The sequence below is a fragment of the Taudactylus pleione genome, unplaced genomic scaffold, assembly GCF_031769625.1.
Source record: "Taudactylus pleione unplaced genomic scaffold, aTauple2 ptg000815l, whole genome shotgun sequence".
Classification (NCBI taxonomy): Eukaryota; Metazoa; Chordata; class Amphibia; order Anura; family Myobatrachidae; genus Taudactylus; species Taudactylus pleione.
The window spans coordinates 414,812-486,900 of record NW_028285217.1 but is presented as its reverse complement, the minus strand read 5'-3'; the positions used below and the strand labels follow the sequence as shown (position 1 = coordinate 486,900).

Below are 72,089 nucleotides of genomic sequence, written 5' to 3'. Positions count from 1 at the left end.
TGCCGTGATCCCGTAATGCTGAAACCCGGCATCACAGGATCGCAGAAATCCAACATGTTGGATTTTCCCGATATAACGATTGCGATCAAGAAATGATCTTAGGAATGCAGGTGAGGGACAGTGTTTGCCAACCTTATTTATCAGTTGTTTAAATTTGCACTTATTTTGTTTTTTAAATTATCTTTATTATTTAGATGAGCTCATGTACATAAAAGAGTTTGAACCCCACATACTGATGTTGGGTTTATTTGAATAAAAAAATGTGCTTACTGTATAAGAGAATAGCTTTATTTATCTGGGTGAAAATGAGGCACTACTGACAGAACAAGTTCATAAACAATATTCTAAAAATAGTTTAAAAACATACTGTGATATTTAGTTAAGAGAACAATGATGTTTCAAAGTTTGGATAAGCTGAAACTGTAGGCAAACAGACCAAACATATAGGGGTTGATGCCAAGTGAGTACTACATTGGCTGGCTGGCTATATCATTGTGATTACATGCAGATCAGGACACCTGAGAATGCTGTATTATTTGCAGTTGGTTGAGGCAGAGGCAAATACTGTAGCAAGTACTGTGGGTGATGATGACAGTCACAGCACTAGAGATCTCCTTGTGATTGGCTGTTTGTGATGCTCATGGTTTTTCCTTATGTTTAATTGACATATAATAATGAATGCATTTGTTAAACATAAGTCAAAATGGTTTAAAACAAAAGCAGGGCTCCCCACCCTCTTGGTTATGTTATCAACCTGCACTATCCTTGTATCCAGTGCACTCCCACTCAGTCAGCGATTCTGATCCTTTTAATTGATTAAAAATGTATCTAAATTGATGTTGTGTCTCAGGGACAAAATCACACATGTTCTAACACTTAAAATCAATAAATCATCTGTTAGTAAATGTGTAAATGAGTAAATCGTTGTTGATGGATTTATATCGATTTTTAATCAAATAAAGTAGATCTTTATATTTACCCCCAAGTCACTTCTCTGTAGTCGTCTTTTTTGAAATCTCTGCAACCTTTGACACAGTTGACCATCCACTTTTCAACTCTCTTCACTCACTCGGTCTTAGTGACACATCTTCTCTCATGGCCCCTACACACTACACAATATTTTTAACGCTATGGCCATTCCGACACATCGGAACGACAAATCGTTAAAAATGTGTAGCGTGCATGTACTACATTATGTAGTGCGCGCTCCTGTGGGGTCGTCAGCCTCATCGCCTGATCTTATGAGCAGCATGTAAGATTAGGCCATGCGGCTGATGATCCCATGTAGCGCCATGCGGGGAAGGGGGGTGGCATATCGGGTGGTTGGGCACCAGATTGGCCAGTGTGTTTGGACCACCCGATATGTCGGCCAGTCGCCGCTGGGATCGTCGGCAACATCGCTGGGTACACACATTGTTTAGTGAGTACTCAGTTTAAGTTTTCCTCCCTATCCAGAGTACGGAAGCTACTTTAAATCTTTTTTCTGAGTACAGACACCTTTTTGTACATTGATTTATAAGTACAAAGACCCCCAGGCAATCATCATACTCAGTGTAAAAGTGCTGCAGCTTTTATTATTTGCTAACAATTATGAAAATTTTACTGCATTAACATTTAACATTGTAATAGGATACACACGTTATGACCAAACGTTCAGAAAAATATACAGGTAACATCACTTGCTTATTGTATAGAGTAGTGAATTTACTGATATGCTACAATGCAGTGAAGAAACGGAATCACATCTCAGCAGCGTTATCTAAGGTAACTCCAGTAATCTGACTATAAAATACAAATTTGGATCAATTCAGTTTTTTCAGGTCATATTTGTCCTTGACATAAGAGTTGAGATTTGAATGTCAACATTTTTAACAAGATCTTCTGTGCTCCAGGATTGCATTAAAGAGAGCCGTAAAATAGCTGCAAACAGTGAGTTTTTGGGCTTGGAATTACTGCTTTATAGAGTTTACTTGGTTTCTTGATTCTGTCTGTGCTTTATCAACATGCTCAGAACAAAGAAGAGAAAAGCTGCATACACACGTAAAGATTTTCTGTCCAACCATCCAACTAGTTGATTGGTTGGAATGAAAATCTGGTAATGTATGGGAGTAAATGATTATCAGCAATTTGCTCCTAAATGCCAGAAAACAGATGAAAATGGCCGTCAGAGAGTTTGTTAAATGTTTGATCTAAACAATTTGTTCAAACAACAGTTTTTGTCCATTTTCCGGCATTTGGGAGCAAATTGCTGATTGTCATTTTCTTTCATGCCTTATCAGATTTTCATTCCAACCAATCAACTAGTTGGATGGTTGGACAGAAAATCTTTACGTGTGTACCCAGCTTAAGAAACCCAATAACTTTAGTTTAAACTCTCATTCATTTCTGTATTTCCCACATAATGAAGACTGATCATTTCTATGTGTGCAATCTATAGACTCTTTTTTAAGCAGTTATCTTTATTTTCAGTTTTTTTTTTCACGTTAAACACTCATTGAAAATGGAGTATTACTTTAGCAGTTATAGATCCTACATGTAGCTACATAGTATTCCAACTTAGCCACATAATATTCCATCTCGGCCACATATTATTCCATTGTCACATACTACTCCATCTTGCCCACATATTCCATCTAGGTGGCATCCCCAAAAGGTACTCTCCTATTTACTTTTATATACACATACCGGTCACTGTGCAGAAAGGGTGTTTATACACCATTGATTCGCGTCTCAAAAGCAGACTGACCTCTACACACCGTTGTACTATTGATTATTACAGTACTGGCCGAATAGCTATTTTTTCTATATCATGATATAAAACACACGTTGCTAATCAGGACCTATTGAATGAACTCATATATGAAGTGTCTCCAGTTCCCTTTACCATGATAAAATCAGACATCTGAATGTCAGCACAGCACTTTTTTTATTTTTACATTTATAATTTCATTTTTGTTTTTAAGCATATGTATTCTGACATGTTTTATTCTATCTTATGTACACTGTGTGTTATGAATACTAGCCATTAAAGGCTTTTTTCAGCTTGAATACTTGAGACAATTTTTATTGGTCAACACATGCATACTATTCCATCTCATTCGCATACTATTCCAACTTGGCAATATACTATTCCATTTCAGCCACATACTATTCCTTTTCAGGCAAATGCTAATCCATCTCAGCCACATGCTATTCCATCTAAGCCACATACTATTCCATCTTAGCCACATACTATTCCATTTTAGCCACATACTATTCCATTTTAGCCACATACTATTCCATCTTAGCCACATACTATTCCATCTCAGCCACATGCTATTCAATCTTAGCCACATACTATTCCATCTCAGCCACATACTATACCATCTTACATATATACTATTCTATCTTGCCCACATACTATTTCATCTGAGCCACATACTATTCCATCTGAGCCACATACTATTACATCTCAGTCACATATTTTCAAACTTGGCCATTTACTATTTCATCTTGGCCACATACGATTATGTCTCAGCCACATACTATTCCATCTTGACCACATACTATCCCATCTTGGCCACATACTATTTCAACTTGTCACATACTATCCCATCTTGTCACATACTATTTCATCTTGGCCACATACTATTCCATTTCAGCCACATGCTTTTCATCTCAGCCGCATACTATTCCATCTCAGCCACATACTATTCCATCTCAGTCACATATTATTCCATCTTAAACACATACTATTCCATCTTGGCCACATACTATTCCATCTCAGTCACATATTTTCAAACTCGGCCAATTACTATTTCATCTTGGCCACATAAGATTATGTCTCAGCCACATAGTATCCCATCTTGGCCACATACTATCCCATCTTGGCCACATACTATTTCATCTTGCCTACATACTATTTCATCTTGCCCACATACTATTCCATCTTGCCCATATACTATTTCATCTCAGCCACAAGCTAATTCATCTCAACCACATACTAATCCATCTCAGCCACATACTAATCCATCTCAGCCACATACTATTCCATCTCAGTCATATATTATTCCATTTTATGCACATACTATTCCATCTCAGTCATATATTAGTCAATCTTACACACATACTATTTCATCTCAGCCACATACTATTTCATCTTGTCACATACTATTCCGTCTTGGCCAAATACTCTTCCATCTCAGCCACATACTATTCCATCTTGTCACATACTATCCCATCTTAGCCACATGCTAATTAATCTCAGACACATACTTATCCATCTCCGCCACACACTTTCAGCGACATACTATCCCATCTTGGCCACATACTAATCCATGTCAGCCACATACTTATCCATCTTGGCCACATACTATTCCATCTTGTCACATGCTATCCCATCTTGGCCACATACTATTCCATCATGGCCACATATTATTCCATCTCGGCCACATATTATTCCATCTCAGCCCCCTACTATTCCATCTCAGCCACATATTATTCCATCTCGGCCACATATTATTCCATCTCAGCCCCCTACTATTCCATCTCAGCCACATACTATTCCATCTTGGTGACATACTATTCAATCTCTGCCACATACTATTCCATCTTGGTGACATACTATTCCCTCTCAGCCACATACTATTCCATCTTGGCCACATGCTATTCCATCTCAGCCATATTATTCCATCATAGTTCATATATGCTGTACTCATATTGTTAACACTATCATTTATTATTCGAGATTTGTTTTCTCACCTACTTTAACCAAACAGATTGTTACTTTTTTTACCTGTTTTGCTCTGACACGTCCTTTTGCACACCTTATATTTGATTTTCTTTTGTTTTGTAGATTTCTTGCAAAGTGAAATGTTACCTACTGTAATTTGATCATTTGATCAATGAGAAAAGCACAAATATTTGTTCCATATTTTGTTAAACTTCTACAACTGTGAAAGTTTATTTAATAACATTTGGGGTGTGTTAAGCTGCTTACACACTAGGACGACGGATCAGCCACCTGGCCGATCCGCCATCCTATCTGACGATTGTTAAGTGCATACACACACCAATCATCGTCCCGATGTGTCGTGAATGATGTCACAACTGGGCGGGCATTTACATGTGCCTGCCCAATTGAGCTGTCAGTCAGCAGTGGCCTCTGCAGAAAGTGTATGGGCAGCCGGCTGACCGCCCGTACACACAGCACAATGTGCCGCTATATCTGCAGATATAGTGGCCATCGGATGTGCTGCACAGCTGACATGATATATGTCTGTGAACGATGTAGTTCACAGACATATCGTCTGTACACACTGGTCGATGCACATGATATATCAGTTGTTCAATTGAACGCCCAATATAACAGCCAATGTGTATGTACCCAGCATTAGTGTGGCTGGACATCACAAAAGGGGACAATAGATTTCATGTCCTGACTGAATTCAGAAATATAAATGGTTCTACATCTCATTTTCTTGCTGGTTGCTACTGACTCCAGTACAGTTGTAATAAAGTAATTGAATCAGGAAACCAAATAAGCCTATTGATGCATGAAATTACATATTTGATATGACGGGTGCAACCAACCTATGCTTCCTTAATCTAAAAAATATTTTGAGTGATTTATATATTTCTCTGTACCGAAGTCCATACAAACAAGGAGATGCAGCCTTTGGGATCACGATTAACACATTGCAAATTGTCAGCGTAACGCATAATCCTGTTCTTAATCCATTCACTTTTCCCATATACAGCAAGGACTCTGTCAGCAAGAGTAGAAGAGGACTCAAATAAAAGAATAATATAATGTGATGCATTAGAAAGGTTATATTGGCTCGCGAAGATACTCTCTTCCAGATTCCAGTTTCTCTTGTTTTATAGCACAAAACTATATAACAGCAGAAAATTAGGGAGAAGCACAACAGAAAAATAATAACAAAAAGGATATAACACAATTTAAGGGCATCGTCTCCGTGCAAAGCCATGAGCAAGATCATAGGTAAGGAACAAAGTTCTAGAGGACATGGCCCTGGCTTCTGAGTAAAATACAAGGCCAAAAAGACGAGTGCTGGGAAAAAGAAGGAGGAAAACCAAAGCAATATTAACAATTTTTTAGTTCTCCGTGCAGGGAGCAATGACATATAGTGAAGGGGCCACAAGACTGCCAAGTAAGTGTCCACCACCACTGAGGCTGTGGTGAGGACTCCTCCCCAGTACATAACAGCCAACAGGAATAGAAACAGAACACAAATATGTTTGGGGATCTTCAGGTTCATCACGTTGCATATGGCAGTCACAGCGTAGAACATAAGGTACACCAAGTCACACAGCACTGTATTTCCCAGGAGTAAGAACCTCATTTCCTGGCGCATGCTGATGTTGGAGTAAATTGCAAATAATATCAATGGAGTAAAAAAAAGTGCTGTCACACAGCAGAAGATGGTAGGTATAAGAAACATGTGCATTTCTGTGTAAGAGGTATAAATAATCCACTCCCGTATCATGTAGTGTGACGGCTGGTTGATTTCCTGAGAGACATTGGAGTCCACTTTTATCTGCAACATGAGTGAAACGTTGACTATGGTTGCCAGACTGCATTCTGAAGAGTTCATGTTTTATTATCCTCGAGCTCCGAAGACCCGTCCTGTTCCAGGCTAAACTCTGCACGGAAAAATGATCCCAGAGTTTCTGTAGTCTTCCATCAGAAGCTGCTGGATTTGAACCTTATATTACAAAGCACTTTCATGATCTGATTGAAGAATCTAGTTTTCATATAACAGACATCCCAATAGAACACTGTGCCTTCCACCATCAAAACAGTTCTGATGATTGTATCACATGTGAATTGCTTGGTTGCCTATGATCATAAAGTTAAGTCTCTACCCTCTCCATTACCATAAACAAAGAAACAGATGGAATGACTGCCTGATTACTCAGATATGCCAGATAAAGCAGGACATTCCATGCTTGTTAAGCCACTGTATCCAGAATATCACACCTCTTAATGGTGACTGAGAGCAAGGTATATTGATTTTATTCAATATGATCAATATCCCATTTAGTTTCCTTGTTAGACAGAACAGAGCTAAAGACTGTATAATAGATTTTCACAAGCAGTACAAGGAACATAATATTTGTCCTTAAGCCTGATATCATGGCGCCTCTGAAAGGACACTCAATTGTTTTATGGATACTCCTGAACAAAGTAATAGTAAAAGAGCATACACTATTTGATTGAAATAAACATGTAGTACAGCAGAAATGTTACTAAATCTACAATATTTACAGAACCGTGACCAGGATAGCCGTGAACAGCTGCCTGGAGAGAGAAATAAATCTAAATGCATTATCTATCAATGACAAACAATAATAATTGGCAATTCGGTAACGTGATATATTCCCATAGTAACATTTAAAAAAAAAATTAATTTCTCCATATTTGTTGTATAGTATACAACAACATTTATATGTACTTAGGGCCTGATTCTCAGTCATACATAATGCCAACGCAACTCTGGATGCCCGCTTAAAATGATATGCACAGGCATGTTCTAAAGCATACGTGCTGATCCACTCTTCCGTATGTAACAGCAATCGTCATCATTATCATCGGCTCTAACGCACACGGCTCAGGATAGTCGGTAACTCTGGCTACATGCCCACAACCAGTGCCGGATTACCAAATAGGATGAGTAGGAACCGGCCTATGGATCCCGCACCTTTTAGGGGTCCCGCGTGTTAGGAATCAGAGGTTTAGCAGGAAGGTGTTATGCTCTGTGGTATTATAAAGTCCCACTACAGCCTTGTGGGCTGGAATACTTGGCTAGCTGCGGCCGTGGAGCATGATGGACAGGAGGTAGGAGGAGTTAGCAAACGCAGACGTAGTGCGGCGGCTTGTGACAAGGCGACAACAAATCAAAATAAAATTGAGTTGATCTTGAAAGAAAATTACACTCCAGCTTTCTTAAACTGTTTCCAAAAGGTAGAAAAAATTAAACGAAACTCAAGAAACTAAAACTATACTGTATTAATGTAAAGTACCCATTAACAACTTAAAGTACATAAACCATAGACATTAGATTCACATTACAGTTTATCTCCTAAAAGCTCATCTGTTGTCAGCTGTCCGTTTGTAAAAACTTTTGGTGCAACCTACGTACGTGTAATGTACAGTAGTGATGTTACCTCCATCTAGTGGCCGACGTGCACACTACTTAGTTCAATGTTATCCCACTAGAGCACACGCACGAGAAACCTGGAGAAACAAAGCTTTAATAAATAATAATTGTCAATGTTTTTTTTCTGTAATAAAATTGGTTTATTAAAGTTGTTGGTTGGTAAAATTAAAAACGTATTAGGAGATAATTTGCGTGGAAGGGGCCCGAGATTTCGGCTGCCTAGGGGTCTCCACAAGGTTTATTCCGGCACTGCCCACAACACTCTTGCATGGGTCTGCATGGTTGCCACCTAGAAATGCCCATTTAGTGACCACAAAGTAATGGTTGGATACATATGACTCTGAAATTTAAAGGTAGAACCATTGTTTGTGAACAGTTTTAAGGGGCGCCTAGGTGTAAATAAATAATTATTTAAAATTCTGTAACAAATCTAATTGTAATGTATTGTGTATGAATACAATGTGCAGCTGTAGCCCACTAATCCTTCCTGGGCTTCCTTCTGTCACCAATAGGATGTCCCCTGTTGCCAAACTATAAAGAAATCCTATGTCCATTAACAGTAAACTGTGACTGCAGCCTTTGCCCACAGTAACGACATCGCTCTCCCACCATTCAAGTGTCCTATAAACACAGCAAATAAAAATAATGTAGAGTCAGTTAGAAAACAAGTTTGACATTTTTAAAAGACATTATACAAAATACAGTGACGTAAGTTCATCCCAGACGCCCAGAGGCAAGTTATAATTTGGTGCCCCCCGTCACAGCCGCTGACACTGTAATGTAGCATTTCACAAGCAGATACACCCGCAGTTGCACACAGAATATAGGCATGCCAGGGAGGAGTGAGACAGAGAGTTGTGGGTGAGGGGGGCACTGGACGTGTCACACTGGCATAAGAAGCTGCTGAGGAGCAGCGACACCAATGAGTAGGGACAGGCTATAGATAGACGGAGGTGGCAGCTGATGGTCTGACACAGAGCTCTCCACTAGTGTATGGTGGCTTCTCAGGTGCCAGGAAGAGGTGCCATGTATTGGGTGGCCGTAACGGTACACATCGGGTATATAGTTACAGCCCTAAGTGGGGTGAATATATTGTGGGCAATGGAGGAGGTGCCCCTTCAGTGCTGGAGCCCGGCGGCAGGCGCCTCCATTGTCTCCCACAGTTCTGCCCCTGACAAAATAACAGAAATATGTCATATTCTGTACTAGTAATATTGACCTGTTTTTTTAATTATTAACAGTTTCTTATATAGCGCAGCATATTCCGTTGCGCTTTACAATTGGAAACATTGATAGAACAAAACAGGGTAATAACAGACAGACATAGAGGTAAGAGGGCCCTGCTTGCAAGCTTACAATCTATAGGGAAATAGGCATTGATACACAAGGATAGGTGCTATATATTGCAATTTGGTCCGGCCAGAATGCAGAGTTTCTTGGTGGGCTGCATGATCCAGTCACACAGGAATGTTGGCAAAATGTCAGGAGTATGTGAAAGAAAGACAATATGTGAGGTTATGTGTGGACTGTGAGAGGGGATGTGATAAGACATGGAAGCTATGAAGGTTATGTGGTCGGTTCTGGAATCTGATAAGCTTGTCTGAAGAGGTGAGTTTTCAGGGAACGCTTGAAGGATTGAAGAGTAGAGGTAAGTCTTATTGTGTGTGGTAAGGCATTCCATAGAGTGGGTGCAGCCCGAAGAAAGTCCTGTAACCGTAAATGGGAGCAAGTAATGCGCGGGGATGAGAGACGCAGATCTTGTGCTGAGCGGAGAGGTCGGGTTGGGAGATATTTTGAGATGAGTGAAGAGATGTATGTTGGTGTAAATGGTGAAATGTACTGTAAGTAGAACTGATTGCACTCATTTGCGGAAACCTCATGGCAGTCCCAGTCAATGTAGTCTCATGATACTCGGCTACTATAATAGATTTTCCCAAGCAGTACAAGGAACATAATATTTGTTCTTAAGCCTGATATCATGGTGCCTCTGAGAGAACACTCAATCGTTTTATGTATGCTCAGATGAACAAAGTAATAATAAAAGAACAGACATCATTTCATTGAAATAAACATGTAGTGCAGCTGAAATGTTTCTAAATCAGCACTATGTACAGAACAGTACCCAGGATAGCTGTGAACAGCTGACAAAAAAAAACAAATCAAAACTATGACGCAACACTTCAGGCAGCACAATGACCAAAATAGAGTCCCCAACCAGAGGCGGATTAAGACCCCATGGGGCCCTAGGTAAGATTCTAATATGGGGCCCCTCTTCTCTTATCGCTCCATACATATTTACTTACCCACGGACTGAAATTGCACACCTGATACACACAGATCACTATACACAGGTCACACTGATATCACACACCTTATACACACTGGGAAGATAGGCAGAGGCACACATGAGGTGGGTGGACAATGGCACAGGTGGGAAGAGGTGGATAGAGTGAGAGGTAAATATACAAACCTGTAGCCAGAGACAAATAGTAATCTACTAAATCTATTTATTTCACTGCATCTTATTGAATTAAACCAATAACAAGAGAGTCAAATGATCATATGCAAAACTCTGATACCCTGCCAGCTAGAAAAAAAATATGAATATAATTAGTCATCTAGGGATTTCAGGGAACATTCTAGTTAGAAAAAAATTAAAAAATCCAAAACACAAATGTGTAAAAGGTGAAAGTAACATTATTCTTCATACCTTGCTGTAATGCATTTTTTAACATAAATCTTATTTCCAGCAGCACCATTTCCAGAGAGCTTTTAACTTTTAGACCATGAGGGTTATTCATGAAAGCTTGGAGAATGTTAAAATTGTGAGAAATAAAGTACCAACCAATCTGCTGCTAACTGTAACTTTACAGGCTGTTTGAGAAGTCCCGCGGGTAATTGAATATGCCCCTTAGTGTAGCTCTTTGAAGCTGAGATGAATGGTAGTAGGGATTTCCTTCCCAAAGCATCATAAAACTTGGTCAACTGTTAAAATCTGTGGTTGTGGGTATTGAACACAACGTACATGGTCTGTTCATAGCCCTAGGGGACCAGGATTTGCTAACACCAGACATAAAAAAGCCCTGTGTCCTGTTTAGGAACAGTGGGCCTGATTCAGAGCCGGACGCTCTGAACGAGCGCCCGCTCTCAATCAGGGCGTTTTTTTTGGTTTTTGTGAGTCCTCCTGGACGCTCGCATAGCTGTGGGTTACCACCCACAGCTTATGCGAGTGTCAATGATGATGGTCGCGATGGTCAAGACCATCGCGACCATCGGGCTTGCGACGAGACCCTTGCGGTAGGGTCTCGTTGCTGCAAGCCCTGGAGTGATTTTGGCTCTATCAGAGCCAAAATCACTCCCACTGACATCACTAGTGATGTCAGTGGGGCCGGACCCAGACAGTAGGCGTTCCCATGGGAACGCCTCCATCTGGGCAGCCACGCCCCCAGCACGCCCACCAAAGGGGGCGTGCTGTCACTCACCATCGACAACACGCCCCCTTTAGTGCGAGACCTGGAGCAACGGCTTCCCCCTCACTCGCCGGGTCTCGCGCATGCGCACGACGGAGCTCCCTCCATCATGCGCACTTGGGCACCATCGACCCGCTTGCGAGCATACAGCGCTCACGAGCGGGTCTGAATGAGACCCAGAGATCAAACTAGGATTGCTTATACCAGAGACACACTATTGTCTAAGGGTGTATATTTCATCACCTAAGCCCAGGGGTATGTTTATTGACATAAGCCTTGGAGCTAAACTTCAGAAAGGGCTGAAAGGTAATTAAAATAACTCCTGTCCAAATGAGAGAGAGACCCCAAAGATCCAACCAGCTGGACAACCCTCTCTGAGTTGACAAGGGTTTAAATCACCTCAGGGAGGGGGGTCGGGGGGGTCTGGAGCAACAGGCATAAAACTGTAGCTGACTTCTGGGTCAGTATTAATTTCTGAGGGGCTATCGTCAAAGGTACAGATTGAATCGGAGTTCGCCCTGTCCCCAAAATCATATAAGACAACGGTGGTTTATTTTTTCCCTTTATTTTATTTCTGAAATTGTAAGTAACTTGTGTGCAACCTTTCATTTAATATTATTATAATCTTGTAACTTTTTGTAACTAAGCTTTGAAGGTATTCTTGAATTAAAACATTAATTCTAGTTTTGGAACTGTGTTTTTATGACCCAAATGCCTCATGTTTGGCATGTTACCTATGTTTAAATATTGATAAGTTGTGTGTACAGTTCAGAGTAGAAGCTTGCCTTACGCTTTAGCGTTAAATTGGTCTTCTGCTGGTGGCAGATACCGGAGTTAATAACCACAAGCGCTGAGGTACCGGTGAAGGTCACGGCGGCGACTCTCAGATTGTCGTATCTGGAAAGAGTCACCACGGTCAGTCCGTGACACCCCCCATGTGCAATAAGCATCTGTTATAAGTGTCAGTTTCCAGAGGAGGGGAGAGGTGAGATGAGAGGGTTAACTGGAGGGGAGGGGTGAAGGAGGGGAGAAGAGGGAGAGAGGGTAGACGACAGGGGGGAGAGAGGAAGGGGGCAGAATAGAGGTGAGGGAGAAGGGGGTTTGTAGACAGATGTACTATACTCACATTGTTGTTTTTCTCTCTTTGGGGTCTATTTACTAAGCAGCATTAGGAGACAGAGCGAATGGTGATAAGGTGCCAGCCAATCCGTTCCCAACTGTCATTTTTCAAACACAGCCTGTGACATGGCAGTTAGGAGCTGATTGGCTGGCACCTTATCACTTTTCACTCCTAACACAGCTTTGTAAATAGACCCCTTGAACTGCGTGGTAACAGTAGCAGGTCCTGCCAGTGAGGAGAGATGATAAGTTGCGGGTACCTACATAGTTTGACTCTACGCTGCCTCTCCAAGGCAAAGGCATCGCGACCACAATGACCAGTCCTAGGGGGGAGGCCTGGGGCACTGCTCCTTGTAACTTCAATTAATGTATTCCTACAGATCAGGCCTGGCACACAGTTCATTAATGGGATGTTCGACTGGCGCTGAGTTTCATATAAGATAAGATCCAATCAGATATGCAGCCATGAACAGCAGGGGCTTTCCAACAGAGCTCCTCAGATTAACGATAGACAAAGAATAAGTTGGTTCCGGCGCTTTCTAGCAAATCAAAGATAATAATCATACTCACCTTATTCAAGTGAGTTTATCGCGTTGGACCTAATAGTTACCGTGGTCCTACATTGGTTGCCAATTGCAACGATGGTATCACAGATGGTTTATCTTGATATCTTCAAATGGTCAAATGAAGAAAGACATAGAATACACTTCCATAGTGCAGATCAATGCGTTCCAAAAAGTCAAGTTATAACCAGTACAATTTTGTACTCACCTATTATAGTGTTTCATATGAGCTTTGGACATTAATTTGTATAGACCCCGATGTCCATTGGTTTCCCCCCAATCAGGGTAACAAAAAAGCTCACAATAATGTTCGAAGAATATATAATGCATATAAAATATATATTTTTATTTCTTCAAACACAGATATTCTTTTCTTTTTTTTTAAAAGTTGGATAATTAAGATGTGTACATATAGTAAAAAATGGTACTTTGGATTTACCAGCCTGAGGAAGCAGACAGAAGTTCTGTAAAACGCGTTGCTTGATATTATGTCCCGTACTCTCCACTTCTTAATATAATTCTATTTTTATTTCAAATTTTTAAGATTTTTATTTCATAAGTCTATATATTTTTAATATATTTGATGTGTTTTTATGGTCACTTATTACTTGCAAAGTTCCAATTAGAGGGACTGGGAGCACTCTCTTGTTTACAGCCCTGCTGTCAGGAATGTGTGGGTAGTGTAGCCCTCATTGCAGCAAAGATTTACCAGCCCAGGGGGCAGGGTGCCCAACCCACCCCTGCTGCCTTCCCACACAGAACACAGCTGCCTGCACAGTGCCATATGTGAAGGTCAAAGTGCTCCACAGTGAAAAGTTTGGGGGTAGTGCGTCCCCCAGCCTCGGTCACTGTATGCAGCCACGCAGCCTTATCCCTACCTCCATGTCTCATTCACAAAATACTGAAGAGACACAACAGGCGAGCACTGGAGCCGGCACCCGGTAGCTTTCTAATCACTGACAGCCTGTCGGGAGTATTCAGCCAACCCAGCGCTTGGGTATTTTCGGTGGAGCTCACGGTCCACCATTATTCAGCAATGTTAGGTGGTCCCCCAGGGTCCCGTCAGGCCCTAAGTGTCCGCTTTGGTTGCCTAGCGGTAAATATGCTACTGTCCCCAACTTACAAATGCAAATGCATGTTCGAGAAAGATTGGTCACACATGCACAAAGAATTGTCCCAACATGTGATATGTCACAACATATAGATGCAATTTTCCAAATCCAAATGGGTCTCTTTCAATGATACAGCAGATGAATTGTCCTCCAATAATAGAATCCAATGTCACATAAAATACGTTAGAAATATAAACAATGGCGTAATACTAGAATTGTCTAAAATGACCCTAACTCTCCCCCCACCCCAGGAGTAGGGGAGTGTGTCTGCTGTTGGGGTGTGGATAGGGGAGGTGTACATGCATGGCCATGACTGTATTCAGCATCGTAAGCTTTAGCCTTCTTGTGTTATGATTATATAATGTTTTAAATAAATACCAAACATGTCCTAATAAAATATCAGAAGTTCAAACAGGAGAATAAAGTGATAAACAATAGTTCCCTTTCTGTATAATTGGGTAAGGAAGACTTTTCATTATTAGGCTTCACTTCACAAAAACCGAACAATGCCCTTTGTTACACTGGACCTCAGGGCCTGATTCAGATTTAGGAGCATATTGGAAATGTAGCAATTTGCTTTTTGACTTGCACTGCAGGTGGGGCAGATTTATAATGTGCATAGAGGTTTATGGTAAATTTACTAAACGTTGATCTTGCATTTTTGCGCGATTTAACATCTAGTGGGAGATGCACTAAGCCTTGGAGAGTGATTAGGTGGAGAGTGATAAAGTATCACCCAATCAGCTCCTAACTGTCATGTTACAGGCTGTGTTTGAAAATGACAGTTAGGAGCCAATTGGTTGGTACTTTATCACTCTCCATTTGAAACACTCTCTTAGTGCATCTCCCCACTAGTTTGAAATCAGAGAACATTGGACCAACTATCAATACTTTTACTTAGATGACAATAGAAATGGAGATTTACCAATAGTCGGTTTTGAAATCGACCAGACAATAGAACTGCCTGAGGCAGGCAAGTTTGGGAGGAGCACTGCAAAGATCACTTTGATCTGTGTCGGCTTCTTAATTTTAAAGGCAATTTATTAATAGTTAAAATTAAAAAAAAAACTGCGTGGGGTCCCACCCAAAATCCATAACCTGCCCTGGATCTTTTATCTTGGACTGGCACAGGTAAGTTAGGGGAAAACCGGCATGGGGTTCCCCCTATTATCCTATAACCAGCACTAAGCTGAACCAGCCTGAGGGCTTACACTATAGGAGGGAGACAGTGTGGGGTCCCCCTGCCATAATGTAAATCCAGCCCCAAACTGGTTAGACCAGGACTGGCAATTCTCAGAAAGTGGGGACCCTAAAAATAAAATAGGGCCCCTCTCCTGAAAGTCCAGGGCTACTCCATGCACACCTGATCATAGTGGTCTGTGCAGTGCTTCTTTTTTGGAGTGGTTTGCCGTCATGTTTACACTTCCAATTGTTAATGATTTTGAACTAGAAGTGCATTTAAAAGTGCAAAGTCCGACATCGACATATGGTTTCAATTGATGTAGAAACCCGACAGATGATAAATATGTGTATTTTGCAACACAAAATACTGTCGATGTCAGTCCGTTTTAAAATCAGTTTAAAATTTACCCCTAATGGCCCTCATACCCGGTACGATATGCACCTAGCGACGCGATGGCCGATCTGATGGCCGACATACAGGGCGGTCCCCCACACACGGAGTGATCCGCTGCCCGACCACCCGATATGCCAGCACCCTCCTCCCCCACCCGTATAGCGCTGCATGGGATCGTACATCACATCCCCAGTTCAAGTGAACATGCAGTAAGATCTGGAGGTTCAACGTATTTCCCCATGGAAGCGCGCACTGGCCGATATCATGCCCACACATGGTACGATATAGATCCCCCTCCCCAGTAGTGCCCCTTATACAGTGCCGCATAAACAGTGCCCCCCTATATAGTGACACCAGTAGTGGTCCCCCTATGCAGTGCCCCCAGTAGTGCCCCTTATACAGTGCCCACAGTAGTGGTCTCCCCTATGCAGTACCCCCAGTAGTGGTCCCCCCTATGCAGTGCCCTTTATACAGTGCCCCCAGTAGTAGTCCCCCCTATACAGTGCTCCCAATAGTGGTCCCCCCGCTGCAGTGGCCCCTGTAGTGCCCCTTATACAGTGCCTCCAGTAGTGGCCCTCCCTATGCAGTACCCCCAGTAATGCCCCTTATATTGTGCCCCCAGTAGTAGCCCCCCCTATGCAGTGCCTGCACCACTATGCAGTGCCTCTTACATATACAGGACAAAGACACACAAAAGAAACACTTGCCTGAATCCCCACGCCTGCCACTGTCCCCTCCTCTATCCTCCCAGCCCGTTATAAACTATGGGAGAGACGTCATCGTCTCTCCCATCACCCACTGCAGGAGCCAGAAGGTGGAACTCATGAATGAGCTCCAGCCCAGCTCCGGCAGTGGGCACAGCAGCCAATTAGAGATTCTCATTGACTGTTAAAACAAACACACCGCCGCCAGGTAGTATGAGTGTACTACCCAGCGCCGGCAGCGGTGTGCTTGTTACTGTGTAGTGCGTACCGCACTCATTGTGGTCTGCACTACACTTACTGATCGGCTGGCAGGGGGGGTTGCTGAGTACTCAGAAATCCCCCCTTGTGCGCATATGCGCAGAATAAAACAATTGCAAGTCTCAAATGACAAAGAAAACATGTTTGCAATATAAATATTGATAAAAGGTTATGCATTTTAGATTCAGCTTTTGAGCAAAGCATTCTAATAAATTCAAGATAAATACAATCTATATTTAGTGCAGAGGTTGGAGATGTAGACATTTGGCAAACAAAAAGAGTACTGAGCTTTCATTCTCATCACACTGTACAAATATGACATGTAAAGTGGTATTAAATCATTCTTGGGGCCACATTTATCATTGTACGCCTAACACATTTACTATTAGCACACCTGGAAACCTAAATATACAATACAATGGAATCAGTATGTAATGCGGGCAGATCAAATACCGGCAGTGGAAGACTGACGGATCAAAATCCCGACTGGGGCTGGTAAGCATCCTAATCCTCCCCTCTCCTAATGCCTAACCCTAACCTCTCCCTAGTGGTGAATAACCCTAACCCCCCCTTTCCCTAGCCCGACCCTAAACCTCCCGTGTGCCTAATCCTAAGGCCCCCGTGGGTTCCTAAACCCCCCCCCCTCTGCTTCAACCTAAGACACCCATCTTACCTTTGTTCGGTGTGCCGGGCGTTGGGATTTCGTCGTAGGGCTAATGATAGGCGTCGGGATTTCGACGCCTTTCTTTAGTCCCATTTCGGGCTTTCAGTGTCAGGATTTTGGCGGCAATACAATAAATTGCAGAACAGTATACTATAAAACTAATAGGGGTTGATTCTGAGTTGGACGTAGTTGCAGTTGTGTCTTTTGCAGCAGTTGTGTCTGTGTATTTCTGCAAATGCCTCTACAAAGCCCTTCCCTGGCGGCATGCCCGCGACTCGCCTGTGACACTCCCATAAATTGCAGTACCTCTGTGTAAATTTGTAACCACTCCCCTGTTACCTCCCAGTCACCATCCAGGAATGACCCTTACATTTCTACTATTGTGCATCTGATCGGCAACTTGGTGCAAAAGCAATAGGGAAGCATGTGCGGTGTAACTCAGATGCATGTGCAAAAAAAACATAATCCGTTTGAGTGAATATCAGCATAGGATGCGACTTTGAATCAGGCCCATAGTGACAACACATGTGAAATTGGCAGCAATATCGACCTATATCTCAGCAAGTGTGGCTCAGTACTGAGCCCTATGCTCAAAAATAGTCAGATTTCTCATTAGTTATTGGACATTTTGGCAAATACAGTTAGATGATGAAATTACAGGCTGTCTTTATTAAACTATGTGTTGATCTGGTAGTTAAAAGGTACACAATGATTTTGCATATCAATGCATAAAGTAAAAAATGTGTCGCTTTCAGCCCTAGAGCAGGTCTACAAAAATTAAAAATTCCTGTTTTAAGATAAAAATGTCAGGTACCCCTTCATAACCTCTTGCACCCATAAGGCCCAATGACTAATTACCGTAATATGTCAAAAAATTACGTCATAATTGGTTGTTAAAAAAACCAATAATGGCCTCAAATTACCCCAAATTAATATTTTTCATACATTTTTGCACCCCAATGTTAAGTAAACCATTTATTTGAACTAAAATAATTGCTTTATTTATATATATATATATATATATATATATATATATATATGGTTTGGTACTCCATAAAAACAGTTACTTAGCTGGTTGCCTGCACACGATTAATCATACATCCTCCCCGACGTGCGACACTCCTCTCTGACCAAAGAAATCACAATGTAACTGAGGCTGGTAAGTATGATACTTACCAGCCTCAGTTGCAGTGTGATTTCTTCGGTCAGCGTGGAGTGCCGCACGTTGGGGAGGATATATATATATTCACAGAGCAATTACGGCCTGCACTCCAAAGGACTAAAGATATAATGTGCGCCTGGTGCCATCCTAAATTACCTCTCCCTGTTTTGGGAAGGAAAAAATATATACAGCAATGGGCGGCAATCCTGGCGACTTCACAAAACACACAAACGCTCGTGATATTAAATCAATATTTCAGAACTCTAATGAAAGTTCTTTCCTCAGGATACAATAAGTATCCTGAGGAAAGCACCTTCATTAGAGTTCTGAAACGTTGATTTACTATCACAAGCGTTTGTGTGTTTTGTGAAGTCTCCGGGAGTGCCGCCCATTGCTGTATATATATATATATATATATATATATATAAAACCACAAGACACACCCTTATTTCGCACTAAGGTCAGTACTAGCAGCACCTCAAAGCAGGACCCCTGTCAGCGGGAACCTAACAGTTAATAAAAATAAATAGATGGACCTCTAAGTATACCCTCACACCAAAATGTCACCCAAAAAATGGCCAAATGGCCTGGTATTAGTAATTGACACGATCATTCATCTTTTGTTTTTTTATTATTCAAATATATTTAGAAAAAGTATCTTACATCAAAAACAAAGGTGTCAAATAGCCAACTCCTTTGTTAGGTAGATGTTAACCACCAATCACCCCAAAGGGTGTGAGCTCGATGGCGGAAACCTGATGTAGGACAGATGGGTAAGGCACCAATAACCCTACGCATTTTGTCCCTTAAACAGGACTTCCTCAGGGGTACAATCAGAATACAGATTTTGCACCTTTCTGAAAAGACTTTAAACTTTTCACCGCTGATTAATCCTTTAAGGACTTTGTGTCATAAGCAGTGTGCAACCTTTGAGTGTTGCCCAAAAAAAGACATCCAATTAAAGCCTTGCTTGTAAGCACATGGGATTGTAATAACCAAACAGTCACTGCCCATTGTTTTTGATGTAAGATACTATTTCTAAATATATTTTAATAATAAAAAAACAAAAAATGAATGATCGTGTCAATTACTAATACCAGGCCATTTGGCCATTTTTTGGGTGACATTTTGGTGTGAGGGTATATTTACAGGACATTTCCACTCACCTTAATGGTTCCTTACATCATTTGAAGAAAAAACAACATGAATTATTCTTCTGGACTGCTTTGATTCACCTCCAATTGGAACAAGTATAAGGATTTTTCTTAAAGATATGGACTATCCTTGATTTCCATCTTATCATTTTATCACATTTGTGGAATATTTTATAATTGATTGTTGAATAAGCTCCCTCAGGTCCATCTATTTAGTTATATATATATACTGTATATATAAATATATATATATATATATATATATATAATAATTTTTTTTCATTGGCCTAAAATTACCCAAAAATCTAATTTTTTCTACTTTTTTTTTTCATTTTATTCGTTTGTAGAAAAAAAACTAAAAAAGTTAGTTCTTTTATATATTTTTTACTTAATAAAAAAATGAATAAATCAGCCATTTAAAGCATTTAAAAAAAATGTAAATATTTTTCTTTGGGACAATAATACCTTTTTTTTTAAGGGTATAAGCTGTTCCCCAATTTTGTTTTTTACATTTCCTACGAGGTTTCCCCCTAAAAAATTTAGCAACCATTTTTTCCTACGGGTACCATGGGTATCGGGAGCACACATACCCATGGTAATAGAAAATTGGTCGCAATTCGTGTAAATTTTTGCGAGGACAACCTCGCCTGCAATTGGATATGCCCCTTAGTGTCTCTCCTATGTCATTATCACATTATTGAGCCATCGCACATGCGTATAAGCTGCACTGCATGTGTGCTGCAATTGCATTGCGAATATGGATGCACATAGAAATACATTACACAGTGATTTGACAGGTTGTCAGCATTTGGGGGTGGTAACACAGGGTTGTCAGGAAAAAACACAGGTGTGCCTGACCGTTTAAACGCTGTTACATGGGCATGCAGAAATTAGCCCTTACTATCTTCTACGCAGCATGAGAGCCCTCTGCGTGAGAGGAGTGTCGCTGAGTCTGTGGCTGGTCAGACCTATCACAAGGACAAGATGGCCGGTCGATCTCCATCAATGTTACAGATATTTACGCAGGTATGGGTCGTTGCGCGCAAGTAAGAAGGCAGCAGTGGGTGCCTTTATGCTCGGATGATCTTTGCAAACATTAGCATATTTTTGCAGCTGCATTGCATACGAAAATGCGTTGTGTCAGGCCCTATGGAAACCCTGTGAAACCAATACTGATTCAGTAAGTGACACACCACAGCTGCCACACATAGTCAATTAGCCCCAAGACCATGGACAGCTAAACTTCTCGACACCAGGTCCAGGTATTTAGGTGGCCCAAAATGTGCACATGCCTCCCGACCCAGTCTGCCCCTGTATTCCTCCATATGCAGAGGTTACAATGAGGCCGCATCTGCGTTAGTGTCTGGCATACTACTAGTCATCATCATCATCAGTGTGCACTTGTACCTGCTCCAAACTACATGCAAATTCTTAATTGAGGCTTATCCAGGAACAAATACATTTTCGCTACTTGCACATTTGTTAAGCCTATGTGTAATTTTAAATATTATGCTATTGTATTATGTGCTGATATATAATTATTTCTTTAGTCTCCAAACTGTTAGTATTGTCTGTTTGTGATTTCTGTTTTGTTTGCTTTTTCACCAGTAGGGGTCACCAGATCTTTCAGATATGTTCTGGTCCTGACCTGAGGTGCTGCTCTCTGGCGAATCTGTGATTATGACAATCAGCAATTTGCTCCCAAACACCGGAAAATGGACCAAAAATGTTGTTTGAACAAATTGTTTAGATCAAACATTTAACAAACTTGTCTGAACGACCATCTTCATCGGCTATCTTGCATTTAGGAGCAAATTGTTGATCATCAGTTACTCCCATATGTTACCAGATTTTCATTCCAACCAATCAACAAGTTGGCTGGTTGGATATAAGTTGGTCTAGTGTGTGACCAGCTTTAGCCTGGTATTTCATTTGGTCTGTGGTCCAGTTCAGTCTGTCTTTTTCATTGGGATCTTCCTGCCTGCAAAACCAAGCTATTACCTATACAAGCTCTGTGTTCAGCCTATGGAAGTTTATTGACTTTTTGCATATCTGAACCATTTATCTCAGTCACAATTTAGAAACCTGTGTTTACTTACCGGTCTGCAGTCATTTATTCATGCTAGCTCTGTATTTCCAGCACGGTTCCTGTGTACCCTGATTATTGACTTTTTTCAAGTTCATCTGCATTACCCTGCCATCATTTCCAACCCTCGATAAATATTTTTGTGTTTTATATTTCATGTCCTTGTGATTTTGCATTATTCGAGAGGGGTTCCCATAACACAAACCTTCAAGCATTCCCTGACAGACAAGCTTATCAAATTCCTGAACCACTGACATAACCTCAATAAACTATCCTACCCAATTATGGGCCTGATTCAGCAAGGAGCGCAGTTGCTAATACGCACATAATCGGCCGATTGTTGTGTTCTGCACATGTGTATGCATCGTAGTGCGAGTGCGCGACTAGCTATTGCCATCAGGGCTGCAAACGCAGAGGCTGCGCAGACAATTAGCAGAGTGATTAACAGGAAGTGCCGTTTGCGGGTGGTGACGGGGGGGTGGTCACGTGAACGTAGGCGTGCCAGTGCGTTTCAACGGCATTGCAGAGGTGTGCATAAATGTATCCACTGCGATGCCATTCGCAGTCTGTGGGCTCATAGCGTGCGTGGATGTTAGCAATTTCTGAGTAAGGTCAGGGCTTGTGCAAGTGTGCATATGGGTCTAATGTTACTCGATGTTACCGATTGTTTTGCTATATTGCTGAGTATTATGGATGTGAGACAAGGGAAAGTGGGCGTCCTTATATGAGGCTGTGACTACAATGCTATACTGCGATTGCAATGCATTTGCATATCACCGCTGATATTAGCAACTGCGTTGCATGTGCATTAGAAAAATAGGTATCCATAATGAATCAGGCCCTATATCCCCTCTATACAGTCCACACATAAATTTGCATATTTCCCCTTTCTCCACGTTTCACATTCCTGTGTGACTGGCTCCTACAGACCACGAAGAACCTCTGCAATATGGCTGGACCGATATGCAATATGTAGGTGCTCTTATCCTTTTGTATCCCTACAGTATCTTCCCATAGATTGTAAGCTTGTGAGCTGGACCCTTTTACCTCTTTGTCTGTCTGTTATTACCCAGTCTTGTTTTATTTCATGTGTTGTTCCTAATTGTAAAGCACAACGGAATATGCTGTCACTAAATAATTAACTGTTAGTAAATAAAATTATATAATTACAGTTCAGGACGGTGCAACCAGTGTCCAACTGTTCGGTTTTAATAACAAATTGTCTTCAGGGATAACATTTTTGATTAAAACTGAAACATTGGACACTGATTGCAGTACTGGTTTATTCTCTATCTAAGGCCCTGATTCAGAGCCGCTCGTAAGCGGCCGCTCGTTCGTTCTGACCGATGTTCGCACATCTGCGCATGCGTCCGGACCAGTCAGAAAATCGTTTGTTCGCTATATAGCGAATGCCTGCTATTTTGAGTGACAGAAGGAGGCACATGTGGGTGGTAACAGGGGAAGGTGCTTGAAAACGGGGGTGTGGAATTCGAACGCAGGCGTGCTTAAAGGTCAAAACGGGCATTTTAAGGGAGTGCATAATTAATACAGCAGCGTCATTGACCACGTCACTTGTTTTTTTTTAACTCAGAACTGCTCGCAAAATAGCGGTTGAAAAAAACAGCCACAAGAATAGCGAGCAGTTCATACGCTGTTCGATGTACTCGATTAATCTAATAAATAGCGGACATGACGTATGGTGCGAGCGGCAAGGGGGCGTATTTTTCAAAATTACAACCGCAAGTTTTGCTCGCTCGTTCAGACTTAGAGGCGTGAACCGACCGCAATTAGCGAACGGTTCATTTGAATAGCCACCCCTTGTTTTAGGACGAACGACCGCAAATAGCGAGCGGCTCTGAATGAGGGCCTAAGTCCCTGAGTGCCACCCTCCTGAACTGTAAGTTTTGTACTCCTTTACTCCATTTTGGATAGGCACAAAATAAGTGAGTGTGCTGGATACTGGAGTTATACATATATATATATATATATATATATATATACAGTCAGGTGCATAAATATCGGGACATTGACAGAATTATCATATTTTGGCCTCTATTCACCACCACAATGGCTTTGAATGAAACAAACAAGATGTGCTTTAACTGCAGACTTCCAGATTTAATTTGAGGGTAATTACATCCAAATCAGGTGAACGGTGTAGGAATTACAACGATTTCTATATGTGCCTCCCACTTTTTAAGGGGCCAAAAGTAATGGGACTATTAACTCAAAAGCTATTTCATGGACAGGTGTGGGCTATTCCCTCGTTATTTCATTATCAATTAAGCAGGTAAAAGGTCTGGAGTTGATTCTAGGTGTGACATTTGCATTTGGGATCAGTTGCTGTCGACTCTCTATATCAGATCCAAAGAGCTGTCACTATCAGTGAAGCAAGCCATCATTAGGCTGAAAAATCAAAACAAACCCATCAGAGAGATAGCAAAAACATTAGGTGTGGCCAAATCAACTGTTTGGAACATTCTTAAAAAGAAAGAACACACCGGAGAGCTCAGCAACACCAAAAGACCCAGAAGACCATGGAAAACAATTGTGGTGGATGACAGAAGAATTATTTCCCTGGTGAAGAAAAACCCCTTCACAACAGTTGGCCAAATCAAGAACACTCTCCAGGAGGTAGGTGTATATGTGTCAAAGTCAACAATCAAGAGAAGACTTCACAAGAGTGAATATAGAGGGTTCACCACAAGATGTAAACCATTGGTGAGCCGCAAAAACAGGAAGACCAGATTAGAGTTTGCCAAACAACATCTAAAAAAGCCATTACAGTTCTGGAACAACATCCTATGGACAGATAAGACAAAGATCAACTTGTACCAGAGTGATGGGAAGAGAAGAGTATGGAGAAGGAAAGGAACTGCTCATGATCCAAAACATACCACCTCTTCAGTGAAGCATGCTGGTGGTAGTGTCATGGCGTGGGCATGTATGGCTGCCAATAGAACTGGTTCCCTTGTATTTATTGATGATGTGACTGCTGACAAAAGCAGCAGAATTAATTCTGAAGTGTTTCGAGCAATATTATATGCACATATTCAGTCAAATACTTCAGAACTCATTGGACGGCGCTTCACAGTGCAGATGGACAAAGACCTGAAGCATACTGCAAAAGCAACCAAAGAGTTTTTTAAGACTAAAAAGTGGAATGCTATGCAATGGCCAAGTCAATTCCCTGACCTGAATCCGATTTGAGCATGCATTTCACTTGATGAAGACAAAACTGAAGGGAACATGCCCCAAGAACAAGCAGGAACTGAAGACATTTGCAATAGAGGCCTGGCAGAGCATCACCAGGGATAAAATCCAGCATCTGGTGATGTCTATGCGTTCCAGACTCTAGGCTGTAATTGCCTGCAAAGGATTTGCAACAAAGTATTAAAAAGTGAAAGTTAGATTTAGGATTGTTTAGTTTGTCCCATTACTTTTGGCCCCTTAAAAAGTGGGAGGCACGTATAGAAACCGTTGTAATTCCTACACCGTTCACCTGATTTGGATGTAATTACCCCCAAATTAAATCTGAAAGTCTGCAGTTAAAGCACATCTTGTTTGTTTCATTTCAAAGCCGTTGTGGCGGTGAATAGAGGCCAAAATATGAAAATTCTGTCAGTGTCCCAATATTTATGCACCTGACTGTATATATATCACCCGTGCATTCACCTCTTTGTTTGTGTGCATCCACTGTAAGGGAGCATGATCTGTGACTAGCGGGATTTCTCACCCCAACAGATAATATTTTAGCGACTCTACTGCCCACTTAATAGCCAAACACTCCTGTTCCACAGTTGAGTACTTGCGTTCTCTGGGCAGCAATTTTCGGCTTAGAGTGTAGGTTTCTCCTCCCCATCTACCTCCTGAGAAAGGACTGCTACTAAGCCTGTCCCAGAGGCATCAGTCTGCAACACAAACTGCTTCTTAAAGTCAGGAGCTTGCAAAACAGGCTCTACACACAAGGCTCGTCTTAAATCCTACCAAGCAGTGTCTGCTGGCATAGACCATATTATCTGGTCTGGGGATTATTTCTTAAGGCACTCAGTCAGTGGAGTCACCCTAGTGGCAAAATCACATATGAATCTGCGGTAGTAACCGACCAGACCAAGGAATGTTCAGAGTTGTGATTTACATTTGGGTTTAGGCCAGATGAGGACTGCTTTCACTTTACTGGGCTGAGGTTTAAACTGCCCTCTGCCTACGACATATCCCAAGTATTTCGCCTCCACCATTCCAGTGGCACATTTCTCAGGGTTAGCGGTAAACCCATGTGGCCTTAAAGACTGTTACACTGCTTTTACCCTTGTAAGGGGTGACTCCCAGTCAAAGCTAAAGATGACGATGTTGTCTAAATATGCAGCTGCATACCCCCCGTGGAGCCGAAGCAACTTATTTATAGCCCTCTGGAAAGTTGCTGAGGCTCCATGCAAACCAAAAGGCAGCATTTTGTACAGGAACAAGCCCTCTGGGGTAGAAAAGGCTTTTTTGCTTTAGCAGCTTCAGTCAAAGTAATGTGCCAATACCCTTTTGAAAATCAAGAGTGGTGAGATACTGGCTTTTTGCTAGATTCTCCACAAGCTTGTCAACCCGGGGCATAGGGTAGGCATCAAACTGAGAAACTTTATTTAACTTGCAAAAGTCATTGCAGAATCTTAAAGCCCCCGAAGGCTTAGGCACTAAAACAATGGAGTTATTCCATTCACTGTTTGATTCCTCTATGACCCCTAAGTGCAGCATCTCCTCCACCTCTTGTTTTACTGCTGCCTGTTTTGCCTCAGGTATGCCATAGGTTCTCTGCTTTATTATCATGCCGGGAGGAGTAACAATATCATGCTGTATGATTTGGCTCTTTCCCAGAATAGCAGAGAATACATCCTGGTTTCGTGCTACTAAGCTCAACACTTCCTGTTTTTGGCTAAGACTGAGGGTGACCTCCATGGGTACCTGACAGTCTGGGGTTTTCTTTGCCACTAAAGAGGGTTGACAGGTACTTTCTTTCCAGGGTTTTAATAGATTTACATGGTACATTTGTGCCTCCTTCCTTCTACCCTCCTGTTGTACCCTGTAGTTTACAGGTCCCACAGCTTCTAAGATCTTATAAGGGCCTCACCATGGAGCATACAATTTGCTTTCAGTAGTAGACACAAGCACTAGTACCTTGTCTCCTGGTTTGAAAGATCGGTCGACTGTCTTAACATTGTAATTGCGTTTCTGACGCTGCTGAGCTCTGTCCATATGTTCATTCAGCATTGGCGCAATCTGCCTTAACTGGCCATACATTTGGGACACAAACTGAACAATATTAGGATCTTGGCATAACTGTTGTTCCCACCCTTCCTTTAACACATCTAAAATCCCTCTAGGTTGCCTCCCATAGAGGAGTTCAAGGGACTGAACCCCGTGTAGGATTGGGGCACCTCTCGAACTGCAAACATCAAATCCCAATCTCGCTTTTCTTGTGACACCACCTTCTTTATCATCTTTTTAAGGGTCTGGTTAAAGCGTTCTACTAGGCCATCTGTTTACAGGTGATAAACTGAGGTGGTAATCCTCTCTACCCCTTAATAGTCGGCACAAATCTTTCATTAATTTAGATACAAAAGGGGTACCTTGATCCATCAGGACCTCTGTTGGTATTCCCAGATGGGTATATAGCATCAGTATATCCCAGGCAATAGTGCTAGATTTCATGTTATGTAGCGGGATGGCCTCCTGGTACCTTGTGGCATAATCTACTACCACTAATATGAATGAATGCCCACGAACAGATTTTTCCACCGGCCCTATCAGATCCATACCAACTCTCTCAAAAGGTACAGAAATGACAGGGAGAAGAACCAAAGGTGCCCGACATACGCAAACACAGGGGGGGTTCTGGTTGCCTGGAAAACCACCTCCCCAACCCACACCAAGACCACAATAGAAATAGTATTATAATAGAGTTTCACTAATGCTGCATGTTCTTCTCAGTATCACAAATTAAATAATTAGCACCGCCTGCGAATCTTTTAAAATGTGTCAGCCATTAATAAATACACCTGTGCATCAACTAGGAGATCTAGAAAACATGCTCTGTAAGGGGTGCACTGTTATAGACCATCAATAGGGTTAATTATTAATACCATATAATAATACACTATCCAGTGGATAACAAGATGTACATATATGTACAGTGCTAGGTTCTTCTGCTGCTCCCCCAGACTCCCGGATTTGCTCCCATACTCTGAAATGGTGCCCACATCTTAAACAAAAACATTCAGCTCCAGCAGGATGGCCCTACTGTCACATCTAATCGCTTTCTGTGATTGCTGGTCCTGTATATGCTGGAATTATGACACTCAAACGTTCAAAACACTTTGTATGATGCATATTAAAGCTGGATAAGTGCTAATTATGCCCTCTTCATGGACTGGCCACACTCGTAAAATCAAGCATTTGGAAACCCTCCTCTAAAAATTCTGTGTTTGCCACTGCCCGAAACCCTGGCCGGAGCACTGTCTTCTGACACACTGGACATTCCTGACAATACTTTTTTATTGCTACATGAATGCCTGGCCAAAAGAATTTAACTGAATACGCTGGAGAGTTTTCTCCTCCCCTAAATGGCCACCCCACAAGTGTGTATAAGCCGCCCTCAACACCAACTTTTTCCGGGGAACCAACAGTCTACTTTCTTACCCTGCAAATATGTTACACGATATAACAAATAATTTTTCAATGCAAAGTATGGTACACCTTCTGTTGGTAAAGCCGTAATTACTCTACCATTTACTTCTACAACATTTTCAAATGCATTTGTTAAGCTCCCATCATTCTGTTGGTCTTGGTCAAAGTCCTGTAAAGACACTTCCTTGCCGATGGGAATGCACTGTGCCTCGGTCTCACTCCCCTCCTGTTGCTCACTGGCCAAGGAGCGTTTTACAGCCACCAAACTTTGGGATACTGCAGAGCTTGGCTCTTGGGACACCTCTGACGTGATCCATCTGCTGTCATGATGCCAAGTAACCACCTCTTGTAGTAATGGAAAATCCCGACCTAGGATCAATGGGTAGGGTGGTCTGGCAGCTACTGCGGCTATCACCTTCAGAGATAGCTCTTTTATTACTACCGGGAGGTGCACTCGGGGGCTGTTAAAGAATGTGTATATTTAATATCACCATTTATAGCCTAATTATTAATCAATCAATAAATATATATATATATATATATATATATATATATATATATATATATATTACATTCTTATACAGACAGTCACAAAATATGAGTATTATAGTCAGAGCCAAGAAACTAGCTTGGTTGGTCCATTAGCATTTGAATACAGATGTAGCTACCTCTCACACTATAAGCCAACAGGACAGACAGGATATCTAACACAATAAGGTTCAAACCATCCCCCAAGGGTTTCAGTTAACCAAGAAATAGCCACTTGTGAGGAGACAAGGGAAAAGGACTTCTAGGACTTGCCTGCATGTTGAAAAGAGTTATGACCCAGTTCTGTGTTCTTAAATTGAAACCCTCAGTCTGCATGTCTCATACAGGAAGTTTGCCAGCAGCAGACAGCAAAGGTGTGTTCCTGTTACAAAACCCTCCTCCTTCCTCTCTGCAAAGACTGACACCTGAGCCCACCAATGAGGGAGAGAGAGGGAAGTAGGGTGGTGCAGCAAGAGGAATTGTGGGATAGTGTGTGTGTAGAGTGTGACTCTGAAGGTTGGGGTGTTGTCCCCTCTCAGTGTCTTAAGATATATAACAGCTCTGTGTGCCCTGTTACAGCTGGCCAGGTAGGGAAGAGATATATAGCAGCTCTGTGTTCCCTGTTACAGCTGGCCAGGTAGGGAAGAGATATACAGCAGCTGGAAAAGACTTTGCTGAACTCTGAGTGGACTGTAATGATATAACCCTGCTTACTGTTTGCTGAATTTCTGTGTCTCCATGAATAAAGTTCATCATTCCTTCATTATAACCTGCTCCACTGTGTGATCCCTGAACCCCAGGATACCCAGGACACCCGGTATCCTCACATTTGGCGGCAGCGGTGGGACGTCACACAGTTCCTGCAGTAATTCCAGGGGAGTGAGTAGAAGCCACGCTAATACCAGAGAATATCAGCATGGAGAGTCAGTCAGCAGTTGCAACCGGCGGCCAAATTGAAAACGTCATGAGAGAGCAGGAGAAGTTTTACCGGACAGCCCGGAAACCGCACCTGCAAGGATTTTGCAGGATGAAGGGAATTGCTTATAATGGGACTGACACCCGGGAGATTCTGGTACTACGGTTGTTGGAGTGGGATCGTGCACACCCAGAGGATCCCGACCACCTGAGTGATGATGAAGAAGGACCGACAGGCAGTGGAAGCACTTCCAGTCGGTTACCCGAGTCAACCACCGCTACTCCCGCCCTACTACAGAGCTGGCTGGGGGCGCTAGGTGAAAGTGCAACTACACAAGAGAGAGCTGGAGTGATCCAAGCAATATTAGGGGTACAAATCCCTACTAGCAGCGGAACTGTGCTGTCGCCCAGAGGGGCTGAACAAGAGAAGCGGCGCTTGGGATTTAAGGATGTTCCCACATTTCGAGAGAATGAAACTGACATTGACACTCACCTGCAGATCTTTGAGAATCTCATGGGAGTGCACGGGATAGAGCCAGCTGAATGGCCCAAGTACTTGGGGCCAAGTCTCACCGGTAGGGCTTTGGAAGCCTACAGGGCTCTAACTTCCCAGGAATGTGGAATCTACACCTGCATAAAGAAGGCATTGCTGGCTAAGTTTCAGATCACTGCAGAATCTTATCGTCTCAAATTCAGGACACTGAGCAAAAGTGGGACTGCTTCCTACCAAGAGTTTGCCAGTCAGCTACGGCAAGCTTGTGGAAAATGGCTCGAGGGTAGACAGGCCTCTACCGTGGAGCAGATCATCAACCTAATTGTGGCAGAACAACTAATGATTAAGATGGCACCAGAGATACGGGAGTGGGTCGCAGACCGGAAGCCCAGCACGCCTGAACAAGCTGCAGAATGGGCTGATGAATATATAGCTAACCGTCCCCAATGGAGAGTCTTCAGTGCAACAGGTGGTACAAGAACCCCACGAGCGGAGAAGCTCCCTGACAGAGAACCACGCATAAATGATAGTAGTAAAGGAGGCCCTATCAAAAACATTTCTTATCAACCACCCAGATTCAAAGTGGCTAACCCAGAACCTCGGAAGTGCTACCGCTGCAATCAACCAGGACACTTGTTGAGGGACTGTCCACGCACGCGAGGGCCATTCCCTGGGGCTAGACCGGCCCCAGTCTCTGTGGTATGTTACCCCATGGAGGATTATTGCGAGGAGGTCATCCATTCAGATGCGACCGAGATGATGGATGGGGTGTATATTGTAGACCTGGTTCTGGGGGAGGAGCAGGCAACTCCTCAGAATATGCAGGGGCACTTACAGCCTGTGTTGGTAGAGGACCAGCGGGTACAGGGCCTACGAGATTCTGGGGCCTCACTCACATTGATTGAGCCAGACCTGATTCCCACCTCCCGGGTGATTCCTGGACAGTATGTACGAATTGCCACCGCCGGGGGACAACAGACCGATATCCCCGTCGCCAAGATACATCTCGACTGGGGAGCTGATCAAGGAATCGTGGAGGTCGGAGTACTCAAGGGGCTACCAGCCAAGGTCATCCTCGGGAATGATCTGGGACAGGGACTGGTGACACGCTTCGTTCAAGTGGTGACCCGGAGCCAAACCCAAAGAGCAGTGACCCAGGTGACAGATTCAGAACAGAACCAACCTACCCCGACCACAATGGTGAGTGATTCCAGTTTCTTGTCCAGTACTTCAGAGTTAGACTTGGGGGAGGTGGACCGGAGCGAGTTTCGACAGGCCCAACGGACAGACCCTTCCCTAAGTAAATTAAGGAGCACAGCCGACCTGGGGTTGGAAACAGCTGATGGGAGCAAGATAGTTTGGGAAGAGGAATTGCTGTACCGAGTGGTCGTTCTTCAGTCTGGACAGGAAACAGTAATGCCTACTAAACAGTTGGTGGTACCTACACCGTACAGAGCACAATTACTAGCCCTTGCTCATGACATTCCAGCGGCCGGGCATTTTGGCACCCGTAAAACACTGGCACGATTGTTGCGGAATTTCTTCTGGCCACGAATCTCTAGAGACGTTAAGCAGTATCGAGACACCTGCAATACCTGCCAAAGGCTCGGGAAGCCCCAGCGAAAAGCTCCTCTGCACCCATTACCTATTATAGGGGAGCCCTTTGCCCGTGTTGCCATAGACCTAATTGGACCATTAGCTATTCCCAGTCATACGGGAAAGAAGTACATCCTAACACTGGTGGACTTTGCTACACGCTATCCTGAGGCTGTGGCCCTATCATCTATTGACACAGAACACGTTGCGCAAGCATTAACAGACATATTCAGTCGGCTTGGATACCCACAGGAAGTCATCACAGATCAAGGGCCCCAATTCCAAGGTGAACTAATGCAAACCCTGTGGGAAAAGTGGGGGGTTCGACCTCTTCGGACCACCTCTTACCATCCACAGACCAACGGACTCTGTGAACGTTTCAATGGAACGCTAAAAAGACTTCTACAAGCTTACGTGCTGTCCGAGGGGAGGGACTGGGAGAGAGCCCTTCAACAGCTTCTCTTCGCTTATCGGGAAGTCCCACAGGCGTCTACTGGATATTCCCCATTTGAACTTTTGTACGGCCGGAAAGTGCGGGGGCCTCTAGACCTGGTCAAAGAGAGCTGGGAGGGAACTTTCCAAGAACACCAGCAGCCCATTTTACAATATGTAGAGAATATGCGGAACCGCATGAGAAGATTGCTACAGTTAACCCAAGAGCATCTCAGGGAATCACAAGAGAGACAAAAGGAATGGTATGACGCCCATGCTCAAGACCGAGAGTTGCATCCAGGGCAAAAAGTAATGGTGCTTATCCCAGTGCGAAGAAACAAACTGCAGGCTATGTGGGAAGGACCGTATACCGTGGTAAGGCGCACCGGGCCGGTCAATTACGTGATTGCCCTGGATAAGGGAGGGAAGTACCTACGCACCTTCCATATAAATCGAATTAAGGCCTATCGTGATCGTCAAGTAGTAACAATGGCGGTATGTTGTCCTCCAATGGAGGCACCAGAAACTGATCCATTGCTTGACCTTTTGGGAGCTGCTAAAGAGAAGAAAGGAGTGGAATCAGTCCAGGTGGGACAACAGTTGAATGCAGCCCAGCAGCAAGAGATGTGGAGGATCTTAGAGGCTGAACAGGCCCAGTTTTCTTGTCTACCTGGTCGAACTCATCTGACCGCCCACCATGTGGACACTGGGAGTGCTAGGCCCATCCGACAAGTCGCTTACCGGATGACTCCAGGTGTTATGAGGCAGGTAAAGGCTGAGATCGAGGAGATGCTAGCTTTGGGGGTCATAGTGCCATCTAAAAGCCCATGGGCTGCTGGGGTTGTGTTGGTTCCCAAGAAAGATGGGACCACACGGTTTTGTGTGGACTATCGCAAATTGAACGAAGTCACCACCACTGATGCTTACCCTATGCCCCGTGTTGATGAGCTACTGGATCGGATTGGAGGGGCTGAGTTTGTCTCAACATTGGATTTGAGCAAAGGCTACTGGCAAATCCCACTTACCAAAGAGGCCCAGGAGCGTTCTGCCTTCATCACACCGGAAGGACTCTTTGAGTAGACTACAATGCCTTTCGGGATGAAGAACGCCCCTGCCACATTCCAGCGAATGGTTAATGACCTCTTGGAGGGGTGTCAAGACTTTTCCCAAGCCTACTTAGATGACATTGCCATCTTCAGCCATACCTGGGAGGAGCATTTAATTCAGGTGACAGAAGTGCTGAAGAGGATTAGACAGGCTGGACTCACCATACGCCCAGATAAGTGTCAAATGGGGATGGCTGAGGTTCAGTACCTAGGACATCGGGTCGGAGGAGGTGCTATCAGACCTGATCCGGCAAAGGTGGAGGCTATTTCCAATTGGCCCCAACCTGTCAACCAAAAACAAGTGCGGGCGTTCCTTGGAGTCGCTGGCTATTACAGGAAATTTATACCACATTACAGCACCGTGGCCAAGGCTCTGACAGACTTGACCAAAAAGAGATATGCTCGGAATATTGAATGGACTGTTGAATGTGAGCAAGCTTTCAACACCTTAAAAGACTTGCTGACTCGAGCCCCAGTGTTGGCTGCCCCTGACTACAACAGAAAGTTTATTGTGCAGACAGACGCATCAGGGTGTGGACTTGGGGCAGTGTTGAGTCAAGTGGGAGCAGATGGTAGGGAACATCCAATTGTGTATCTATCCCGTAAACTAGCTGACCGAGAGATAGCCTACGCCACTATTGAAAAAGAATGTCTAGCCATAGTCTGGGCCTTAAAGAAGCTACAACCATATCTTTATGGGAAAGAATTTACTGTTGTCACTGACCATAACCCGTTGTATTGGCTAAACAGAACCTCGGGGGAAAATGGGAGGTTGTTGAGGTGGAGTCTGGCGTTACAAAGTTTCAACTTTTCCATTTCTCACAAAAAGGGACGAGAACATCACAATGCTGACGGGCTATCCAGATGTGAGGAAACAAATATCAAGCTTCGCAGACCCTCGGGCCGAGTCGACAGTCAGGACTCCAACATTGGGACCATGTCTGTCTCCTCGATTTAAGAAGGGGGAGGTATGTGAGGAGACAAGGGAAAAGGACTTCTAGGACTTGCCTGCATGTTGAAAAGAGTTATGACCCAGTTCTGTGTTCTTAAATTGAAACCCTCAGTCTGCATGTCTCATACAGGAAGTTTGCCAGCAGCAGACAGCAAAGGTGTGTTCCTGTTACAAAACCCTCCTCCTTCCTCTCTGCAAAGACTGACACCTGAGCCCACCAATGAGGGAGAGAGAGGGAAGTAGGGTGGTGCAGCAAGAGGAATTGTGGGATAGTGTGTGTGTAGAGTGTGACTCTGAAGGTTGGGGTGTTGTCCCCTCTCAGTGTCTTAAGATATATAACAGCTCTGTGTGCCCTGTTACAGCTGGCCAGGTAGGGAAGAGATATATAGCAGCTCTGTGTTCCCTGTTACAGCTGGCCAGGTAGGGAAGAGATATACAGCAGCTGGAAAAGACTTTGCTGAACTCTGAGTGGACTGTAATGATATAACCCTGCTTACTGTTTGCTGAATTTCTGTGTCTCCATGAATAAAGTTCATCATTCCTTCATTATAACCTGCTCCACTGTGTGATCCCTGAACCCCAGGATACCCAGGACACCCGGTATCCTCACACCACTGCTCACAGGTGAGGGGAAAAATAGCATCTCACACAGGACTCAGGGAGCTGAGCACACTCTCTCACTTTCCTACAGCGAGACCAGCGCAAGGATGGGCATAAATACACCAGGGGAGAGGCTAAGGGGTAAATTTACTAAAGGGCGATTTGGCATTTTGAGTGTTTGGAGGTGCGATTTTCATTCGATTTGGATTCGATTTTGGTTTTGAGTATTTACTAAAGGCCAAATCGCATGTAAAATCGGACTTCAAATCGACTTTGGACTCAAATCGCCCTCAAATCGACCATCGGAAAAACATTGGTACTTTTGCATAGGCTAACACAAAAAACCCTTATTTACTATCATTCGATCTGAAATTGTCCTCAAAATCGGACTTCAAATCACTCTTCAAATCCCCAATACAATAGACTTGCTTCATGCTTTCGATTTGAGTATGAGCAGTTCGGATTCACACAGGTACATGCAAACATCAGTGAGATGCCTGCATGTATCTCACTGTAAAAAGCGTCTAAAGAGTTAAATTTTAGAAAAAAAAAGTGAGGTCACCCCCCAAAACATAACCAGCCCCGGACTTTGGCAACCCTGTTCTGGTTTACTAAGTACAGGGAAAAAATGATGTAGGGTCTCCCTGTACTCAGTACAACCAGCACAGGGCTATGGGAAGCAGAGCTGGTTCTGGATTTACAGGGAAAAATTTGCGTAGGGTCTCCCTGTAAGGTCCAGAACCAGCCTTGGACCCTTTCTAACAGGGGGCTGATGCCACAGCCAGGGGAGCCCTATCACCGGGTCCCCCAGCCGCAGCATCAGCCCTCACCGTTAGTCAGCCCAGGCCAGGGATCCCTGGGGAGTTGGAGACCCCTTCAAAAAAAGGGGTCTCCCTCTCCAGGGTACCCTTAGCCTGGGTTGATAGCCCGGGGCTATCCCCGCCACCCCTGGGCGGTGGGTGGTGGGTTGATTGTGAAAGTGTGGTGTAAAAATAGATATCAATAAACATTGTCTTTCCAGTAGAACTGCAGGTCCCAGCAAGTCTCCCCCGCATGCTGGTACTTGGAGAACTACAAGTACCAGCATGCGGGGCATTAAGGGCCCACTGGGACTTGTAGTTCACCTGTAATGAAATGTCCCAAGAAACATACACACACCTTACAAAGTATAACTTTAATACATACATACACACACTCACACAATACTCACCTATATTACCTCCATTGGTCCCCTTCTCCAGTAGGCATCCATGGGTTAAAATAAAAAAACGAGAAACCCGACCATCGCTTTAAGGAATAATCAGTCTAACCAGACTGATTATTCCTTCCCGAATGATGCCCACAGACCTTCATCCTTTGAAGCCCCGTGTCTGTGCGTTCATTGGCTGAGAGGTCAGGACCCGCCTCTCAGCCAGTGAACGGCTCCTCCATTGTACTCAATGGTGGGAGCTGCAGGATAAACTTTAGTAAGCCACACTAGCTAGCGATCTGGCAAACGACTTGTTAAAAATGATACTTGTCGAAGCCGGATAATTGGCTGAGACAAGATCTTAAGTTAATATCGGGTGACGACATCTTGCGTTGCCCCTGACGGTGCCATCTTGCGTCGTCAGCATGAAACCATTGTGTGCGATGCTATATACTATTATTAGCATCGTGCGTCTGCATTGCTACCGCATATTATTAAAAGTCCAACCATACCCCATACGCACATTAAATAAAACATAAAATATACAAGACGCACAGCACACAGTTGCGCTGTTTATCAAAGCACTCTACACATAAACGTCCAACGCATATTAGCGACTATAAGCAATATTCTCACACTTACACATACCAAAACTTATAAAAAGGTTCCTCCACATTAAAAGCTAAATATTAGAAGTTTTATTAGCAAATACTTATGTTGTGAAATGTAAGGTATACAATATTTAAGGTATAATAGCTAGTAGACATATCATGTTTGGTACCGTTCTAAACCACTGTTTATTTGCAGATTTCCGGTTCGACCCACAAGGAAAATTGCATCATGCGTTCGCAAGATATGAACTATATGAAAATAGTGGTTAGAATGTGAAATTGTATGAAGTGTTTTTTTACCAGTTTAAACCAGTTCTTCGGTGGGAAAACCACACAAAGCAACATCTGAGGAACTGGGACATACCCCTAGTGATGCTATATGAACTGTCCAATGACCTGCATCGTACCAGAATGTCCACGAGCAAGACCCAATGGAAAGCCGTTAACTAGTTTCTTTGTTCTGGGAGGGTATATAGCTTGCATGCTGGTTCTATTATACAGCCATTCTCTTTGGACGACCACAGGCTTCTGGAGTGATGACTGTATGCTGGCACCAGTGCGCATGCGTATGTATTGGGCTGTATCGCATATTCTGTATTAAATTGTCTTTGCGCTAATTGTGCTAGATGAAAGCGTGTAACTTTCTTTTATTGCAATAAGAACTTTTGTGCGTTGGAACCACAATAATTGTCTGGACAGCGATTATTTTTCTCTAGCAATTTAAGGGTATTCATATACTATATACATAAACACACATATCATACTTGCCGACTGTAATTTCTCCTCTTTGGGAGAAGCCCGGAGAGGAGCTGCAGATAACCACTCTGGGGGCAGGCTCTTCATGTCATTAGGCGCCTCCCAGGTGCAGCAAATAGCAAGTCTGTAGAGAGGGGGCAGGGCTAAAATTAAACAATGTGCTTCATAGTAGCCCCGCCCTCTATCTACAGACAAGTGATTCCCGGTTTTATCTCCCCATCCTGTTCCTTGTACCATGAAGTGGGTGGGACATGGGAGAATCACCCACTCTTCTGAAAAATTGTGAGTCTCCTGGACCTTCCGGGAGAATAGGTAAGTATGACACGTACAGTACACGCATGGTGTAAAACCAGTTTAGATTAGTAACTAATATTATTAGATGAAGCAATATAGACTCAATACATTGTTTATGTTGTGCCTTATTTTACACTGCGTGCCTGATTCATAGGTGAAAGTACATCCCGCCGAGACTGCAGCGGTCCTGCGAATATATGCAAATGCCGCAGTCACCAGGATCTATCCAGAGACGCCCATCGACAGCGTCTCTGATCCACTGCTTGTGTACAAAGACATTGTTTGCACCATTGAGCCTCTGAGCATCCCTATGGTTGATCAGAATGTCTGCCAGAAGTCAGCTGCCGGAGCCATTGTACCTCCATATACAGATGGCTGATACACGCTCCTGAAACGGTCACAACCCTCCCCCACGTTACCTCCCACAAACGCTCACTGACTGTCAAACACTCTGCGTCCAAATCCTCACTGCGGCCGCCGTTGGTAATCCATCATGACATGTGCAGTGCGACTTACACACATCTGCAGAACAAAAATAATCTACTCTGCAAATATCAGCATTGCATCCACTGATTCAGGCTCTGAATATTCAAAGATTTATGATATATCTGCATCTATTCATTTATCATTTATTAATGCTTTATAATCTAATTTATATAAATATAATATGCCTAGGTGTTAGGCCATGGCTGGTAAATATAGCAGTGGCTGACAAGGCAAGACTATTGGCGCAGAGCATTGTGCATCTATCTCTTGCAGCATATGTTGCAGAGCCTGTTCTGTATGAGCATCAGTGCTGGATATGAATGTGTGCAGGAGATTGTGTATCAGATGTGAGCAGGGTGGGGGGGAACCAGAGCTCTCTCAGGGGAAGCAGCCTTAACATCTAAAGCACCATTCTCTACAGCATCACATCTTGGGGGAATCACTATAAACCCCATAACAGAAAATGTAGTAAAACCAGGAGGATCAGCTACTGTACACTGACAATACATTGGTGAGTACCGCATTTCTCTTCTCAAATTATAATGCATGTCGGTCTGCTGGGTGACAGAGGATAATGAGAAATGTCTGCATCAGCCATAAACCATATTGCGTTTTATACTAGAATTGTTATTTATAAAGTATCTCTGCATAATAATGTATCTCTGCATAATCACCGATACAATTCAGTAACATGCGCATTATATTTAATTGATGCATGTTTTACCCATTTTCTGTCAATGTGTTTTATTCCTCATCATCTGTGCTGATGTTTTGCAATGATGCTTTAGCAGCCTACAAATCTAGAGCCTGTTACAGAGAATGTAATAACATATATAGAACACATTTTCTTCTCACATTCCAGTATTCAGCATGTCTCTCCTTCCTTGCCACATAGCAGCAGGAACCTATAATTATCCCTACATGAGTAACCATGTACAGATCACAGCGTCTGAGGGACGGGTTTTCCTGCTCCATGGCTGGGTGTTTTCAGTAGCTACAGTACAGTGTGTTTCATTTAGGGGAAGAGATGAGCTGCAGTGTCAGATACAATAATGTGTTTTTTTCTCCAGAATAGTCCTTGGTTTTTGACGATATTCTGCAATTGAACAATTCTGCTATATATGTGTGTGTGTGTGTGTGTGTGTGTGTGTGTGTGTGTGTGTATCTATCTATCTATCTATGTGTGTGTGTGTGTGTGTGTATCTATCTATCTATATATATTTTATATATATATATACTATAGTGTGTTTATGTTGCTTTAATAATATGCATTATAATTTATTCTAGTGTCTTAAAGACAATCAGGCGTATTAGGATGGGTAATAATATATCACTGATTATCAGTGAGCAGAGGTGTCACCATTAGTTATTACCAATACGTGAATAATGCCATAAGGTCTTCTGTAGGCTATAAAGTACAGCATAATACACCGTATAATACAATGATAAGTCATGGTGGTATTCTGGATTCTGTGTATAACTACCCCAGCCTGCTGCTTTATATTTTATGGCATCAGGTTTATACAAATCTCAATTTATTTTTTTGCCATGAAGAATATGTATTACATTATTTAGATATGATTTAAGCTTTTTTGTTTATAATAATGCATAATATGAGTAAATGATTATTTACTCTAAGAACTACAAATTGGGTGGAGTTCACTAAGAGTTGTTCTTACTGTTGGTCTGGCATAGCCTCAATCCACTGATTCCCCCACCTCCCCTCGCTCAGTGAGACTGGCCACTTACAGCCTGGCTAACAGCTGTGCTGCTTGTGTCCCTTCAGCATGAATTTCCCATTCTCCCGAAAGAAAGTTGACATTGGATGTGCACTGACAGCAAGCAGCAATCTGCAGTCTTCAGTCTTTGTGTATGATAATGCTGCTCCAGCCAATCAGCTCCTGTCATCTGTTTGAAATATAACAGTTGGGAGTTGATTGGCTGGAGCACCATTTATCTTATGTAACAAGTTTTAAAACTCGTTGCATATTATAAAACTCGTTGATAAAGTCAGTCTGTTTGCTAACATCCTAGCAAATATTTTGATATCTGGTCTATAGGATAGTAATTTTGTCAGAGCGACAGGTCCTTGTAAGGTTTCGGAATGGTTATGATTTGGGCCGCCAACATTTCCTTGGAAAAAAGTTATCAATGGGTAGCATTATTGTCGATTGGTTAAGCTGGGTACCAAATCTGCATGACAGGCCAAAACAAGTTATTAGTAAAGCCATCAGGGAGAGGAGCTTTGTCTTTTTTCAATGATAGCAAATCCATCCTTGTGTGTCATAATAAATTGTGAACTCATTTGCAATCTCTTTGGGGTCAGACAGCTGTTTAATGCAATTGATAACATTTATACCTCGAAGCTTGCAAGCTAAGAGCTGTCTCGCTCTGTTCCCCGGGTTGTAAAATTTACTATTATATTAACACAATCTACTGCTCTTTGAAAGTGTTCAGACTCTGACAATTAGATCAGTTTTCAGTTAAGGATCGGTGTAGATGTGTTGTATATCAGATAAGACTCATGGACTCAGGAGTGCAGCATAACACGTTTACTTAGAGCAACATCAGTAACTGAACTGAACACAAACAGGAACTCCCTCCCAGCATGCATAGCCCTATGGAAAGTCTCATCCTGCAGGGTCCTAGCAGGATACACATCTACATCCCTCACTTCATGAAGATCATAGAGAAGAGATAGCACAATAAAAAGAGAATAATGAAAGGAGAGAGAATGGGTGTGAAAGATTATGTGACATAAACCCGGAATCGGGACTTGGGCATGCATACGCGTCCTGACTTGGTGGTATACATGTTCGGAATGGGAGCCTGGTCATTGCAAGGGATATCTGTTGGTGCCGTTGAGTCAGATGGTGGTTCATTATCAATTGAGGAAGCCACAGGTTCTGACAACCCAGGGCTTGGTGTGATGTGAGAGGGGTTTGTGCCGTCCACTGTTACATTGGGCGCAGTAATAGTCTCTTCAGGTACACTCAAGAGGTCTTGACGAGTACACTCATACACAGCTCCATCTGCTTGAACAACATAGCTGTTGGGCCGGTTGGCTTCCTTTAGAACAGTGAGGGAGAGCGTGTGCTGTACGGTCATAATTCCTTTTATTAGACATGCGCTTAGAAGCCAGCGCTGCCTGCACTTGTGTCTGTAATGAGGCTGTAATTGCTGTTTGGTAATTGGGATTTGGGTTCTGGTGCGACGTGATAACAACCGTTGGCCAGGGGATGTTAGGTAAGTTAAGGAGTGCCAGACAAACGTCAGTCTGGTCTCGTGCGCATTTCTCTAACAGATGCTTGGCGGAGCGAACAGCTCTTTCTGTGAGTCCATTGGATTGGTGATATAGTGGACTGCTGGTGATGTGTGTGAAATCCCAAGTACAAACAAACAGCTTGAACTCATTGCTCGTGAACTGTGTAGCATTGTCTGTAAAAAGTTTCTGAGGTATTCCATGTGTGGCAAAGTGCCGTTTGAGCTTTGTAATTATGGTGGTGCAGGTAACAGTGGTTAATTGATCGATTTCAAACCATCCTGAGTAAGAGTCTAGAAGAACCAGGTACTCCATACCCCTCCATACAAAAACATCAGCAGCAGTGACAGACCAGGGAAGATCTGGTATGTCATGCGGATGCAGTGGCTCTTTAGGTTGGTGTGCATGAAGGGCCGCACAAGGGCTGCAAACAGAGTCCTCCTTCTCTAGATCATTAAACATGGTAGACCAATAGAACAGTTCCCTGGCCCTGTGCTTCGTGGCCTCCAGACCAGGGTGACCTTAGTGCAGTTGCTTGGTGTAGTACTTTTGCAATGTGTAGGGTATAACAAATCTCTGACCTCGCAAAACAAATCCCATCTGATAGTGATAACTCATCTCTCATGGCAAAGAATGGGGGTAAGACGGGGTAGCTCCCTGGAAGACTGTGGCCAGCCTTGCAGGATAACCTGAGAGAGACGTCGACATAAATCATCTGCCAAAGATTCTGTACGCGACTCCTCCTTCAGGCAGAGGACAGGAATTGCACAGTCATTACGTCATAGTCATCATCAACCTGCAGTAGAGCAGAATGGGGTAGGAACGCTCTGGAGAGGGCATCAGCCACGAACATTTCTTTGCCACGCTTGTAGACGATGTCTAGGTGGTACCTCTGTAATTTGAGCATCATCCTTTGAATATGGGCAGATGCATTGTGCAGGGGCTTTCGCAGGATATTAATGAGCGGTTGGTGGTCAGTTTCGACGGTGACCGGCCACCCGTAGATGAAATAATGGAATTTGTGGCAAGCAAACACCAACAGCTCTTTTTCATTCTGCGCATAATGAGATTCTGTGTCCGTCAGAACCCTGGAATGAAAAGCAATTGGTCCATTCTTCTGGAGGCAAACTGCACCCAGTCCGTGCTGTGAGGCGTCAGCTGAGATCACTACCGGTAAGTGTACATTGAAGTATTGCAGAATAGGAGGGATAGTGAGTATACATTTAAGTTTTGTCTCCGCGGCCTGGTGCTATTACAACCAACACCACTCTGTATCTTGGTGCAGAAGATGCCGCAGGGGTGCAGTGATCTCACTGTAAGTGGGGATGAATTTTGACAGGTAGTTAGTCATCCCTAAGAAGCGTTGGAGGCTAAGTTTGTCCACAGGCAAAGGCATGTCTTGGATGGCTGCCGTTTTGTCAGGGTCGGGTTTAACACCATGTTTAGTGAGGAGGTGACCCACGTATGGGACTTCAGCCACTCTGAATCTGCACTTATCTGGGTTGAGCTTTAAGTTGATAGCACGTATTCTGTCCAATACCTGGCGTAGACGCTCGTCATGCTCTTGCATATTACGGCCCCAGACAAGGATGTCGTAGACTATAATCTCACAGGGTTACCCAGAAAACAATTGTTCCATACACTGTTGAAACACTTCACTGCCAGTAGTCAATCCGTATGGCATGCGTAGAAAGGCATATCTCTCAGCTGGTGTCATAAAAGCAGTGAGGAGTGACGATTCTTTGTCTACTGGGATTTCCCAAAACCCACATTTCGCATCTAATGTGCTGAAGATCTTGGCTTCTGGCATGTCAGCAATGACTTGTTCTACTGTTCTCAATGAGTGGCGGGGTCTTAGCAGTGCTTTATTGAGGTGTACAGGGTCTATGCAAATCCTGACCGTCCCGTCTGTTTATAGCAACCATTGCAGATACCCACTGAGTCACTTCTTCAATAGGGGCTATGACACCAAGCGCAGTCATGCACTCTAACTCAGCTATGACCTTATCCTTCATGGCGATTGGAACCCTCTGGGGTGCACACACTGTAGGGATGACAGATTCATCTAAATGCATGTGGTATATGACGGGTAGTTTGCCGATAGTCGCGGAACTCTGGGGTGTCTTGTTGTATAATGTGTACTTCAGGCCCCAAATGTATCAACCCAAGGCGCACGCTGTCAGGCAGTCCAAGCAATGGTCTAACGTCACTATCTACTATATTGAAGAGCAGCGGCGCACATGTATATTTGATGGTGGTGGTGCCCACAGTCTTGATAATATGACCCCCATATGCCACTAAGTTTACAGTGTCTGTGTGATCTATTGTTGCCTGCGGGCTGGTCTTGTGCAGCAGAATCTTGGACATCACGTTGCATTTGGCACCAGTGTCAGTTTTAATCTTCAATGTATTGCCACTCTTTTTATCACATAAGTTAGTGCAAATCTCTCCTCGGTTTGCAATTAGATCGACACTTTCACAATATACTGCCTCATCGGTATGCGCTGTTGACTCTGTGCCCACGTGGTTGACTTTATGCATCTGTTTATCTACCTCTGTTACTTGTGGTTCACTGTGTGTCACGGTTTGTCTGGATCTGCAACACTTTGCATAGTTGCAGTGTTTGTTAAAGACAGGACACATCTCCCGTGCAAATGCATGGCGTCCCCCAGTAGCAAGGCCTGTATTGCGTTTGTGTGCGCTGTACACTGCATGTTTCAGCCTCCCTCCGTAACTCTTTTGTGCCCTGTTCTGATTTCTCGTGCAGCATGCAGATGGGAATGGCGGAGTCTAAGGTTAGATCCTTTTCTCGTAGTAAGTGGGCACGTACTGCGTCACTACGGGCACCACATACGATACGGTCTCTGATCAGCTCGTCAGTCATTGCTCCAAAGTTAAATTTTTTTGCCAATAGTTTTAGGGTGGACACGTATGACTGTATATTTTCCCCAGTGTTCTGGTTTGTGGAGTTGAATGTGTGTCTGTCCATTATGACATTTTTTACAGGCATACAAATCTCATCAAACTTTGCAATTAATACATCTGGGTCTTCTTTGTTTTCCCCTTCTGCATATGTGAATGTGTCTGCTTTAGTGACTGCCTCTGCACCAGCCAGATTAAGCAATGTAATATATAGTAAAATGTAAATTATTTATTACTAATTAAAATAAAAATAAAAATGTAACACAATATCAGACATGAATCAATTGTGAATGCTACCCCTGTGAAATGAGGTATACAAATGGAAAAAATGTCAAAGATGTACTTTTTGAGACTCCTTAGGGTAACAGTGGTCAAATATTTAGTGTTCCAATTGGATAAGTCTCTAACCAACTCACAATATTAGGGACCCGGAATGTTCTAGAGCGGCATCATGCTCTGATGATGTCCCTTGGAGTGGTGAAACATTGCAGTCCAAATGGTATCAAAAGCTTTGATAAAGCTGGGGGTTACCCAGCGAAACGCGTCAGGTGTTTTCAGCACCCCTCTACATTGGAAGGATACATCTGGATCACTCGTTTTGTACTGCTGCCACTCTCATTTGGAACAGACTCCGCGGACCATATTACTTTGTTTGGGCAATCACCAAGGGACAGATGGATTGATACAATAATTTTCAAGTCACCATTTGGACTGCAATTTTTCACCACTCCAAGGGACATCATCAGAGCATGATGCTGCTCTAGAACATTCCGGGTCCCTAATATTGTGAGTTGGTTAGAGACTTATCCAATTGGAACACTAAATATTTGACCACTGTTACCCTAAGGAGTCTTAAAAAGTACATCTTTGACATTTTTTCCATTTGTATACCTCATTTCAACAGGGGTAGCATTCACAATTGATTCATGTCTGATATTGTGTTACATTTTTATTTTAATTAGTAATAAATAATTAAAATTTTACTATACATTGCACTTCATCTGGTTCTAATTAACTATTAGTCCTCCTAGCACTGTATTCATCTTTTTCTTGTACTTTTATTGAGTGTGACTATACTCATTTATTACAGCTGCTGTGGAAAAAACTGCCCATTTGAGCGCCTGTTGTGAGGTTTATCCTTACACATTTCCTTGGTTTAGATTAAGCAATGTGTATGCTTGTACCTGCTTTGATTTTTCAGACAGTCTAACCATGCGGTACACAGCCCATTCTCTCCTGAACTGCACCCATCTGTCAGCGATAGTTTCATCAAACACGAGCGGGTCGATGCGGCGTCCTTGAGCCATGGTATCCCGCTTCTGTCACCATGTAGGTGTGTTTTATATCAGATAAGACTCATGGACTCAGGAGTGCAGCATAACACGTTTACATAGAGCAACATCAGTAACTGAACTTAACACAAACATGAACTCCCTCCCAGCATGCATAGCCCCATGGAAAGTCTCAACCTGCAGGGTCCTAGCAGGATACATATCTACAATCGGTCAGGTTCTTTTTATATTGGTCTTCAAGTTGTGAAAGTTGGGTTTCATAGGCTACAGGAACCTGAGTTGACCTGATTCTAGCTGCGTATTGAATTAAACATTTTGCTTGAGTCAACTTAGATTTGGGGACCAACGGTAGATCCTCGTGTAATCTTGATGACCAAAGTCTTAAATAAGATCTATTTATGAACAAGTTTTCCCATAGTTTAACCATTCACTCACCTTAATCCATAGTTTGTTATGTGTGTGTGTGTGTGTGTGTTTGCCAGTAATAAGCAAAGAGTGTACATCAGCGGATCCACTGATTGCATAAACAACTCAGGACTTAACCAGGACTTTGGTTTATTGTATAGGGCCATGTATGTACTTCGTACTCACAGTTATATACAGTCAGAGTCCTGTATGGGGCCGAGCATACAGATCACCAGCCGGTGATTGTATGTTGGAATTGGTGCAAGAATAAACAGTGGTTGTGCCCTTTTGGAGCTTATTTGAGGCATAAACGGCAAGGTAACAGAGCTAAAACAGCATTGACAGGTCCAGGACAGAAGTGACAGTGCAGGAAAGAGGGGACAGGACAAAGAGGGCAGGGTAGGACAGAAGTGAGATGGCCAGGACAGATGAGACAAAACCGGGACAGAGGTGAAAGGCCCAGAGGTGACAGGAACAGGACAGAGGGGACAGTGCCAGGACAGAACTCCCCCCATCTTGGGCTCACTTGGCAAGACCCTCCCTTCCCTATCTTGGCACACTTAACAATCCTTCCCCTTTCACTGGGTACACATACCAAGTGGCCACACTTAGCACCCCACTACCCTCTATTCCTTTACTAGGCAAAACTGAGCCCCTGGGTACACTTACCCCCCCCCTCCCACCCCCAGTCTAGGTACACATAGCAACCCCCCCCCTTCCATTACTGGGCACACTTAAAACCCCACCCCCCTTTCCTGGACACACTTAGAACCCCCTACTCCCTTACCAGGCAAACTTACCTTTCTTACCGGGAGCACTACAGAGCCACATCTTAGAGTCCTGCTGTGTGGCTCCCACCCGCCATCCACACAGCACGGACATTCTGCAGTCTCCAGCACTCTGAGTCCCACCAATATGTGCCTGACCAGTGCAAAACATCAAGTGCCAGGCCCTTCCAGGCTTCCCCTGCTTCCAGCGAAGGAGTGGTCACTGGTGCAGCGCAGCATAGGAGCAGAGAGGAGAGGAGAGGGGAACAAGGAGGGAGAACAGCAGGGGGTGGGACTTTGTGAAGCAGAGCCGAAACTAGCCATTTTGGTGCCCTGAGCAATAAAAACCATTGGCACGAAACCCCCACCCCAGCCTGACCTGTTACAGTATATACTCAGGGATGCACAACTCAGTAAAGGGAAGGAGGATGCTTTGACTCTGGCAACAATGTAAGTACAGCACTCCTGCAGCCTGGTAACATCTTCATAGTAGCCAGATAATTGCTGTATCTGTGATGCTCCCTCCCCCAGGCCCCTGCATTCTGTAGTCTGTACTCACTTATCCATTCTGGGGGGTGGGGGGAGTCTGTGAAAGCTGTCACCCGGCAGACGAGATTACTGCCTGCTGTACTAAGTTGCTGCTGCTTCCAGAGTCCTGGACTAAGAGGAGACTGTCAGCCCTGCACGGAGCCCTGAGCAGGGAGATAGTACAGACATCACTTACATGTATAATAGAGCTCTTCAGCAGGTCACTGTGGGAGCCAGGGGGGGGGGGGGGGATGAAGCTGCAGATGCAGAACAGGCTTGCAGTCCAACGCCGGAGGAAAGGCTCCTCAGCACAGGGCATTGTGGGACTGGATTGGGAGAGACATCTCTCCTAGTCCCTCCCAGAAGACACTACACACTACAGGAGAGGAGGCACCGACGGGGAGGGGGCGGTCCACAGGGGGAGGCAGCTGCACGCTGTAATGTTGTATTAGTAGCGGTGCGTCTGGCAGATAAAGAGCCGGGCACACCGCTACTATTATACAGTACATTGTAGCCTGCTCTAGAAGATGGGTAGTGACAGTGAGTGCTGGTGGAGGCGGCCGGTTCCGCCCACAGAGCATGTGCGCTCTGTGCGGGTGCACTGGCCGCACCACCCTAGTTACGGCCCTGTTGTGAAGAGCCGGTCAGGCTCAGCCCCACTTCTCTCTGTAGCAGGCTACTGCTGCATGTCATACAGTGTGACAGGCACAGCGGCAGCCTGCAGCAGCATCAATGGACCCAACAGCTGCTGCAGGGAGAGCACAGTGCAGGATCTGAGTGTGTTGCCGCGGCCCCTCTGGGCCTCGGACGGGGGCACCCTTTGTAACCCCCTGTCGCTGGGCCTGACTGGGATATATACATCTTTTTGTCAATGTAGTCACTAATACTTGTGCATTCATTCAACTTGGTATTATATAATACATGCCTCAGACCAATTCTTCCCATCAGACCCCCATCCTCATACATGTGTTGTTTAACACTTACAGCTATTGTTCCCATTGCTCTTTCTATATTATCTGGGCTCAGACTGTCAAATGGGTCAACTGTAACTTTCCACAACCTCTTACGCTTTAACTGCATCTCCATTGCAAATTTCCATCATGTAGTGTAATATTCTGCACCTTTCAATGTAATGAAATGAATCATGGATGCAGCTCCTGTGTACATGTTGCGTACTGACATAGTTATGCAGCTTCACTGATTTTGCTTTAATGACACTCTGTACCAGCAGGGGCGTATCTACCCATTGGCCAGGATGGCACTCGCCAGGGGCGCCGGCCAATGGGGGGCGCCATCTGGGGGTGCCACCTGTGGCCAGTGGGTACAATCAAGACAGGGCCGCCTGTGGCTCGGCGGCTCCTCAGGGCATCAGCAACAGAGATGAGGTGCACATGACGTGACGCGCACCTTGTTTAAATAAAAAAAGCTTTATTTATTCTATTTACCAGGCAGCCGCTGGCAAGCGATGGCAGCTGCCCGGACCTTGACATCTAGGAACTTCCTAGATGTCAAGGTCCGGGCAGCCGCCATCGCTTGCAGGCGGCTGCCTGGTAGGTACATAGAATAAATAAAACTTTTTTTTTAACAAGCGCGCATGACGTCATGACGTCATGTGCGCTTCATCCCTGCTGCTGCTGCTGCACTGAGGAGCCGCCGAGCCACAGGCTGAAGTCGGTAAGTATTTGTGGGCATGCGGAGGACTGATGGCTGGATGGTGGGGGCCAGGGACTGGAGCCGGTGGCTGGATGGTGGGGGCCAGGAACTGGAGCCGGGGCTGGGTGGTGGGGACCAGGGACTGCAGCTGTGGGCTGGAAGCGGGGGGTCAGGGACTGGAGCAGGGGGCTGGATCTGCGGGGCCAGGGACTGAAGCATGGGCCTTGATTCGGGGGGGCCAGGGACTGGAGCCCTTTATTACAGGCAGGCTAATGGCTGGGGAGACAGGAGGGTGATGGCTCGGAAGACAGAAGTGGGATGGTGGGGCTGGGGAGACAAAAAGGGGGCTGCCTGAAAAAACTGAAGGGGGTGCTGGCTGATAAAACATGGGGGTTGCTAGGGATACAGTAGGAGGGCTGGCTGTAGAGACATTATAAGTACAGAGTAATTATTTAGAAAATATGGGGGGGCGCTTGTCCATTACTTTGCCAGGGGCGCTTGGACCCCTAGATACACCCCTGTGTACCAGGGACGGACTCGGGCTGCTGAGCATTTGCCAGAAGTGCCAGATGGGCAGTCCGGCCCTGCTCTGTACTGACGCTCTGTGCTGAAACACTTTGTGCTGGACTATCTGTGTTAATTTTTCTATACTGACATGTCTGTGGCGTCTAGGTACACAGCTCTTGGGTGCCTGATTTTAGGTGCCTGTGGTTTAAGTGCCTGGGATTAGGTGTATCATGCAATGACGTTTGGTGAGGTCAATGGCTGGAGAGGCACATGTATAAAAAAAACACAGTTTTTATATCAAAACTCTGGAGCTTGACAGCGAGTATGATAAGGGAGGGAGTATGACAGGAGAGGCTCTGCCTCCCTTGACTGCCCGTCCCTGGGTGTATGGCATTTAGGTGCTTGGGCCCATAACCTGTCGGTATGTGTGTACTATTTGGCGGTAATAAGCAGAGTAAATAGTATACACCAGCGGATCCGCTGATTGCACTAAACAACTCATAACTTTGGTTATTCTATATATATATATATATATATATATATATATAGTGTTATGTTTGTACAGCCACACTTACGGTTATATATAATCAGAGTCCTGTATGGAGCGGAGCATACAGATCACCAGCCAGTGATTCTATGTGGGTAGCAGTGTAAGGTTTAACAGCGATCGTGTCCTTTTGGAGTTTTTTAGAGGAATAAATGGCAGAGCCTCTCTGGAGCTATATGGATGTGCAGAAGACTAAACGGCGTTTATCTTGGTAAAGGGACAAATAGTTCCCTGAAGGAAGAACATGCACAGTATTTAATTGTGGCAAGGTTCTGACGTACGATATAGTAGTAGCCCCTGCCTGATTTTCAGTGACTATGCTATGGAGCAAAACAGCAAACAACAACCACAAATCCAGTTATGTGAAGTGAATTATACGGTCTTTATCACTAATACGCTTATGGGTATTATGTAATGTGGCACACACAATATAGATCTTTTTAACAGGTGACAATCTAGAATTTTAGAAGCTGTCAAAGATGTCCTAGGAAAGAGAGATTCTGAGGCTATCGCTGTTCTTACCTGGTTAGATCCTACCCCTGGATGTCTATGTCTCCTTGCAGCATCTGGATGTTGGATAACTTGTCCAGTATTAGTAGAAACAGATGTTGATGCAGTAGAAGCAGGTTTATGTGCAGCAATACATTGCACAAACACTATCTCATAAACTGCCTACTGAAGCATAGTGATCTGTATGTTCCTCCTGTCCACAAGAAATCTCTAACTTAAGGCATTTGACCAGTCATAAAGCATGGCCTAATTTGTTGCTTGGTATTTGTAAAATTGGCACACTAGTGGTGTAATGGCATGACGTGTGGGATAGTTCACACTAACAGGAGGAGCTGGTCTATTGGAGTTATTGCATCATGATAAGTGTAAATATTGTGTTCTTAATATACTACCTAGTACCATGTGTGAAGCTGCAGAAAAATATCATGTTGGTGCTGTGAGGACTGACGTGGTTCCCGCAATTGAAACAGTTAAAATCTTATTTGACTGAAAATTCCACTCTGAAGTGCTGCATTGAAATTCAGCTGTGCAGTTCAACCTGTGCAGTCCACTGTATACTTACTTCATAATCAGGGGCGGTTCTACCCATACGCATGGTACGCAGCTGAGTAGGGCGTCACATAGTGGAGGGCGCCTCAGCTGCGACCATGCGGGCCGAGGGCAGGCTGTGTCTCTGTGACACAGCTGCTCCGCGCGTGTAGCTCTGACCGGACGGAGTTCGGTCAGCACTACACAGTGACTAACACAGAGCCGCCTGCGCAGGCAGCAGTGTGTTTGTTTTAATTAGCAGCCAATGAGAGCCTGCCAGACTCTGATTAGCTGCTGCGCCCACTGACGGAGCCGCTCTTTCTTCCGGCTCCCGCAGTGGGTAATGGGAGAGATGTCATGACGTCTCTCCCATAATGCAGAGCGGCCCAGGCCGGGAGGACGGACTGAGGAGCAGATGGCGGCGGCGGGAGTAGGAGACGGAGCGGGGATTCAGGTGTTTTTTTGTTTTTTTTTTATTATATGTGTGTCTACTCGGGGGGTCAAAGGGGGCATGACTACTACTAGGGGCACTACAAGGGGGTGGCTACTACTGGGGACACTACATAGGGGGGGAACCTCCACTGGGGGCACGACAAGGGGGGGACTACTACAAGGGGGGACTACTACCAGGGGCACTACAAGGTGGTGGCTACTACTGGGGGCACTGCATAGGGATGGGAAACCTTCACTAGGGGCATAACAAGGGAGGGACTACTACTAGGGGCACTACAAGGGGGTGGCTACTACTGGGGGCACTGCATAGGGGGGGAACCTCCACTGGGGGATTACTACAAGGGGGGGACTACTACTAGGGGCACTACAAGGGGGGACTACTACCAGGGGCACTACAAGGTGGTGGCTACTACTGGGGGCACTGCATAGGGAGGGGAAACCTCCACTAGGGGCATAACAAGGGAGGGACTACTACTAGGGGCACTACACAGGGGTGGCTACTACTGGGGGCACTGCATAGGGGGGGAACCTCCACTGGGGGATTACTACAAGGGGGGGACTACTACTAGGGGCATTACAAGGGGGGGGACTACCACTGGGGGCACTGCATCGGGGGACCACTATTGGGGGCACTATATAAGGTGTAATACTGGGGGTACTGCATAGGGGGGGAACTACAACTGGGGCCACTGTTTAAAGGGCACTGCATAAGGGGTACCACTATTGGGGGCACTGCATAGGAGGGGAGTACTACTGGGGGCAATATATAAGGGCTTACTACTGGGGGCACAAGGGGCACTGCACAGGGGGGACCACTACTGGGGGCACTCTATAAATGGTGCACTGCATATATAATATACTCGCTTACCAAAAAATTTGGGCTAGGGCTGGCCCTGTTCCTAATAGACTCTAAAGGTGTGTAGTGGGTACACACTGCACAGATATATCTGCAGATGATGGTCATTCATACACACTGCTTCTGGCCATGGGTCCCGCTGGCCGGGGTGCGTGTCCCGCCCCCCTCCCCGCGGCCTCTGCTGCATGTGTACGAGCGTTTGCCAGACCTCCCATACACAATGCCCAATGGACAGATATATTTGCAGATATATCTGCCATCCGCTGTGCAGCACAGCCAACGCGATATGCCTGTGAACGACGTCATTCATAAACATATCGCTGGAACAAACTGACCGATGGGCACCAGATATATTGGCCGATCAATTGATCAGCCAATATATCTGTCAGTGTGACTGTGTACCCAGCTTAACACTATTGTGTGAAGATAGCTCAGCCCAGTGCTTAAAGTGGTCCTAGAGAAGTGGGGGAACTCACCCTCCTCCACCTAAAAAAGGGGCGAGGCGCTCAAACGAAAGGGGCGTGGTCACAAAATAAATTGGCGAGGTCACACAATTGTATTCCCAATTCAAATTACACCACTCAGTAGCACAATTTTGATTCACCTGACTCACATTACACCAAATAGTAGTAGCCATTTTTACACAATGCCCACAGTTGTGCCCCTTATACACAATGCCCACAGTAGTAGTGCCCCTTATACAATGCCCACAGCAGTAGCGCCCTTTATGCAAATGCAATGCCCTGATGCAGTGTCCCCAGTAGTGATGCCCATTATGCAGTGCCCCCAGTAGTGGTAGTGCCCCTTTTGCAGGGAGGAGGGAGGGCAGTGGGAGCAGGGTGAACACATAGTGGAGAGGGAGGGCAGTGGGATCAGGGTGTACACACAGTGGGGAGGGGGGGCAGTGGGAGCAGGTTGAACACACGCAGTGGGGAGGGGGGGCAGTGGGATCAGGGTGAACACACGCAGTGGGGAGGGGGGGCAGTGGGATCAGGGTGAACACACACAGTGGGGAGGGGGGCAGTGGGAGCAGGGTGAACACACACAGTGGGGAGGGGGGCAGTGGGAGCAGGGTGTACACACAGTGGGGAGGGGGGCAGTGGGAGCAGGGTGAACACACAGTGGGGAGGGGGGCAGTGGGATCAGGGTGAACACACGCAGTGGGAGGGGGGCAGTGGGAGCAGGATGAACACACGCAGTGGGGAGGGGGGGCAGTGGGATCAGGGTGAACACAGACAGTGGGGAGGAGGGGCAGTGGGAGCAGGGTGAACACACACAGTGGGGAGGGGTCAGTGGGAGCAGGGTGATCACACGCAGTGGGGAGGAGGGCAGTGGGATCAGGGTGAACACACAGTGGGGAGGGGGGCAGTGGGAGCAGGGTGAACACACACAGTGGGGAGGGGGGGCAGTGGGAGCAGGATGAACACACGCAGTGGGGAGGGGGGCAGTGGGAGCAGGATGAACACACGCAGTGGGGAGGGGGGCAGTGGGATCAGGGTGAACACACACAGTGGGGAGGGGGGCAGTGGGATCAGGATGTACACACAGTGGGGAGGGGGGGCAGTGGGAGAACACAGAGGTATTTTATAAAATATAAAAACGTCATAATCCTAAACTTCTAGTGTAGCAGCTCAACCAGGCAGTTACCATGTGAGCACAGCTTCAGAAGAAAAGAAATCCTATCCAGCAGCTATCCTGCTATCCTGCTCTGCTCCGCTCAGTACTTACCTCACACACAACCAGCAATGCTCCATAAGTGCTGGCCTCAGCATCCGCATGGACGGTCCTCTCAGGGCAGCTCCTCTTAATGCAGAGGGAGAGACAGGCGCGCGATGATGTCATCACGCTGTCTCATTCCCGTCTGAGAAGAGGGACTGTGACCAGATTGGAGGAGGCAGGGCAGGCGGTGCACCAAATTGATCATACAATTGTAGTGCCGCCCACCACCACATTAATATGGCCTGGGCAGCGTTGATAGGCAGGCCGGCCGAGCAAATGGGGTGGGCTGGCCAGGCAGACTTAGCCAGTAAAAACTTGAGCATAGCGGAGCTTATTCAGGCTGACAGCTGCAGACCGCAGCTGCCTGTTTCTGAGGCTGGGTAAGGTGGGCGGACGGAGGCAGAACTGGTTCCGCCTCCAATTAGCACTGACGGAACGCAGTTCCACCCCGTTCTGGCCCACTTTAACCCCTGCCTCAGCCTAGAAAGAACTGATTGCCACTCAAATCATATTGTAAACTCCCATAAATGACACATATACTGTACATTTGTTTTCATATCCAGTGGACAAAGGGCCTGATTCAGCACGGATCGCAAATGCTATTGCGTACGCAGTCGGCCGATTGTTACGCACTGCGCATGCATCAAAGCCACTTAGAGCGTTCACGAATGCGTCACTGCGATCAGGACTGTGATCGCAGTGGCTACGCAGAGTGATTGACAGGAAGTACCGTTGGTAGATGATGATGGGGGGTGGTCAGAGAAATGCAGGCGTGACTGTGCATTTGAACACCGTTACAGGGGCGTGCATAAGTAAGCCCCTGTGATGGCATACGCAGCTCTAGATACCGACAGAAAGTTTAGTAGTTTGTGATTGAGGTCAGCTCAACCACAACTGTGTGTATGGGTCCGATGTTACTCGATGTTACCGATGTTTTCGCAGACTTGCAAAGGTATTGCGGATGTAAGTAATGGGAAGTGGGCGGCTTTATACAGTGGTGGGTGTCTTGGTATAGTGCTGCGATCGCATTCATTTGCATAATTTTGCAGCGGCCAGGTGCGTGCGTGCATGTGCAATCTTGCGATCCGTGCTGAATCAGGTCCAAAGTCAGAAGTGAATTTCATGGCATTACCATGGATAACGAAATTCCGTATAATGCTAGAAAGTGCCCTAACATTACACCCATCTTTATGGTCTATATCATGAGGATTGAGACAACTGTTTTCAAAAATTAAATAAATAATTTTGCTTTCTTTATTTACAGATACACATTTTCAGAATGGAATTGATACGTGGCAAAACCTTTATAAAAAGTTATGCACAAAATGCGCCAGAAAAGGTGCCACCAACTGGAGACAAAGAGAAAAAGAATGCAGAATCGGAGAAGAATATTAATGAATGTCATATTAAAAAAAATGATACACGAACACAGAGAATGTCTAACAGTATTTGCACTAAAGAGACAGATAATAAGATCCGCTGCCCAAAATTCACTAGAAGTAGAAGTAGACCACTCGACTGTACTCTAAAAGAGGACAAGTCAGAGAAAAACCTAGGCCAAAGTATACAGGGCAGGCTATCCAGCAGTTTCAGTTCCCCAGGCCTTGTTGAAGATCCTGGTGGCAAAAGGAATAACGCACACACCACTAGACAACTAACATGTAAACAAACTATGATAGACTACAGAAACTTTGTGCCTGAGATGCCATTTGTACCGTCAGTTGCCAAATCACTGCCAAGGAAAAGAATTTCGCTGAGAAGATCAAAAAAGAGCTTAAAGAATATATTTAATTTAAAGAAAAATAAACAACAGGATGCTATATCAGAAGGCGAGATGCTCCAGCCAGTGATTTTGAAACTAAAGGAGGATAGAACAGTCGATAAAGGGCCTCAACTTGATATTGCTGAGATGTCTTCTGATGATTTCCTGGCTCCTGAGTTCCCTGACCGAGAAATGTACATTGACGCCATTGATCCTTTCAAAGCATTGTGTGAGGATGTCGCATCTCTCAAGAGTTTTGACTCACTCACTGGATGCGGAGAAATATTCGCAGATGAATGTTCCTCTTTTATTGACTTTGAAAACAGCAGAGTGACTTTTATTTCTAAACCAAGTTTGGTAGCTGCTAGTTTCCAGGGGGGAGTAGAGCGACTTGCCTCCCCGGCCAAGTCTGAGTCTATAGACGTTTCACGTTTGCGTGGACACATTAACTCATCTGCCATAAAATTATGCCCAAATGTACTTTTTGAAACCAAGTCCTTGCCAGACTCAAAAGCTTTAATTAAAAAGAAAACCAATGACAACATGTCAAGAGACCAAGTTTCCAACTCTTCCTTCAATGAACTAATGTCTTCTAGTGAGAATATTAATGATCTGGAGTCCCCACTGTCCACAAGTGATGAAGGATATTATGATTCATATTCTCCAGGATTGGAAGAAGACAGAAAAGATGCAGGAGCTTGTAGGCCATTTCCAAGAGATAGTTACAGTGGAGATGCTCTCTACGAGTTATTTTGGGACTCAAGCAAAACAAAGCCCTGGTCTGCCCAGGATTGTGACCTGTCAGTTTCTGGTCATGAGACCAATAATTCTAAATCAATCTATAGTTTTTGTGTGGGATCTGAAGAAAACATAACTCCTCAACCAGCTATGGACCTCAGTGAAGATGGTGCTCTTCAAAATACATGGAAAGGGAGAGAATGTTTGTTAAAATTATGTGACACAGAGCTATCTTTAACCATAGGGATGGTAAACTGGTTAAAAAAGAATGGAAAGATACATGAATCTGAAACCAATGACCTAACTCTTACAGATAACTCAAAGGAACCAGTAGAGGAACCTCAAGTCACCGATGGGAACACAGATGTAGAAATTACAACAATGTCTAGAGACAACAAGGACCAAATCACATCACAATGGGAGTGCAACCAAAAAGAGCTTGGTTCAATAAGAAATCCTATCACAGTTTCAATAAACATACTGGATGATACTACAATGGCTGATACTACATATATTACAAACACTGAAAAAAAAGAAACAACTACAATAAACCTCAAACACTGCATACCTGCAAATAGCTCCCTTGACGAGCATTTTCAGACACCACCAGTCCTAAAGAGACTGACCAATATAAGTGCATACAAACATGATTTAGAACTTTTCATTCCATACAGCAACACTATAGTTCCCAGAGCTTTCCCGCAGAAGCTAAATGGAACAGATGTACTTCCTTACTATAACCATCTAAACTCTTTGCAGCTGTTAGGCCTACAATATTTCAAATGGTCCAATTCTGAAAATGACAGATGTCTTGTTCAGATTGAGGAGAAGGGCGCTGCTAAAATCTCATCACTGCATGTAACATTTGGCAACCAGAGTACACTGTTTAATCCATGTAAAATAATGCGACCTTATGAAATTGCTCAAAATATCAAGAATTCAGTTGCTCAGCATGAACAGGGGACTCTGTCTGCACCTCTTCAGGAAGCCTCGTTATCTGACGTAAACAAGAAACACCTGAAATCTGATACTAATGAGCAACCTCTGCCAAACAAAATGTGTGGGAAAAATTCAAAGTATGAATATATTAACAACCTTCAATGTATACTTAAAAACTTTAAGGAAACGCAAACTTCTAAGGTCGCCAGTAGGCCAAACTTTCAAACGCTTTTTAAATCTCAATGCTCATCTGTGATCTCTCGCTGCTCTTCGGTTTTGTACAGAGTTCACAACTTAGAAGATAAAATAATGTTTTTTAACACAACAAAGTTCAACAACCAGACAGCTAATAGCAATGATGACTTTACACCAGATTCAGGTGATTCATCTGTAGACTTCTATAAGTACAGACAAGATGGCTTTCATCCTATAAGTCCTACAGCTTGCATTGGGGAAAGCAGTAAGTACTAGTAATCATTTTTTTTGAGCATTGTCCGTTTTACATACAATATTTATTTTTGCTAGAAATCATCTCTGTCTTTTCTTGTTTTATAACATAACAGTATTCAATGTAATAAATGTGCTGTATCTAGAACAATACACTTGTCTTGGATATTATATCAAAATGTATAGACTTTTATATATCTCTCCACACATATAGATATTTTAGATACAAATTCCTATAGTACTAGTATTATTAAACAATAAAATATGTGAGATTTTTATTCTACTGCCATTTTGAAGATAGAAATTGGCAGACCCACGTTATGGTTCCAATAAAGTGTAACAAAAAGTTATATGAAACTTTCTCATCCTATTTAGTGCTCTGTAGACTGAATTATTGGAAAAAAATCTTTTATACATGATGAGTCAGTATAGCTGGAGAGCCGGTAATGAATGTAGGAAGCAAGGTTTAACATTAGTTAATGCGTTGTTTGTGTCTATTTTCTTTTACAGGTTTGTTAATAACAAGAAATGAGAAGTGGACTATGTAGGATTGTAAAACGCTAAATAAAGAAACTCATTATTTTGTGACAAAATACGGACACAGAGGCAGAACTTCATCCGTGTTACAAGGAGGGAAGGTCTCCTCAAATCCCTGCCACACTACCCCCCCTGTTGCTTATTGGCCCAGCCCCCAGTGTTATGTACAGTGGCACTCCCCATGCTCTTGGTGTCTCTGCTGGCATCGCCCACCACACCTGGCACCCTGAGACCAACACCTGCAGTGCCTCGGGGAGTTACGCCACTGTACAGACAAACTGTGTTGTACGAGATGCATATAGCCAATAGCTACACTCATTAGCTACAACAGTAATTGGAAGCTGGATATAAAGAATCCCAATGTTTTATTCATATGTGAGAAATGAGGCATAATATGATATGTCGTTATTTCCTTTGCAAAAGACTTTTGCAAAGACTATGTACTAAGCAGTGATAAGAGACAGAGGGCCTGATTCAGAGCAGCTCGTAAGCGGCCGCTCGTTCGCTCTGAGTGATGTTCGCACATCTGCGCATGTGTATAGGTCGTAATGCGCATGCGCAAACCAGTCATTGCGGTCGGCAGTCGTGCGCTTGCAAAACAGCGAGGGGCTGCTAATTTGATTGACAGAATGTACCGTTTGTGGGTGGTAACAGGGGAAGGTGCTTGAAAATGGGGGAGTGGAGATCCGAATGCAGGCGTGCCTAACGGTCAAAAGGGCGTTTAATGGGAGCGCATAATTAGTAAAGGAGCGTCATCGACCACGTCACTTGGTTGTCTTTTTGCCTGAACTGCTCGCAGTGATAGCGGTAAGAAAAACCTACCACAAGCACTGCGAGCAGTTCAGGTGCCTTTCGATGTATGTACCCGATTAATCTAATAAATACCGGAGATGACGTGTGATGCGAACGGCAAAGGGGCGTCTTTACAAAATAGCGAGCGCATTTTTTGTTCGCTCGCTCAGACATAGAGGCGCCAACAAACCGAAAAGAGCGAGCGCTCAATTTAAATAGCCGGCCCCTTTTTTGGAACGACCGTCCGCAAATAGCGTCCGGCTCTGAATCAGGCCCAGAGTGAAAAGTGATAAGTGATAAGGTGCCAGCCAATCAGCTCCCAACTGTCATCTCACAGGCTATGTTTGAAAACTGACAGTTGGGAGCTGACTGGCTGGCACCTTATCACTTATCACTTTTCATTCTGTCTCTTATCACTGCTTAGTACATAGACCCTTATATCTCTAACTGATCAGTACTGTACAAGGATTTCTTATGTCTTTTCCTTCTGCCCATGGGTAAAACTACGTTGTGTTATTTGTACATGATTTCATACACCCCATGAAACGTCTCCCTCTGCCCCTAATGGTACAGTACATTGCTTATTTTACTGTATGGCAATAATTTCTAAGAGTTATATAATACAAAACACAATGTTTAATAACATTTTGACACTAGTTTTAAAGAATGTAGGATAGCTGGAACCCTTGCTACCTCTGATGCTGCAATAATTATATATACAGAGCAGATTTTGTGTTTTTAATACCACAAAAGCACAAGAGGGGGGAATAACATCCAAGTAACACACAAGATGAAACATCACATCTACATAATATTTAATGTATGTGGAACGCTACACTGTATAACAGTTCCAATGTTATAAGGTGCTACATTAGCAGATATGTAAACTACTGTATATTAGTAATATAATATCATGAAAAATAAAGCACTATTGACAGTAAATGAAGAAAAAGGAGTAAACAAGCTATATAGGACTGGTCACAATTCGCCTCCCTCGCAGCCCGATCTCACCCCTACGGGGCTGCGGAAAAAAAATGTGCCAGTCGGGTGGTACAGTAAGTGTGGCATACATACTCACACCGAGAGGGGATTTGTGAATAATTGGATTGAGCCCTATGTATTTCACCTATATGTTTTGTTCCTCTCTTCATGGGTGTATGTGTAATGGGTGCAGGGTGTGCAGGGAGGGGAGAATGGCACATCGCACAGCGTGCACCTATAGACTATACTTACTTCTCTGCTGCACAGGCGCAGTAGACTCTGACCCAGAGCCAGAGTCTACTTGGCCATGCACTGGTGAGAGCAGAGTGACCATACGGAGACTGCACACTGCCCCCTCCTCTCTCTAACATCACTGCTGCCTCCCTTAAAGCTGATCAACCACATGATCAAACAATATACGGACACGGCCATCATCCTGGCTGTATTCATTGACTATAAATGACGGGAAATTAGGAATTTACATGTACAGTGCAGTCAGGGACGGACTGCCCACCATCTGGCACTTCTGGCAAGTGCCAGAAGGGCCGATCTGGTGTCAAACCCCGGCCGTGCAGCTCCGCCTCCCGGCACTCTGCTCAGCCGGGGATACTGAAAGATGGGGCATGACGCAATGCCACGCCCCCGCGATTTGCGATACGCCCTGTGAGATGAGGCCATGCCCCTTTGAGACAAGGCCACACCCCTTTTGCTTAGCAGCCCCAGTCCGTCTCTGAGTACAGTGCTGAATGCCATTCACAAGAAAGATAATGCAAAAAAACAGAACTTGATTGTATTGCTGGAACTTTGCCTGCTTATCTCATATCTAAGATTGTGAAACATATACTGTAAATATACTGTATATACTGGATATACAAATATAATTATTCTATCCTTTATAATTTAGCTGATTGCAATGCTTGAGTTGTTTGCAAAGTGACAATGAAATTCTTTACATATTTCCTACATTTATTATACACTTTGATTAGTGTTTCTTTGATATTAGCTTTGTCCATAGCTTCAAAAACAGTGTAGGCTGGGAACAGCACAGGCAGCAAGAGCCGATTGCAAAGGTGGGTGACAAAGTGTGAGACGGCATCATGTGCCTATATTTGCACAATAACTTGTAAAAGGAACTTGTGGATCTGTGCACATAAATAGACAATGCGGTTTATTTAGAGCCAGCCATAAATCACTTTTCTTTTCCCTACTAAGTTTGCACACGGAAATATGCGTACGTCCATATAAAATGTTAGCATTTTGTTGCCTTCGTTCTCCTTTGCCTGCAGTGGATTTCCCCTCGGTAATCATCTTGGTAAACAAAACAATTGCCTATTTTGGAGAAAAACGCAGATATTAGTGCTTATTAGTCTGTGACACATTACATCAGGAGATAGGACATGTTGTGGCAGAATGACTTTGTATTTATGGATTAGTTTGGTCTATGGTCAAAGTAATGCTGAGCTCAGTGAATGTATCATTGAATGGAATGTACTGTAACGTTTTAATGTGCTGGACAATTTGATGTTTTATCAACTTACAGAATAAATGTAATTTATAACTGAATGTTTTAACTAATGAAAATGTTTAAACTTTCTAAAATGGATTAATGGGTGATGATTGGAGAATGCTTCTAAGCAATAACTACTCACTGCATGTTATATACTAAAAACCAATAAAACCTTTTTCAAACTTTTTCAAAATATATTTTTTTGAAATAGCATTTTAGGTTTCTAGTTAGTTTGTGTGACTCCCCTACAGCTCCATGGGAGTTAAAAAAAATTGTACACAAAGGAAGGATCTGAATCAGGGACATAGCACTTGCTTTGGTTCCCGGATCACCTCCAGGGCCCACCTATTGCCCCCCACCCACGGCCACCTACAGGGCTGACCTCACCCCTCGGCCACCTCAAGGTCCCGCCTCCCCCCTTGTCTGACTTCAGGCCCTGCCTCCCCCATGCTCCTCACCTCATGCAGTTGCAGCAATAGGCAGACTGGGCAAGCCAGACCAATACTACTGAATGATTTGGAGTTTGTCTGAGAGCCAAGAGCGGCACAGCAGCATTTTACAGAGGAAGACAAAAGCCTTGTGTATGCCTGCCACAGCTCCTCCTACATTCCCACTGTTCTCCTCCCCATTGGCCGAGCATATTGCTGTACCTGCTGAATGGTGAAGTTAATGACTGGATGGTACACAGCATTAGAGGTCTATTCATAAAGCAGAGACAAGCCCTGTTTTTGCTGTAAACAGGGCTTTTCTCTGCTTACTGCTATTCACAGAGCCAGTTACTGTGGAGGAGCTCACTACTTCTCCAACGGCTCCCCTGCTCCGTGGATGAATCGCATCACCATACTTTTGTATGATGAGTGCAATTCATAAAAGAACGGAAAGCTCTGCTTACCTTTCCTCTGCAGTGTACAGATTGTGCCATCTCAGGATGGCGTAATCTGTGCTGCAAAATGAAAAGAGCAGGAAAGTTGACTTCTTCCCTGCACTCTGCCCTGCACCTGGTCCTGGTTCCTTCCCCTTTAGCCCAGTGTCCTTTGCAGCAGGTCTGACATGACCTGCTGCTCTCAGACGCCGGCACTTGTGCAATGGGAAGAGGGTTTATCGGGCTCCTGATATGTCTGTCTTCTCACTGCTTCTAGGGATCGTGGATAGGCCAGTTACCGCACGAAGACGCTGGATAGGTAAGTGTACATGAATGGCTACAAAACATCATTATATATCACATTGATGTGATAATATCGCATTAATGTGTTAATCGCACGCAGCCCGTGCTATACCGCTGCCAAATCGACAGTCAGAGGCATTTACGGGGCGGGGACGGCCGGCATTCCCGGAAACGAGGGCGTGTCACACAATTTTCCAGGAGTGGCAAGGCCAGGATCTTCATCCACGGATTCAGCTTCCTGGCCAGTCTGTGTCAGCTGAGGCTTACTCCGCTGGCGGGCGCCGTCCACTGTTGGTCGCAGTGCTGGGATCGCAAATGCTGCAGAGGGTGTCAGACACCTCATGCTGCATTTGCATATTTGCAAGGATGGAATTGCAAAGCTGCTTCTGTGTGGTTTTGCAATTCCGTCCTCTGCTGAATCACCCCCTATGTGTGAAATGGGTATAGTTTGTTTATTCAGTTGGTGATATTATAAAAAGCTCCGGACCGAGATGTCTCTCTAGAAGCACAATGTTTTAGTTACGCCCTTGATCTCAATGGTAGAAACATATGTTTGTGCAGGTTTGGATCAATCATTTAAGTTAAGGATCCTTCTGTTAACCCTAACACTAAGTGGGTCCCTTGAAGTTTCTCTGAGCATAAAATACTAGTTTGTTTATGTATGAGAGCTTCTAGTGACATTTACAAACAACTATAAATGTATGTTTTGAGAACCAACCTATTTGAGATCACAGCAGACTTCCTATTCCACTGAAGGACACTGCAGCCAGTTACTTTTAGCCAAATTTAGTAGAAAATTCATTCTTAGCTACACAACAAATGTAAATAAACTTTCACTCAGCTGATGCAAGGGTATGTGATTTCTCCATTTATATTCCTCACTGTTATTAGGAGCTAAAGTTTAAATACCACAACTTGTATTTTTGCATGTTAAATGCAGTGAATGTATGGTGAAAGTTACCTTATTGCCCACTAATGTAAACTTGAATTAACAAATATACATATTGTAAATTATTCCATAATTGCGATATATAAGAAGAGTGGTACAAAAATACACAATTTTTTACCTATTTTGAGCCCCTATTAGAGGGCCCCAGGAGAGACTTGTTGAGATTCTCCTGGAGGGGGCAGCCAGGTTGGCGATGCGGGAGGCGTGACGTTGCCAAGTGGGGGCCATAATGGTGTGTTCATGTTATCATGACACAACCCCTGCTATACAATGCTGAGATTACCGGCATTGTAAAGTGGGGGGTGGTGCCATGATGACGCAATTCAGCATAACGTCATCTTGAAGTGGGCGGCCACGGACGGTTGGTGGGTGGGAGACCTGCCCACTCTTCCAGGCATCCCTGGAGAGTAGACAAGTTTGCATAGTAAATTTCTAGATTACTCCTACTTTACCACTGCACCTAACCACATCACTTAACCTCATAAGTCTTGAGATGCCACACAGTGAGCTAGCACAGAGGCAAGTGAGAGTAATAGAAACCCCTTCAGTACAGAACTCACTACAATGCATTGTTAGCAGGTGTGCAGACCTGTGGGCAGGATAAAGGCACACAGGCTGTGTATTCCTACACATTAGCTATGTGAATGCTATTGGTTAGGCCCGCATACATCTAAAATAGATTGGGAGATTTCCCTGTTGTGCCGACAGCTGGCTCAGGGTATTGGAGAAGCCCAGCATGTTGGATTTCCCCAATTTGGCAAATCCCAACCAAAAAATGCTTGAGATTGGCAATTCGGAGATTTTTAACATGCTTTTTTTCCGATCCACCAACGGATCGCCAATCATCGATCAGATTGGCAGAATGGGGAATCGCAGCATAAATGTATGGGCCTCTTTCGCCTTTTTAGGTCATGCCAGATCCTTTTCTCTGAAGGACAATGTGGGGTCTGTTTACTAAGCAGTGTTAGGAGACAGAGTGAAAAGTGATAAGAAAGTGATAAGGTGCCAGCCAATCAGCTCCCAACTGTCATCTCACAGGCTGTGTTTGAAAAATGACAGTTGGGAGCTGATTGGCTGGCATCTTATCACTTTTCACTCTGTCTAACACTGCTTAGTAAATAGACCCCTGTGTCTGCTATAGTAATTGTTATGTTTTTTGCACCTGTAATGTAATGAGTATGCAGATCTGCACTCTGTCTTCATATACATATTTCAAAATAGTTGTTAGACTAAACTGCATTGTTTCAGGCTGAATAGAAATCAGAAGAAGAGATAATAAGCCCAGGTGAACAAGTTATGGTACTCTTATTAGTTTATTCAAATTACAGATGTGTGGTTTAGTTTACTGAAATATGAACACACCTGAATTTAGGGGATCCGAGTCAAATCGAGTCCCAGTTAGCAATCACTTTGGGGTTCAAGTCTGACCAAGTCTTGTTCGGTTCTATAGTTAGTTTGGAACTCGTATTTAAAAATCGAACTCGGGTTTAGATTGCATGTACACAGGTCCAAATTTCATGATTTTAGCTGTTTTATAAAAAAAATTTAATTGATTTTATTAATCGATTTTTAAGGAATTAAAAAACTAATCAATCCGAACCTAAACACTCGGGTAGTTTTGCCAAAACCAAAACACGATGATGAATTAGAACCAAAACATGGGGTTCCACGTCAATATCTAATTTAATAAAAATGTTTAGAAAACCTTGTGTATGTATGATGAGAGCATTTGTTTTCTTTCCTGTAATAATAAAGCAACTGAGCTTGTCTATGGTTTTTGGTCTGTAGTAGAAGCAAATTTATGTTTATTTGGGAATCTATTGTGTGATGATTTCTCTCTAAATGTTTAATTTATAATAGTAACTTTCGAAATGACAGATTTATTTATGTAATGAAAAATGTTGAGCTGCTATGATTGGCTAGATATATATACATTGAGTATCATGCATGTATTTCTCCTGGAGAAATGAAACGCGTCAGTGATTAGCATTGCAGGTACAGTACAAATGGAGGGGACCTGAATTAAAATTGAATATACTGATTGGGTTGAATTGCTTCTATATATCCACTTTGAGAACTTTTTACATTGCCAGCAGCCTAGTGGAAAACCCTTAGTGTACTGATTAATTACAAGTGAGCCATTCGGCTTTCATTATCAGGTGGCCATCTGCTATGTAAAGGTACAGTTGTCCTAATCACATAGAAATATATGCAATGTTTGTTATGTAACTATATCATTTGGAACAATCAAACCTTTGTGGAGCTTTGTTTCATCTATGTTGGGAGTTATTAATCATGACTTCTCAGTTAGATCAATCAGACCTCTTTATATTTATGATCAATGGTAATTTACTATGATTAGATGTACAGTTTGAATGCTTCTGTTCTTTATATATTTGTTCACTTTAAGTGAATTTATCTTTGATGATTTAGTTTTGGTTGAATAATGCAACATTATTAAATTGAACTGGTTGATTTTTTTTTTCAATTTTATATATGATTTATCATTAATTTATATATTTTGATAATATGGCTTCTTAAGGAGTCACATTCAGCTTTCTTATTTTCATGTTATGTCATTCTAAGAAATGCTTAAGCAATACTTGAAAATTTAGTTAGAGATGTTAGTAAGGGTAACCAAAGGGAGCATAGCTAAATTATTTAACGTCTCATTCTTAGAGAAGTAATGTGCTTCTATAGGCAGGAACGTGCAGCCAGGGGAGGCAGGGGAGACAGAGCCTCCCCTGTCATTAATGATTAAAATAATACAAAAAAGATACTTATGAGACATATTATGTGTCATAAGGATCTGCTTTATATTTTTTACTATTTTTCTTTTTTTTTTTAGCAGAGATCAGCTTGCGGTCTGTTTACACCACACAGCTGATCACTGGGGCCCGCTCCGGGCTCTGCTCTGCCCGTTAGAGCAGAGCAGGAGTCCGGTAACTTGGGGAGACCCTGGATAACGCCACCTCCAGGTGGCGTTATTATCACAGGGCTTTCCTCTGTATATTTTCACAATTTATTTTTAGTAACTTTGGTCGGATCACATTTTCCATTACAGTTATGGGAAATGCGATCTGCTTACTAAAAATAAGTGATAATTAGGGGTTGGAGTAGAATTTTACAAATTCTACTCCAATTGCCATGTAGTAACTTTAGGTGATACTAAAATAATGTGAAAAGGGTGTGAAAACACCCTTTTTCACTTTAATTTAGTAAAATAATGTTAATAAATAGAGCCCTTTGGGAGAAAGAGGGCCAGCTTCACTAACGCATAGATCCCCCCCATCCCCTGCTGGCCGCATTGGGGGCGGAGCCAATATGGCAACCCCGTCCCCATATTACCGCAAAACGCGTAATTAATCGTGGGGGCGGAGCATAACGAATTCGGGATGTGCCCGAGTCCTTGCTGCTGCTTCAAGTGTAAGGGTACTGTTTTAGTGTGTGTGTATGTATGTATGTGATATTGTGCATATGTGTAAACTGTGTATGTATGTGTTAATGTGTATATACAGTATGTGTTAGTGTGTGTATACTATTTATGTGTATGTGTGAGTTGTGGCTTTGTGTGGGGCTTTTGGGGGGGTGGGGTTTTGGGTAGGCTCGGCTATGTGTGGCTTGAAGGATCCCCCACAGCTAAGTTGCCCTGGAGCCCCCACAAGCCTTAATCCGGCCCTGGGCACTACTAGTAGGGGCATTGGATAAGGGGCACTACTACTGGGGACACTGCATTAGGGGCATTGCATAAAGGGTACTATTATAGGGGGCATTACATAACGGGCACTACTACAGGGGGCATTACATAACGGGCACTACTACAGGGGGCATTACATTATGGGCACTACTACTGGGGGCATGGCATAAGGGGCACTACTAGGGGCATTTCATAAGATGGACTACATATACTATACAGTATGTGTGTGTAAATCTGGCTCTGATACTAGCCAGTGCCTCACCAGCCATTGACTTCACCGCACACCATTGCCTATAGGCCATCGGAGCATCTGTGCACCACATATCCTGTACCCATTATATATAGCATAAAAAGCTCTAACAACTTGATACTAGGGATGAGCAGTTAGGATTCTGTGTAATCCGAACTGCTCCGAACAACGGGAATTTGAGTCCATCCGAGCCACTGCTCGGGTGTTCCCGCCTGACTCGGATCCCACTTCAAGGCTGTAGTAGCCTGTGTCCAGACTCCAGACTCCATTGGCTGTGCTGATGTATGCTGCTGATTAAAGTACTGCTCATCTGCTACAGTGTAAAAAAAAATAATAATTAATATAACTATAAATAAAGGAAAAAATAATTATTGTAAGTAAAACATTTTTTTGTGCTGTATGCCACTGTGTACTGTTACTGTATACAAGCACAGTGACTCCTTGGGCAATAGCCATCTGTGTGTATAAGCAGTAGCACCGTGACTCCTTGGGCAGTAGCCATCTGTGTGTATAAGCACTGTGACTCCTTGGGCAGTAGCCATCTGTGTGTATAAGCACCGTGACTCCTTGGGCCTTAGCCCTCTGTGTGTCCATAACACACAAGTACTGTGACTCCACAGTGAGTGGCAATGTTTTATAGATGTGCTTTAAACTGCGGTGTCTGTGCCGCTGCTCTGTCGCTTAGTAACCAGCCAGCTCGCTGCAGCCTTTGGCCAATAATGGTGAAAACAATATTGTGAGCTGTGAGGTGGTCTAAATTGACTACAAATGACTGGAAACGTAGGTTTTTGGGGTTAATAATACTCTAGGATCAAAAAGAAGCCCAAATTATGTGATTTTAGCTTTTTGTTGTAAATTTTTGTAAAAAAAAATCCAAATCCAAAACCAGGCATGGCAGGTTTGGCAAATCTAAATCCAAAGCCGGATGATGAATCAGAACCAAATCAAAAGCCATCAAAAATGGTCCGGTGCACATCTATACTTGATAATATTATACTTTGTTAAAGTGGTGGAACTAGTCCTACTTCATGTTGAGATATACAAATACAGAATTAATAGACAGTTCCCTACATAAGCTTTATTAAAGGGTTGTACGGGCCAAAAACAACACACACAACAAAAAACCCCAATGGTAATATATTGTTGGTGATTGTTTTTAGATCTTAGTATTTTTTAGAATTGACACTAGGGGTCGCCATTGTTCCTGATTTTGCATTGCAACATTGCATTATCACTTTGGTTAACTAGAACTTATTTTTAACTAATAATAATATAAAATATGATTTGTGAATCCTATTTTTTAATTTACTAAAATAAGGTTCATTTCTCCACTCCTGAAATTAAAGCATTATAGGCCTCATTTAGGGGCCTATTCATTATGTAAAATATCAAGGCCGATAATCCTTTCACAGGCCACTTAACAAGTTAATTGGAGTCACACTTGGACAGAGATGCACGTTTCTGTGTCTATTGTTTCATACACAAGGCAATCACCATGTCTCATTATTAAAATAAGCCATAACAGAGGCTATAAAGAGCAGGTATTTTTAAAGGGTTGTTTCCAGTGGTGGATTTCCCTACAGGCTGCAGGACTGCAGACCCCTCCCCAGTAAAATCCAGCATACGCAGGGACTGCCAGCAGTGGCAATGACTTCCCATTGGAAGTACTCTCTGCTGATCACAGCCAGACAAGCAGTCCTAGGGGAAGGTGTTTTCTCCCCTGGGACTGCCAGTCCTAACTGCAATTAGCAGAGAGAGCACCTCCCACGGGTAGCCACTCCCCTGCTATAATGGCAACCCTATCTGGCTTCTAGTGGCTGTAGCTGCTGCAGTCCATAGAAGACTATGCTGTTTGTTAATTTGTGTACATGTGCCAGCAGCTGGACATATCTGAGCCAGAGGCTACCAGCGTGGGCAACCAACCACAGAGAAGAACTTCTGCGAGAACAAACAGTGTAAAACGACCAAGGAGATGCTATGAGGAATTTACAAATATAGCGCTCAGTGAACCTCAAGATATTCAAGAAGCAAAGTCAAGAAATGACTGGAGTGAATGGAAATCAGCAATAGACAAGGTGATGAAGTCACTTAATGCACGCCCCTGCAACGCCGTTGAAACGCACTGGCACGTCTGCGTTCGCCCGATCAGCCCCCGTCACCACCCACAAATGGCACTTCCTGTCAATCACTCTGCGTCACTCTGCAATGGGTCTGCGTGGTCACTGCATTCGCAGTCACATTCGCAGTGGCCCAGGGGTATATCTATAATGGGTGCAGGGTGTGTGGTGCACACGGGTCCCCGGGTCCAGGGGGGCCCGTGTGCCAAAAATGTGATGCAAGATGCCAATACAAGAGCCAAAAGCCCAGCGGCACCTCCCCAACTGGGTAGTCTTGGAGTGCTGAATTCTGCAAAGTACCAACCCCTTGTTAATGAACACGTCCATATGAAGCATTTTCGACTCAACCCATTTGGAGAAAGCGACCAGCTCTAAAACCTGAAAGGCCCCATGAAAGACCATAGTAAATGCAGCCAAAATAGGGATGTTTCAAAATGTGAAACCGCCACCTCCACTAGTGTGCTGTTAAACAGTGAAGAACAGTTATATCAATGGGATGACTCCTATCACTGGAACTAGATTGACTAACCCTTTAAAACTTTAACAATCAAAGAGCTTTTAGTCAGGTCTGACAGGTCCTTCAACCTAGAGAAAAAGGAAATGCCAGCTAGGGTGCAGGCCACTGATGCTCTGGATCTGCCACAGACAGGGAGACTCCCACCCTTACCTTTTCATTCAAGCACTCGTATTAGTACTTAACGTGCCAGGGGCCAGAGAAGCCCAGCTGAGCCATCCATACTAGCTTTGATCATGTGGAAAAGGATTTGTATGCCTCTATACCTATATGTCACTTTAGCAGCCTTTAACTCTTTTTTTTTTTTTTTTGCCCAATCAAACACAATAAGACAGCGGCTTGAAAAAAGTCCACACAAAGCTGCTGTCTTACAGTATCAAAGTTTACAAATCCCTGAGCTAAGATAAGTCTGGCACTAGTATTAATGCTCTTACTAAGGTGAGTATGTCTAGCCAGCTGCTTGCACTTATCTGCCTCCAGCCTCACATATTTAGCAGTCCCACGATGTGCCCAATGCGACCTATCAGAATCTGAGCACTGGACAAAGAAGAACTAAAATCAGCAACAGTATCATCGGAAATGATAATGCACCCACCTGAAGGCCCAAGTTGTTCATAGACAGACACAGATGAGGATGCAGAAACATCCTCGTTGATGCTCACATTGGGATCTACGCTGTCTTCATCATCTGAAAAACATGGAATATGCGGGGTACGGTGCAGGACACATGGATATATGAATAGAAGGTAAAGCCACAGCGCCCATGGCCACAGGGGCTGCAGTCGATAAACAAGAAGAACCAGACAGAAAAGGTTGGGACAAAGTTTGTTGGGGGGAAAAACAACTGCAGCCCCAGCAAATTGTAGAAACTAATCTACCATAGGGTCTCATTGCATGGCAGCCGCCACAGCTATGACTGGGCTGTTACTATCACAGGGCACAAAGGGCAGAGACAATAATCCTTTTGTCCCCGCATGCCATCTACAACTTGAATCTACCTGCACCCTGTATGGTGACTAGACCCCGCTCCCTCATGCAGTACCCTGGACCCAGGCTTGCTGCTGCCAGCATGGGATCTCCTTGTA

The 72,089-nt window shown here is 44.0% G+C and overlaps 2 protein-coding genes across 2 annotated transcripts; one reads left to right on the top strand and one right to left on the bottom strand.

Annotated features, from left to right (window-relative positions):
- Positions 1-5,540: 5,540 nt before the first annotated feature.
- On the bottom strand, positions 5,541-6,548 carry LOC148474717 (putative G protein-coupled receptor 148). Its single transcript, XM_088458197.1, has one exon. It carries the CDS (start codon positions 6,546-6,548, stop codon positions 5,541-5,543), a length of 1,008 nt encoding a protein of 335 aa, XP_088314323.1.
- A 32,513-nt stretch (positions 6,549-39,061) lies between these two features.
- On the top strand, positions 39,062-60,101 carry AMER3 (APC membrane recruitment protein 3). The gene is made up of 3 exons (XM_088458196.1): positions 39,062-39,171; positions 55,874-58,508; positions 59,006-60,101. The coding sequence occupies exons 2-3, from the start codon at positions 55,889-55,891 to the stop codon at positions 59,041-59,043; spliced, it is 2,658 nt and encodes an 885-aa protein (XP_088314322.1). The 5' UTR covers positions 39,062-39,171; positions 55,874-55,888; the 3' UTR covers positions 59,044-60,101.
- The last annotated feature ends 11,988 nt before the right edge of the window (positions 60,102-72,089 follow it).

Coding starts and splice junctions, on each gene's coding strand:
- LOC148474717 (XM_088458197.1), bottom strand. CDS start 6,548: ATGTTGCAGATAAAAGTGGACTCCAATGTCTCTCAGGAAATCAACCAG.
- AMER3 (XM_088458196.1), top strand. CDS start 55,889: ATGGAATTGATACGTGGCAAAACCTTTATAAAAAGTTATGCACAAAAT. Junction 58,509..59,005: donor AGCTTGCATTGGGGAAAGCA/GTAAGTACTAGT, acceptor TTTCTTTTACAG/GTTTGTTAATAACAAGAAAT.